Raw genomic sequence first — 72,089 nt, 5'->3', positions numbered from 1 at the left:
CTTTGTCACTAACTGCTCTCATATGGCGCCTTGCCTCTTATTCATTGTAGCTTAGTTGTTTGTTTTTTAAAACAAAAACTCCCCTTTATTAATACATGTCACCTATTTCTCATTACTTATGGATTCCCTTTCAACGCTGGTCTTTATACTGGCATGTTCTACTTTTTTATTTTCCCTGTCAAATTCAATCCACTACCTCCTAAATCATACATGGCTTACTTTTATGTGCTACCTCTGCTAGGCTGCATGGGTGTGGTCTTATTTCAAATTTAATGGTGCCTTCCACTTAAAACTATGCTTCCTCATTTATTATCATGGCTTCAAAACATGGAGATCCTCCCCCTTTTTGTTCAATGTGGAGTCTTCCTTTTACTACCTTTTGCATCGACCTCCACATGATTGTGAGCTCCCCCTTCACCATATACAATTCTTTAAATGACCAATTTCAAGGAGGGCCCATTGTCATCTCAGCCATCATCATAAATCCTAAAAGATGTTGATGCTACATCGACATTAAAATTCAATGTGAAATATATGTACTAGCTACATTAAAACTAAATTTTAATGATGAGATGCTTTCCAAAAACCCCAAACATTTCCTTTTCTAATGGTAGAATAGGAAACCAATGGTAGTTGTAACATCAAACAATTTTATTGCTAGATTACAAACCCAACAATCCCAAAAATTCTCACTCACTTTCCTTCTCTGCAAGACCCACCTTTTAGATTTGTAAAATGAGAATTATTTTAGATTCAATCTACTCTTGATGTCATTAATCTAGTCTTGAGATGTGGTGGGAAAATTCTAAAGGAATGCACCCCCTAGAGTAAGAAAGGTTGCTAGTGACAACACAACTACACTCCATGCCATGACACATTCAACCTTCAAAATTAGTCAGCAACTCATCTTTTGTAGTCTTCTGTCAAGATTGGAGTTGAACATATTTGGGCAACATGCTATATTATTTTTTTAATTTGCATCGATCTTTAAAAAACAACAATCTCCTCTCCTTGAAAAATGTGATTTTGTTCTTGTTAGCTGATCTTTTATTCTCTGATGAATTTAGCCAGGCTCCAAAGTGGGTTTGGCTAATTTTTTTGTTTTGTTTTCGAACAACTGAATTCTTAGATTGATCCACTGATCATCTCAAATTTATTAGAATCAAGTTTGATCACTAAATCATCAGTTAAAGCTCATCACTTAACTACAAACTATCAATTTTGAGCCAGAGGGTCCTTTGACTGGCCTTAAAAATTGAAACCTCTGACCAGGCTTTGAAATTTGACCCACTGATTCTCTATACCACACACTTGCACCCTATCGAATCTCATCTCATGATGAATTCAGGCTCAAAAGATATTCATTGTCAAAGGTGACCCTTTTGAACCACTTGCAGGAGAACATGTCTGAAAATAATAAATTGGGTTCAGATTTGGCTTTGAAAATTGGGCAAATGGACACTTAGGAAGACAAAAATTGGGGTGTTGGTTCACTATCATGAGATGAATGTGGATTTTAATTTTGGACTTATGATGAATAATTGGGCACAAACGACAATCAGTCAAAGTGGGCTACTCAGTATTGCAGACTGGAAGCACTGACAGAAAACATTTTTTGCAAATGGAATATAACTAGAAAAGTGTGCAGATGGATTCATCAAGACTTGAAACTTGGCACACTTAAAGTATTTTTAGATGAAAATGTAGTGGTATAATCCATTCAATCTCACCAATCATGGATTAGGATATATGACATCACAAATAGGGGTACTGATCAATCTGCATTTGCTGACACCAGTGAAAAGTTAGAAATTGTGTTTGGAATTGCATTTGAAAACTGATCAAACAGATTCATCATAAGCTAAAAATTGAAACATAACAATTATCTAACCTCTAAAATGCAATTCAAAAGGAATTTAACATTTTGGGCAATTGGGTCAAAATTATAACACATCAAACAGGGCTTTCCAAAATTGTGTAATGTGCAAATGCATGAAAATAGTAAACTACCAACTTTGAGGGATTCAAAACCTAGCCAAATAGACTCAAAATGACTCAAAATTTGAAACATAGGTTCTCTAGTATGGAAACTAAACACTCTCAAAGTGGAAAGTTATGAAACATTTCTAGGCACAAGATATTCAAATGCAAACACAGCCTCTTGTCATTGTTTGACAATTAAGTGAAAATACATATTTGGAATTTTCTCAAAGTGGGACTCCATGAAATGGATCGAAATCTCAATTTAGCTTTATGAAACACATGGATGCATTAAATGGAAGGTGTTAGAAACATTAAACACCTCTTATGCTTCAAATGGGCGGTCGGGTACACTTGCATGAAAAAGTATTTATAGGGCTTGAAGTGATTTAAAATTTGAAAAAGATGCTCAAAATGGGAATGCAATTTTGAGTGCCAACATAGGGGAAAATATGACCCACCAAATTTAGCCTCAAAAAGGTATGCCCTCTTGTTGGTGTAAATAAGTATTTACTATTTACACTTTACTTAAGTTTACTTAGGTTAATGCATTACTTTATTATTATGCATTATTTTATTATTTCTTAGGTGAGATACTTATGAGTTTGTGTACTCTTATGAGTTGTCATGTTGACAATACTAGAGCAAGCAACTCTAATTCAACACATGGGGTCTACAACATTGGAATTTTTATAATTAATTGAGTTGTCATGTAGACAACATAGCTATTCACACTCCTAATTTAGCACATGGTATCTACAACATAATAGACTTGTCCATGTAGATGGTTGACTTGTCCACCCACGTCAAAAAACTAATCATCCAATCCATATGCTAAATCATCTAGACACATCATTCTTGTCCATATAGTACCATAGATGCTAACATGATCATCTGTATAGGACATGACATTCCTAATGTCATCTAGGGGGCTAACTTTTACTAATGTCCACATTTTTCTGGTTTAGTATTGACAGCTGTATGACCGTCATTCCCAAGAAATTTTGCACTATTGTGATGACCATTTGATCGTCAAATTTAATTTCATGTTTGGCTGATTAGACCCCTCTCCAAATTGATTTTTGATTTGATCATTCGACTTTGGGAGGCCATATCTTAGTCATCTAGACTCCAAATTAGGTTCAATTTTTTTGATTTTGACTAGAATTTCCTAGACTTTTTAGTGGTGCAATCAATTTTTTTCTAGTTTTGGTGCCAAGAGTTGTCAGAAATTGCATCTTTTGGTGACTATACCTATCCAATCCTACATTTTGAAACTTTAGTTGCTCCATACGAGCTCATCTGGACCTGAAAATATGTTCCATTTTTTTTTGAAAATTCATTATTTTTTTTCTAGTTTCTAGATCTACAACCAGATTATAGGGTTGTGTGGATAAAAGTCTCACTTTCAGAATTAGGTCCTTTTCTGCATTGTAATGCTTTGATATAACTTCAAAAAGGTTGTATATTTGAGATACATTTTAATGTTCTAGTTTTGAACTCCTTAAAAAGGTTGTAAAAGGAAAAATCAAAAGTCCACTAAGGCCAATTTAACAAGTGGCCATTGTAAACACACTACATATAAAGTGCCAAAAGCATCTTTTTTGGGAAGGTTTCCTGATTAAGTGAAAGGGGGGGTGTTATTGGTGTTGTGTTCCTCTTTTCCTATTGTTTTCTTTCATTTCTTGCATCATGGGAAATTTCATGTTTCCAAAATTAACACCACATAACTATGCTACATTGTCCATTACAATGTGGTGTCATTTAATGCATAATGGAGTTTCTCAATATGTAGATGGTACCCTTCCTAAACCAACAAGTGATAAAGTATCTACAAGTGAAATTTTCTTGGGAAATAGTAGATAGGAAAGCCCTAGGTGATATTTGTTTGGGGTTGAAGACAAGATCATCTATTAGATCTAGAAGTCTCATACATCCAAGGAAGCTTGGGATACCCTCAAAAACCTATATGGTAAAGTGTCTAAGGAAGATGTTTACAAAATTGAAGGTGAGCTTGTCTCCATAGATCCAAAGACATTTGATTCTATATAGGACTTTATCATAAAGGTGAATGAATTAATAATGAAACTTGATTATTGTGGGAGTCCTATTAAAGATGACAAGTTAATCTATCTTATTCGTAATAAGCTACCATCTAAGTACTCCACATTTTCTTCTTCTTATAACACCATAAATACTACATAAGGGGCTATCTATTAGAAACTTTTGATCATTATGCTCAACTGTTGGATGAAGAAGAATATAAGTTTAAATCGATGGGAATTCTCAATTCGTCTAAGTCAAAGGCATTGGTGGCAAATAATGAGGGTTCTCAAAATTTAGTTGGTCAATCTTCAAATAAAGGAAAGGGAAAGAATAAGAAGTGGAAGAATAAAAAACAAGAGGGTGCATAAAAGATAACACCATCATCAAATCAACAAGGCAAGTCTTCCCCGAATTCAAACAAGAAGGGGGACAATAATAAGGAGAAGAAAAAGTGTGCCTATTGCAAGAAGTTGGGTCATGATGAACATGAGTGTTATCATAAGATGATTGATGAGTTAACAAAAATTATAAAGAAACACAATGTTCCACTACCTAATGCTTATAAGAAGAAAGGATCCTCATCTTCAAATTCAAAGGGAAAAGGGTAAGCACTCATGGAAAACTCAAGTTTTTGATTAGAATGGATTCTTGATTTAGATGCCTCATATCATATGGGTTCTTAAAAAGGAGACTTTTCTTCATTGAAGTAGTCCAAGGTACCACACATGATGGAGAAGATAGATAGATGGCTTTGAAAACACAATAAGAGTTTCTAATTTTTGAGGTTCTAGACACTTGTGTCTAACAACTTTCAAATCCTTCAAGGCTATTGATTGTTTAGGTCTATCACAATATCCCTAGATACTGATTAGTTCCATAGAAACCTAACTAACTTGGACACAGAGACCTTTAAGACAATACCATACTCCTATAAATTGAACTCAAGTACATAGTATTCTACCTTATTAATCATGTTACACACTTGATAACTTTAGCTCTTCTTAGGCTCCAAACTCTTATTCCTTAGGACCTTCTCAAAACCTAGATCTCTACACCACACTACACTCAAATGATGATTGAGCCACACTCCATTCAATATATTAATATGTTTTCAAACATACAAATCTACTCCAAACTCAGGCAGATCATTCCCTGTTGTATACAACTTTCAATTTCATTATATCTTCAAAGTACACCTTTCCTATGATCACTCCTATTCCCATAAGTTTTCATATGCACGGTTAGTCAATTAATAATACATATTAGAAGTTGTCATTCCATGAATACAAGGCCTTTACATTATTCATGGAATGACTCCCATTCCTAAAACTCTACTACAGTCGCAAGTATAAATAGAGAACATTGGGTCAATCAACAACTGGCCCAACCAATGATTTTTAACACAATCTAAATTGCATCGGGTAACAACTCAAATAAGTGAAGAACTCTAACAACCTGCATTGACCTCTAATTCAGTCAATACAAACTTCCAAAACAAGGGAATGTAGAATTAAGAGTATTTCTTATTGCTCAATGTTTGCAAATCTGTACACACCAATTTTTACACACCTCTTCCCTGTAACAAAGATCCTTTAAAAAGACTCCACTATAACTAATTACAACCATCATTTTTGAGTTGGATATTTAAGTTTAAAATCATTACAAACTAAACTTTTCGCTAAACTAGCTATTACCTTTTTATTAAAATGTTTGAACTTGAAAAGTCATACAATGGTTTTATTAAACATTAAACTCTTTTCTATACCTAGACCTATCTTGAAGACCTAATAGAACCTTAGACAACATTAGTCCATAAAAATCTAATTGTTATTGTTTTAGACAATTAAAAACTCACTTTTAATGCTTTGAGAACATTAGGAATTGCATCATTTTAGCATCATTATAGGTTCCAAGACTGTCCAATTGATTTGATGACCTTGTTTATACATTCTTTCCTTCTTATTTGTTTTGAGGGTTTTTGCAATCCTCATAATCTTCAACTTTGGCTTGAATATTTGGGGTGCTCCTGCACTATACTCCCCACCATAAAAGGAAATCTTGCTCCAAGTGTTGACCTATAATCCATTGTTCCTTGCTCCCATCTATTGCTGCTGAGGGGTGAAATTGTTCCCCAAAGTGATCTGCTCATTCATCTAGGTTCTTGCAGTCACACACCAAGGTTTAGATACAAAAATATTTGGGTTAGACTATCCTCTTGCTTGATAGTACTATTGCTACACATTAGACTACTAGAAAGTCTTCATTTGTCTCTGCTATGTCATCATATCACCTTCATATGCCTACCCTCTTAGAGGACACTATAGTGCTCCAACCAAAATAAAAGGTTGTTCAACCAGCCCTGCCACCCTTGGACTGTCCTACCTCTTAACCTAGCATTTCTTCCAACCAGTATCATAATGTGGAGTACTTTGATCTTGCACTAGAACATCTCTACCAAAACACATTAGTATAGATTCCTTATGACTCCTCACCAATGAATGCAACTTATACTTCACCTTTTCTTGTTGACTACATATGTATTTTCATATCCATTATGCATGACTGTCCTTGAACATTGCCAAGATCTTCCCAAAATGAGATGCCCACAAGTCATGTGCATGACATCACATAGTACCTTGTCCCTATAACTCCCAACTGAAAACTCAACCATCACTTGATCCTTAACCAACAAATTATGATTCGCATTGACCGAAGTAGCATAATAATGAGCAGTGTGTGCAAAAGTTTTCAAATTCAATTTCTTAACAACCTCATAAGATAACACATTATTACTTGCCCCTGAATCAATTATAAACTTGCATGCCTTGCCTTGAATGAGAAAATTTGATCTGAATATGCCTAGATCTTTTGGTATTTGATTGCTTCTTCCCATCAATAAGCACTCTCCTTCTTTTGGAAGAAGTTTAATGGGTTATTTTTGCCCATCCTCTCTTGGCTCTTCATCAACCAAGTTCACTCTTCTATCTCTTCCTTTGTCTTCCTACCATTTAGGACACCAAAAGGATTGATGACCTACTTCATTGCAAGTGAAGCATCTTCCTGTGAATACTCCATTTCCTCTTCCTTTACTTCCTCCACCTCTATAACCCACTCTTGATTCTAAATTTTTTTTGTCCTTATCCTTATCATTGCTGCTCTAAAAATTAGTTGTACCTCTATTGATACTTTTCTTCTCTTTCCTTCTCTTTATCTTCTCTTTAGCCTTCAAGGCTAACTAATAACATTCATCAATTGACCTTGAGGTAGCTAGACTAAGTTCATTTTGGATATTGAACCTCAGTCCCTACATATATCTTGCAATCTTTTCTTCTATCTCTTCCTCATAATTCACTCTAATGTTAATCTTGTGGAATTCCTTAGTGTACTTTTGTACATCCATCTCCTTTTGCCTAAAATTCCTCATCTTCTTGTACAATTGTACTCTATAATCTTTTGGCAAAAATTTTACCTTCATCTTGTCCACCATAGTATACCAATATGTGATTTTGGGTCTACCATTCTTCCATCGGTCTGCTTGGATAAAATCCCACCACAACAAAGCATGTCTCTTCAACCTAGACTTTTCTATCTTTATTTTGTCCTTCTCTTCTATCACTTCACACTCAAAACAATTTTCAATTTCTTTGAACCAATCTATCAGTTCTTCGTCATCCATCTTCCCTCCATATGTAGGTAAGTCTATCATTACCCTTCTATCTCCACTCCTTATGGCTTTTTCCAACTTCACCATCCTTACTTCCTTAGGTTGTTTTTCTTCTTCTACTTCAAAGTTCTCCTTCCTCTTCTTCATCTATGATTTCTTCATCCAATTTGATTCTCTTATCCTTCTTCTCTAGTGCTGACAACCTCTACATCATAGATTTTATTAATCTATCCTTTTCAACATTCTATTTGTCCCTTTGGTCAAATGATGCCCTTAACTTTTTGTTATCTGCCACTTGTTCTTTCACTATCTTTTCCAACTCCATATTTTTCAACCTTGTAGGAATCTCTTCTTCTCCCTCAGACATGGCTACTTGATCAACTTGGTACAAGAATCTACTATAGGGCCACTCCTCCCAAGATAGTTCAACTACAAGGGCTCACTAAGGGACTCAAGAACCAACTTCACAATACCAATTACATTTCCATAAGACCTTTCCCTCACTCTAATACCATTTCATGTAGAGAATAGATATATGGCTTTCAAAACACAATAAAGTTTCTAATTTCAATGTTTCTAGATGCTTGTGTCTAACAACTTTAAAATCCTTCAAGGCTATTTCTTGTTTAGGTCTATCACAATATCCCTAGATACTGACTGGTTTCATAGACACCTAACTAACTTGGACATAGAGACCTTTAAGACAATACCATACTCCTATAAATTGAACTCAAGTACACAATACTCTACCTTATTAATCATGTTGCATACTTGATAACTTTAGCTCTTCTCAGGCTCCAAACCCTTATTCCTTATGGCCTTCTCAAAATTTAGATCTCTACACCACCCTGCACTCAAATGATGATTGAGCCATGCTCTATTCAATATATTAATATGTTTTCAAATGTAAAAATCTACTCCAAACTTGGGCATATCATTCCCTGTTGTATATAGCTTTCAATTTCATTATATCTTCAAATTGCACCTTTCATGTGATCACTCCTATTCCCATTAGTTTTCATATGCACGGTTAGTCAATTAATAATACAAATTAGAAGTTTTCATTCAATGAATACAAGGCCTTTAAATTATTCATGGAATGACTCCCATTCCTAAAAATTCTACTATAGTCGAAAGTATAAATAGAGAACACTGGGTCAATCAACAACTGGCCCAACCAATGATCTCTAACACAATCTAAATTGCATTAGGTAAAAAATTAAATAAGTGAAGAACTCTAACAACCTGTATTGACCTCCAATTCAGCCAATACAAACTTCCAAAACAAGGGAATGCAGAATTAAGAGTTTTTCTTATTGCCCACTGTTTGTAGATCTATACACACCAGTTTTTACACACCTCTGCCCCGTAACAGAGATCCTTTAAAAAGACTCCCCTATAACTAATTCCAACCAACTATCATCGTTGAGTTGGATATTTAAGTTTAAAATCATTACAAACTAATCTTCCCTCTAAACTAGCCATTACCTTTTTATTCAAATGTTTGAACTTGAAAAGCCATACAATGGTTTTATTAAACATTAAACTCTTTTCTATACCTAGATCTATCTTGAATACCTAATAGAACCTTGGACAACATTAGTCCATCACAATCTAATTGTTATTATTTTGGACAATTACAAACTCACTTTTAATGCTTTGAGAACATTAGGAATTGCATTATTTTAGCATCATTATAGCTTCCAAGACCATCTAATTGATTTGATGACCTTGTTTATACATTCCTTCTAATTTGTTTTGAAGGTCTTTGCGGTCTTCATAATCTTCAAATTTGGCTTGAATATTTGAGGTGCTCCTGCACTAGCACATCTTTGTAGGAGATAATACAAAAATGGAAGTTGAAGGGAAATGACAAGTGGAGATGGAAAATGTGGAATTCAAAGACATTCTCTATGTTCCTAACCTAAGCTTTTATCTCCTCTCAATTTACCAAATCACCCACCTTGGAGATGGAAATAAAGTTGAGTTTATTCCAGATTCAGTAATGGTATGCACTCTCAAAGATGATTCATTGGTTGCAGTAGGGAAAGTTAATCATGACACAAAGTTGTATTCTTTCTCCCACTTTGTGCCTAAGTCTCCTTTACATGCCTTGTTGACTCAATCTCATCTAAAAATCAAATTATGGCATGAGTGGTATGGTCATCTTGCTTTCTGCTATCTTCATCAACTTTTCTCACAAAATATGGTCAAAGGTCTACCTACAATCAACTTTTCTAAGGGTGAATGTTCAACATGTTCAGTGGATATGCATCTATAGGAGAAGTCAACTAAAGGGAAGTCATCAAGAGCACTAGTTGTTCTTTAATTGGTTCACATGGTACTAGTAGGTCCTTTTGCTATGACATCAGTTAGCTAGGGTTGCTACATACTCACTTTCATTGATAACTTTTCATGCTACACATGGGTCTACTTTCTTCATCACAAGAATGAAGTGTTGGACAATTTTCTAGCCTTCAAGAGTCATGTTGAACAACAATCAAGGAAAGCCATCAAAGTTCTAAGGATGGAAAATGAAAGTAGAAATGTGAACAAAAGACTTAAAGACTTTTGCAAAGTTGAGGGTATTGATCTTTAGAGTCCACCAACATTCAGTCCGCACAAGACAAATGTTGCAGCACTGAGATTACAAACTCTTAAGTCTATGGCAAGTTGCATGATACAAGCCAAGTCTCTTGATCCATCACTTGAAGTTGAAGCTATTAGTAGTGTCAATCACATACTTAATAGGTCTCCTCATAGTGCCTTATATGGCAAGACTCCTTTTGAGGCATAGTGTAATAGAAAACTAGTTGTGAAACACTTCATAGTCTTTGGTTGTCCAATATGGGAAAACATATCTTCCAAGGGATACAAGGAATCCCCACCTAGGCCTTTTACTTTCATCAAATATGAATATGGTGTTAAGGCATATAGACTTATGGATCCTAAGACACATGATATTTTTATAGAGAGGAATGTTCACTTTGAGGAAAGTTCACCTAGCTTATCCTCTAATCCTCTTCACAGTTCATACATTGTGGAAACTCATAGTGACACCAAAAATAGTGGTTCAATAGACTTAGATATGTGGGATCCTATTGATAGATACAGGGAGAGGTCACATCATTAGCATAGTCCACATGCATATATTTCCATAATGATAGGTCCAACATAGCAGGATACAACTAGTCTTCTAGTTCTAGCATTAGAGGATGACTACATAGTATATATTTCAAGTTTTTTTGTGGAGTAATACATAGAATATTTGGGAGACATAATTAATGATATACATCTTCTCTTTTATGAAGAAGATCCTTCTTTAGTTGTTGCAAGGGCTCACTCTGACCCTCATGTCCATTCTCTACATGATTGATCTTCACAGATTCATATGATTGTGGATCATTATGTATAGTAGTTGCAAGAGGTCCCTTTATTTTTTGAGGAGATAGTATATTCTTTGGGATAGGATCTACATCCATCCTTTCTAGATTTGACATTGTTCTTTTCAGCAACATGTGAAGGGATGACAATCAGTATCGACATAGGGATAGTTAAGTAGGTGCCTTTAGGATTCTTTCTACACACAAAAAAAGAATCCCTTATGTACCTATGATATTATTTCTTCCAAAGGGGAGGAACATTATTTAGTAGTCCTAGATCAACTTCTACATCATAGCAGCTATCATTGATCGACACTCTACATTTTGAGGGGGGGGACTACCTTGTCTCCCTTCTTCTTCTCTCTTCTAGGGGGGACCTTTTCCTCTTTTGGGATTATATTATTCTAATTTTTCTCTATTGTCTACACTTGATGTATGTCATAATGGGGGGGTCTTGATTACTCCATCCGTCCATGCATCTAGTTTTTTCATCTCTCTTTTTGTGGGAGGGTTTTTTTGATGAGATTTTCCCTCTTTCTCTGCTTTATGAGAGATTGCATTTCATTGTGTACATGGGTACCTAACATGGCCCAGTAGTCAGGACCCATCTTGCATTTCATCCTAGCTTTCGTAAGCTTAAGTGCATTCCCCTAAGTTTCACTTAAGGGGGGGTATTGGTGTAGGTAAGTATTTACTATTTACACTTTACTTAAGTTTACTTAGGTTAATGCATTATTTTATTATTATGCATTATTTTATTATTTCTTAGGTGAGACACTTAGGAATTTATGCACTCTTATGAGTTGTCATGTTGATAACACTAGAGTAAGAAACTCTAATTCAGTACATGGTGTCTACAACATTGGAATTTGCATAATTAGCTGAGTTTTCATGTAGACAACATAGTTATTTGCACTCCCAATTTAGCACATGGTGTCTACAACATAATTTTTTGTGCTACATCTTTGTAGGCTTATCCTCTCATCATCACCCTTACTCTTGTGCTTAATGGAGGATAACCCACACCTGGTGGACATGTGCCTGGTTGTATGACTTATCATGATGTTGACTTCTAGGAATTCTAGAAGCATTCTAGAGGCCTTTATATACAAGTACTCCTAGTGTACTTACACATTGAATGAATATCATATCATCATTATGATCATACTCTTTTGGTCTACTATTGTGCTTCTATTTGAGTTCCTTGGTCTTGGGTGAATTTTTTCGTAATGCATATTCTTACACCTCTTCCATTTGATAAAAGTATTACCTTCACACATTTCCCTCAAAATGTGTAGATACAAAAATATGATAAATATTTTGGTACATTAGATCTATAAGATCACCTTAGACAATTCTATACCCTAAGCATGGAGTTTTTCCATGATAGGATTTACCTAATGCATCTATTTCCCAAAAGCCTTGGGGGGCAAGCCATGGTGTGGTTATAAAAGCTACCCTCCAACATTAAAACCTTTGACCAATTGGCTTCCATTTGTATTTCCCAATATTCCTATAACATTGAAAGCGAAGTTACCATGATCAATTTATGTAACACAAAATAACTTCCTAGTAAACCATTCAAGGTCTTCCTACAACAGTGGAGACACACATTTTCCAAGTATCATAAAGACATACTGGACAAAGAGAAGATAGACATCTTCATCAATAATCTCTCAAAATCCATGAATTACTAGCTACAACTCCTATGACCTAAACATTTTAATATTACCTTAAAAAATGCCACTAAGGTAGAAGAAACCTTGATAAAAAATGATATTATTAAATTATCTAAAGATGATAAGGGTTTTTCCAATAGTTCCATACAGAATCACAATTCCTTTTACTAGTCCACTGACAAACAAAAATTGTGGTGGAGAAGCAACAAAAAAAACACCACCAATGATGGGGTGGTTGAAGCCAACCATGTCAAACCTCAAACCCAACCCCCTCTAAATCAACCATATCCTATCATCAACAACACCAATCCAAAAACACCTTGACAAGATAATGCACATCTATTTTACTGACATAATATGATAACTCCCTCTACATCTAATCAAAAAGTTACTTATAACCAATCTCCTCCCCCATGAAGATATCAGTCTTTTGATATACCCAAGGAGTATACACCTATTGGGGTGTCTTATGAGAGTGCTTTACAAACCCTCTTGGCCGATGAACTCATTGTGCTACCCGAGGCCAAACCCTATGAACCCCAAGTCAAACCAAAGTGGTGGAATGAAAAGAACATGTGTGCCTATCACCAAAATAGGGGGCACTTAACAAACAATTATTTCGCCCTTAAGGGGGCCATACAAAAATTAATCAATGATAGAACTATCAAATTGAATAACCTTAGCAATAATGAAGACCATATGACCTTCAAGAACCCTTTTATGAGTCATGAAAAGGGTGAATCCTCTAGAGCTAATTAGAGGGCACCTCCTCATGATAAGGTTAATTATGCACATCACTATGATAACACCATCGACATGATCTTCAAATTTGATGACACCATAAATATCATCATAATTAAGGATAAAAACAAGAAACAATCTTCAAATGTTGTTACCCAAGGCTAGGCCTCTAAATTCATTTTACTAGGACCTATGGAAAATTTTGATAATGCAACTATGAGTTCCTCCTTGTCTAAATACAATCTAGTCAACTAGTTACTTAAGACTCCCACTCATATCTCCATTTTTGAGTTGTTGCAAATCTCATCAGAGCATAAAGAAATCCTCACCAAAGCCTTAGTGCCAAATGACCTGGATGTGAGTAGGTTCCAAAACATGGTCAATAATCTAGTGGCTCCTCATTGCATCTCCTTTTTAGCCCAAGATGATATGTTTGTCATCCAACCATAAAATTCCCATCTGCATATTGAAGTCTTTATCCACAAAAACAAAGTTAAGAGAGCATTTGTTGATGGTGGGATAGGTCTCAACATTTGTATACTAAATTTAGTGAAAGCCCTAGGATATATGGAGGATGTTGTTGATCCAAGGAAGAAAATAACCATCAAAGCTTATGATGATGAGGAGTGATCCTCTAAGAGCATGGTTATTCTATCGATCAAGGTAGGACTAGTTATGAAAGAAACTATTTGTCAAGTCCTAGACTTGCAATTGACTTATAACATCATGTTAGGAAGATCGTTGATTCACGACATGCAACCTATTCCCTATACTTACCATTAATTTCTTAAATTTCCACACATGGGTCAACAAGCAACCATACCTAGGGACCAAAACTTTGCACAATATTGTAACTCCCTCGTTCCTCATAATAGGAAAGAAATTAGCACCCCAATAGATGACATCAACTAGTCCATGTCAATAGACACTTCATGTTCTACCAACCAAAATAATGACAACTCATCTACATTGACTAAGGGTAAAGGGAAAGTTGGTTGTTCAAGTTTTTCCCTTCCTTCACCATCATCATCAAAGGACCCTAAACATACACATTATGAAGAAATGGATAGGTTGATGAAGGAGCTTGATAGGAAGTGTAAACTACAATGCAAAGGGGTAGGTGAGTATTCAATCTCCTTATTTGATCCCCCACTTTCTCCAAGATCTCATGGAAAACCATCACCCACCACTAGACTGTATCATACACATTTTGTTAAGACAAGTAGAGTAACTACTAAGCATAGTAGAAGAAATCAGTAAACAAAATATTGACATCTTGATCTAATGAAAAAGATGGGATATATGGTTAGGGAAAGGGAAAGGAATTTTTGAACCTCTTGTAGCATAGTTCTACTCCAAAGTCCAAAATAGGGGTAGGGTATAGTGAACAAGGAAAGACACATAGCACCCCTGAGTCTCTTCTCAAGAACAATGATTCCACCTCTTCCACTCTAGCATGGGTACTGAAGGAAAGAGGTGGTAATAGCAAGAAGGTAACCGATATAATAAATGTAAATCTATCTCTCCCTGGTCCACACCACACAAGAGAACCACTCATGGATGCTTCCAATAATGAAGATGATGAGAATTCTACTAAGTGGGAGTTTGAATCATTATTTGAAGAGTCCATCCATGATAAAGAATGTGATTTTGTTCACATCCTTGTATCCAATGATTTCATTGCATAAGGATTAGTCCCTCATCTGGTTCTTACTTCACCAAGAGTCAGAGTACAAAAAAACAACTTAGGGGCTCCTACAGAATAGACATGTCACATCACATCATATGAGGATGATGAACATATTGAATGGTTTCAGTTTCAAACCCTCTTTCTTGAGTTCTTTATAGAAGTCAAAGATGACTACTACAAGTCGCTTGAGAGCTCTACTTTTGCTAACACCTTAGAGGAAGCACATGTCATAGACCTAACCAATATAGTATATGAGCCATCTAATGAGATCAATTTTTAAAACCCTATATAACCCTTTTCATATTATGAATAACTCTCTCTAGTCCATCCTGGACTTATTAGCTAGGATACAACTGAGCCTCACCATATTCCCCATTTTGACATTGATGATGATGTCTTCACATAGCTTAATGTGGTTAAACCATCTTATCTATGAAGAACCAAAGAAATGCACATAGTCGGGTCTAATATCAATCATACTAGAATAGGCCAAGCAATTTATAGCCTTGAAGATCACTACCAAGTTATGGTTGATCTTGAGAAAAAAATGGAAATAAATAGAAGTGACGCATCTAATGGTGAAAACCCAACTATGACACACATGGATGAGATGATTGATACCTTACCTATGCACTCTAAAGAAAGATCATCCATCTTAATCAAGCCAACTAAAAAAGTCAACATTGTACAGAGTAGGAACCAAGGATCATCTATTTGGCACAATCTTTAAGTACAGAGGAAAGAACCCCATTCATTCACTTCTTTGAAGAGAGGAAAATAAAATTTGCATGGTCTTACATAGACATGCCAAGACTAGATCCAACTTTAATCCTCTATCACCTCAACATTTCTCTAGAGGTCAAGCCTGCCAAATAAAAACTTAGGAAAATGCATCTTGACATAGCTCTACTAGTCAAAGAAAAATTACAAAAATTGATTAGTACCACCTTCATTTGGCCCCTAGCATATGTGTCATGGATATAAAACATTGTGCCTATATCAAAGAAGGATGGTAGCATATGCATCTGCATTGATTTTTGGGATGTAAACATAGCCTGTCCTAAAGATGATTTCCCTCCTCCCAAAATTGACACCATTGTAGATTTGATAGCAGGCCATTGCATATTTTCACATATGGATGGATTTTTAAGGTATAATTAGATTAGGATAGCTCCAAAGGACTAAAGAAAAAATAACGTTTACTTGTGCATGGGTCACATTTTTTTGGAATGTGATGCCCTTTGGGCTGAAGAACACAGAGGCCACCTATAAGCAAGCCATGACCACTATCTTTCATGACATGATGTAAATCTTTATGGAAGACTATGTAGATGACATCCTTGCAAAATACCATGCTTGAGAAGAACATCTCTTCATCTTGGACAAGATATTTTCCCACCTAGAGGCATTCAAAGTTAGGCTAAATCCAAAGAAATGTACTTTTGGCATCAAATCTGGCAAGCTCATAGGATACATTGTCTCGGCCAAAGGGATAGAAGTTGATCCTGAAAAGGTACAAGAAATAGTTACCACACAACTACTAAAGAACTTGAGTCAGCTACATTCTCTCCAAGGAAGGCTTTAATTAGTCTATCATTTCATTTCCTAGTTAGCAGAGAAGTGTGTGCCTTTCACCCACTTATTACACAAAGACATAATTTTCAAATGGGATGATCAGTGTCAAAAAGCTTTTGATTTACTCAAGACCTACTTGATGAATCTGCTAGTGTTGGTGCCTCCAGTGTCACACAAACCATTATTTTTGTATATTTCCCTAACTAAAAAATCAATTGGAGCCCTCTTAGCACAAGAAAATGATGAGGGAAAGGAAAGGGCCATTTATTGCATCAGTCATACCCTAGTCAACTATGAGCTAAATTACTCCTTTATTGAAAAGGCATGTTTACCTGTAGTTTTTTCTTCCCAAAAGCTATGCCATTATCTTTTGACTCATAAGGTCAAGCTCATTTCCAAGATTGATCCCCTCAAATATCTTCTTATCAAAATAGTATTAACACATAGATTGGCCAAGTGGATGATGATCCTAAGAAAATTTGATATTAAGTATGTTGATAGGAAAACCATAAAGGGATAGGCCATCACTGACTAATTGGAAAATGTGCCTATAGAGAGCTCAAATCCTATCTTAGCTAATTTTCTAGATATGCACATTCTTCAAATAGAGCCAGTAACTTGGAAGTTCTATTTTGATGGTTCTTACACACACCATGGTTCAGGCACTGGTATTTGGTTCATCATGCCATTGGGTTTTACCATCCCCAAATCCTAAAAACATATGGTTGATACTTTTAAGGCATATTTTGTTCGTATTACTTTTGAAAAAATTCCCAGAGATAAGAATAGAGCAGCAGACACCATGGCCACCTTGGCCTCCTTGCTTTAGTTACTAGAGCAGCACGAGTAGTATGAGTTCTTAGTAGAAGAGGTGGTTCAACCTATGTTTTCTCAACTTGATTCCCTTATTTGTCATTTAGACACTCCCAATTCCCTCTAGTGTAACCCCATCATCACTTATCTCCATAATAACACCATCCCCTTTGACCTTTCACACAACCAAAGATGTAATTTCATTCGAAAGACCTTACAAGCTATACTTTGGTGGCTAATATGTTGTATAGGAAGGGTCTTGACACTAATTTGTTTAGATGTCTTGAGAAGGATGACTTGAGAGTTTCTCTACAAGAAGTCCATGCAGGGATTTATGAGTCGCACTCTAGTGGGTTTACATTAGCAAAGAAGATTCTTAGGATGGGTTATTTTTGGCAAACCATGGAAAAGGATTTTGTCAACTATGCTAAGACTTGCAAAAAATGTCAAATCCATGGTAACCTTGTTCATGCACCAGCCCAAGAGCTCAACCCTTTGGCCACACCATGGCCTTTTTATTAGTGGGGTTTTGATTTAATTGGACCTATTCACCCACCTTATTCTAGTGGACATAAATGGATTATCCCCACCATAAAATACTTCACCAAGTGGGTTGAATCAGCACCACTTGCAGACTCTATGAGAAAACAAATCTCTTCCCTCATCCTAAACCATATTATATGTTAGTTTGGAATACCTCATGCCATTCTCATTGACAATACTTTGTACTTTAAGAATTAAATTATTGATGAATTATGTGAGAAATTTCACATTATACACCACTCATCAATTTAATACCCCTAAGGCAATGGCCAAGCAGAAGCCACCAACAAGACCATTATCAACATTCTCAAGGGAATCATCAATGATATTGGTAGAGATTGACATTTATAGTTGAATCTTGCCCTTTGGGCCTACAGGACGAGTGTTTAGACACCCACAAGTGCAACACCCTTCTCTTTGATTTATAGTTGTGAAGCCATTCTTCCCTTAGAGGCTGAGATTCCATCCTTGAGAGTTACTCTTCATGATATCCTATTAGATGAGGACTACAAAATGGCCCATCTAGAGCAGCTAGAGTTATTAGGAGAACATTAGCATACAACTCATGAAGACCTCAAAGTGTATCATAATAGATTATCAACACATTACAACAAAAAGGTCAAACCCCATGTCTTTTAGGTTAGTGGCCTAGTGTTATGAGAAAACCCTACAAACCAAGCTGCTAGGGAAAAGAAAGGAAAATAGAAGGCCAATTAGATTGGTCCTTACATTATCGTAGAGTCTTTTGGACTAGTACTTATAGACTTGTGGATTGTGATGGTGCAGACCTAGCAGAACCCATCAACAACATCCATCTCAAATGGTTCTATATCTAAGACTTTGAGGAAACATATCATCACCCAAAAAAACCAAAAAAAAAAAAAACACTAAAAGAAAAAAAAATTAGTTAGAAATACCAACTTTGGTTTCAAAAGGAGTGAGAGATAGCACCTTTGGACTTCCCTAAACAACACAAGTCCTTCAATTCAAAAAGACACTAGAGACAAGACTTGAGCAACTTCCTTAGAGACAAATTTTGCTTGTTTGTGGCTTACCTAGCACAATTAAGTTAATTTCACACATACCCAATTGAGAAATACTTGTGGGTTCTAGTTTAGTGGTTTCTTGGCATTAGACATAGTTCAAAGTAGCAAAGATAATCAGTATAACAACACCAAAGAGAAGCACAATAGATCAAGAGAAACATGGAGTCAGATTATGTATTGAGATACCATAGATATGAATTGCAGGAAATTCAGTGCAACTCTTAGTTATCTGCCATGGCCAGTAATTCCCAATATCCATTTTATCTTTTTATTCCATCCTTTTGTAGCTTTGAAGATCCTTTTTACCTTTATCATCTCTAATATAGCTCCCTGAGCCCACTCTTAGCCCCTTTTGGCCCAGTTTGGTCTCCTTGACTCTTTAGGTGCATCCACACAGTCCTGGCTATCTCCATAGTCCAACAGATCACCCCCACTAGTTGTAAAATTGTCAGAAATTATTAAAAAAATCTAAAAATTGTCAAGAATTATAAAAAAAACTCAAAAATTGTCAAAAATAATGAAAAATCCAAAAATTATAAAAATTTTTTATAAAAATCCAAAAAATTGTCAAAAACTATGAAAAAAATAAAAAAATGTCAAAATTTTTTTTAAAAATAAAAAATAAAAAATAATCCAAAAAATTCAAAAAATTGTCAAAAATTATCAAAAACTTTCAAAAATTGTCAAAGATAGCCAAGCTGCTAGGGAAAAGAAAGGAAAATAGGAGGCCAATTAGATTGGTCCTTACATTATCGTAGAGTCTTTTGGACTAGTACTTATAGACTTGTGGATTGTGATGGTGCAGACCTAGCAGAACCCATCAACAACATCCATCTCAAATGGTTCTATATCTAAGACTTTGAGGAAACATATCATCACCCAAAAAAACCAAAAAAAAAAAAAACACTAAAAGAAAAAAAAATTGGTTAGAAATACCAACTTTGGTTTCAAAAGGAGTGAGAGATAGCACCTTTGGACTTCCCTAAACAACACAAGTCCTTCAATTCAAAAAGACACTAGAGACAAGACTTGAGCAACTTCCTTAGAGACAAATTTTGCTTGTTTGTGGCTTACCTAGCACAATTAAGTTAATTTCACACATACCCAATTGAGAAATACTTGTGGGTTCTAGTTTAGTGGTTTCTTGGCATTAGACATAGTTCAAAGTAGCAAAGACAATCAGTATAACAACACCAAAGAGAAGCACAATAGATCAAGAGAAACATGGAGTCAGATTATGTATTGAGATACCATAGATATGAATTGCAGGAAATTTAGTGCAACTCTTAGTTATCTGCCATGGCCAGTAATTCCCAATATCCATTTTATCTTTTTATTCCATCCTTTTGTAGCTTTGAAGATCCTTTTTACCTTTATCGTCTCTAATATAGCTCCCTGAGCCCACTCTTAGCCCCTTTTGGCCCACTTTGGTCTCCTTGACTCTTTAGGTGCATCCACACAGTCCTAGCTATCTCCATAGTCCAACAAATCACCCCCACTAGTTGTAAAATTGTCAGAAATTATTAAAAAAATCTAAAAATTGTCAAGAATTATAAAAAAAACTCAAAAATTGTCAAAAATAATGAAAAATCCAAAAATTATAAAAAAAAATCAAAAAAATCCAAAAATTGTCAAAAACTATGAAAAAAATAAAAAAATGTCAAAAATTTTTAAAAAAATATATATAAAAAATTATCCAAAAAATTCAAAAAATTGTCAAAAATTATCAAAAACATTCAAAAATTGTCAAAGATAGCCAAAAACATTCCAAAGGGGGTAATAATTGCCAAAAATAGCTAAAAAATCCAAAAAATTAACAACACCCCAAAATTCCAGTTAGACATGGCTCATTTGAACTCAAATAAGCTATTCAACTATACATAAATTATTGATGTATTTTTCTAACCAATGATCCATTGATTTTATGTCGAACTGGTGTCTGTCTATAATTGTTGCTCCTTTAGGACAAGTTTGCATACCTCAACCGGTTTTATATGAAATCAATGGTGAGGCCCACTATATTGAAAATTATTTAAATATTTTATTTCTCCATTATCTCTAGCAAAACCAAATAAAATAAAATAAATAAATAAAGTGCCTCAATGCCATTAAAAAGAAGTGTAGTTATGTCCTAAACCATCTTGCTGGGCTTTGGAAAATCTAGCACAACACGAATAGGAAAGAGGATCTAGTAGAGTCCCTTATCTTTCCTCTAGCCAAGAAAAATAATTCCTAATGGATTATTAGTATTATTTATGTTGTAGTGGCCATGATTAATCTAGACCCCTCCAGCAATATATCAATGATATCTTGAAAGGCCTAGATATTTGTCGGATTCTTTCATCATCCTCTAACAAGGGGCATAGAAAAAGTAAGTGTAAGTTTGAAAGATCACCATGCTTTCCTCTCCTTTAGGCCCTTGAAGTGCCTTTTTCAAGGCCCTCAAATGCTTTTTTGAGCCAAAGTGCCTTTTTAGGCCCCTCATAGTGCCTTTTTAGGCCAAAATGCCTTTTTCAAGGCCCTATTTAGCCTTTTTCAAAGCCCTCAAACATCTTTTTAGGCCAAAGCACCTTTTTAGGCCCCTCATAATGCCTTTTAGGCCAAAACACCTTTTTCAAGGCCCTATTTAGCCTTTTTTAGGTCTGAAATGCCTTTTTAGGACCCTCAAACAACTTTTTTTGGGCCACTCAAGCATCTTTTCTGGCTCCCAAAGTGTTTCTTTGCGCCCAAACACCTTTCTCTGGCCTTCAAAATGCTTTTTAGGCCCAAACACCTTTTTCAAGGCCATATTCTGGCCTTTTCAAGTCCCCACAGTGACTTTTTAGGCCCTCAAGTGCCTTTTTCAGTCCCCAAGTGCCTTTTTGAGGGCCCAAACATCCTTTGCAAACACCCAAGTACCTTTTTCAAAAGTCTTTCTTGGCCACTTTTGGCCATCAAAGCCTAACTTTGGCCTTATGCTTGGCTATCGATATATACAGACTTGTGCCTCACAATTTGTGGTTTAGCACTTCCTGCTTTTTCCACCTTAAATGCCACAACTCTCTGAACATTACACATATTTGTACTCATCTTTCATTTGAAGCCCACATAGAGATTTAATTACCCACATACAAGTGAAGGTTTGCCTTCCTCTATAGATCATATTACAAAGATTGACACTTTTCCAAATCTTTTCCAAAACACACAAAAACATTTGAATTTTCCCAAAAATTTCCAAAAACATCCACAAACTCCTCAAAATGCTAAAAATATCCACATGCATTCCAAAAATATCAGAAACAAACACAACAATGTTCATCTGACACATTAACATTATCACTAGTTCTCCTTTTGCTTTCCACAAAAACAAGCACAAATTTTATTCTACTATGACAATAATGAAAACATTAATTTCAAATTTTCTCTAAAGGATCATTTATTATGGCCTCCTTGGGGGAGGTGGCAAGAAACGGTATCCAATCAATGGTATTTCTTTAGCCCCGACTCCTAAAGAAGAAGCCCCTGACATCAATCCTCTATATGCCCACACAACATCCATGGGAATAAGAAACCTACCACCGCATAACTACACATTTAATAGTTGTACAAATTTCCTATCCACAAATTATGTCTCTTACTAGTTCTCATTCAGGAACACCTGATGATAAAGTCCCATATAATAGGTAGCTTCCTAGTGTACCTTCGCCATTCATTGCATATCCACAAACACATTCTCCAATAGCTTATTTATTCCTAGTCTAGTGATTATTCATTGGGCCACATCCCACTCTTGCTACATTTGATTAGTCATCATTCACTAGTGCTCCACATATGCTTTTGTCTCATCCAACCACTGATGCAACTGTCTCACCTTCAAATCACTTAATGCTAACCACTACTACAATTATAATGATAGGGAGTTTGATTTTGCAATTGCCTCCTTGAATGACTCAAACTGTGACTGCAACAACATTAGCTCATTTTGTTTGCTCTCCAACCCCACTTGCACCATCTTTAGGGATTCTTGCAATCTCTAAGCTCATGATGGTTTGCTCACATCCCTTTGTCATTCCCTTTTTAATGAAATTTCTCCACATGCAATTCCACTTCTAGTGATTTCACTTATGCCCACTCTGTATTTACCACTACTTGGAGCTGTCTTGCCTCCATTTGTGCTCCATCTTCCCATGCCTTCTCCATCAATCCTAGCAAAAAATCAAATTCCTATTCAACATTTTCTACTTAGACTCTCTCTATAGCCAACATTCTCCATAATTCTTCCACATTGCTTGATGATTGAGCTCGCCCCCCACCTCTAGTCGCGACTCCTCCAAATTTACACCACTCACTTCCCCTTCCATTGATCCTTGTCCACTCATCCCCTCACCCACACTAATGTCTCCCACATCCATTAGAGCTTGTCTCATGGACTTTTCCAGAGATTTTATCTCCCTTGCCTCCTCATCTACTCTAGACATACTCTTCATCATCTTAGGCAAGCTACTGTCTGCCTACATCATCAACTCATCATCATCCAATATCACCTGCAATGTCTATTGCACTGTAGTCCCTAACAACATCATTAACACTGATAAGGGTGTTTCTTCTACCCTAATCCCCATATCTTCAAGTTGTGCCAACCTCTGTCCCACCTGACTAATCCCCACATCTTCAGGTTGTGCCAACCCCCATCCCACCTGAATTGATTCACCTTGTAGTTTAGGTCAATACACCAGCTCCTCAAAGGTTCATCGAATGCGCTTTTCTCTTCTCCCTTTCCTAATCCACCTTCCCTAGCTAGCATCACCATCCTACTATGACTGATCTAATGACCCTGACATGCTTTCACTTACACACTACCTTAGACTTCTTAGTCAATACAATGACCATGTTTTACTCTTCACCTTGCTTTGTTCCATTCCCATGCTATCCACCTATTTATGACCATCACTTACCTAGACTCATTCTTTACCAACCTTATGACATGTCTACTTCCTTCCACACTTGTATCAGGTACACTTCCACCATTCCCATGCCATAATTATTATCAAAAAAATTCTGCAAACCTTCTCTAGCAACACACACTCCATGCATTCTGCTACCAATTTCCACTGACACATCTCATGATTTTTTTCCCAACCATTACAACCACTTTATCCATGGATTGAACAACTTTTACACTACTACACACAATTGTTGGTACTGTTGGTCTATAATTACTAGTTTTTCTATTGTTATGCACTTCTAGTACCTTGATGATGTACTTGACTAGAGGTACTAGGATGAAGTCATGATACTTTATTTGCCTTTGATTTTTTACTATTCAATGATCCTTTGATTTCTTGGATTATTGGTGTCCACTTGTAAGTGCCTCCTCTCATTTGGAAAGCCATGTATACCTTGACCAATTTTGTACAATATCTTAGGTGAGGACTTTATCTGACATTTGATTATTTTCATGCCTATTTTTGTTTACTATGGCTATAACATTTGTTATTTAGTAAATTGTCATACTTTTCATGTACATTGTCCATGATAGGTGGTGCTTCTTAGCATGACACAATATTCATATCATCATAGCTGAGCTAGTGGTGGTTGTACTTGGTCACTTTTTTATTAAATGCTCTATAATGATAGTTATTTTGCATCTCTTTCCAATAAATGTGATAGTTAGTTGCATTCATTTAGTTTGCATTTCCATCTTGGGTCTCTTGTGAGGACACAGTTGGCACATAAATTAGGATATAACACACACAAGTCTCATCACCAGTGATCAACAAAAAGGCTAAATAATTTGAGTAAGACTATCAAACAACTGAACACATGACAACATAATTGGGCACACTTCAACACTCAACTATTGTGGATTTTTTTTCATCACAAAACTACCACCTTGAATCACACTTTATTCTCACATATCATCTTTTCCACCTATTGCATTATGTGGCTTTTGAATCTCAAACAGTTATGGTCACTAATTTCTCCTATTTTCACCCCATATTACATTGTGTGACTTTTGAATCTCAAACAATTTTGGGTCACTATCCATAACACCATTAATCATATTTCATGCATTCATTATTTCACCCATTCTTACTTGGATCTCAAGTTTCATTTGTGAGATTCTAATCTCAAATGTTTAGCCCTATCCCTTCACGTCTTTTCATCTCCAACATAATCATTTACTTCCATATGTTTCTTTCCATCTATCATCTCATTTACCATTTCATTTCATTGTATTTCAGCTTTCATTCACTTCATTTATCATTTTCTTTCCATTTATCACTATCCTCTCATCTCATCATATTTCATTTATTGCATTTTATTTCATTCTATCATTTTCATTAACCTTAAACATATTTCGCTTCTCACATTAGATATATAAAGTCCATGATATAACAAGTGCACAAGTTCAAATGTCAAAAAGCTCAAATATCTCATACATCAAAAGGATTGCATCATCAACATCAAATGGTCATCAACATCAACATGGAAGGGTCCTCATCATAAATGACATACATGATAAGCCAATTAAATGAACACAAAAGCTCCACAAATCAACCCTATGGCACACCACTTACATTATTTGTTTGTGTTTGATTCGAAGGTTCCTTCTCACTGGTGGCACTCATCCCATCTCAAACAATTGAACACTAAACAATGACTTCAATTTTTAATCACAAGTGATCATCCTACATCAATCAAATCTCAACATCTAGCTATTTAGCTAATGGTTATATCTTGAACCTATTATTTTTCCTACTCTATATCCTAAGATGGACATGTTAGTTTTCCCTACTCTATATCCTAAGGGGGGCACTATTTCTATCCAACATCACTAGATTAATTTTACACATCACTTTGTTGAAACACATTGTTGAACCTATTATTTGTCCTCCTTTGTATCCTAAGATAGACATGTTTGTTTTCTCGTACTCTACATCCTGAGTGGGACACTTTTTCTATCTACCTAATATCATTTGATTTATTCTACACATCATGTTGTGACTACACATTCCCTATCAACTATTCTCATCAACATTTTTAGAAATAAAATTGGAATATTCCTATTCTGCACATTCATTTTTCCAAGTTCATTTATGAGGGCGTAGTATATTGGGGCATCAACAATTTTCAAATATAAAAAAAAATTCTACCTTGGGGCATCAAATTTTCAAATATCAACCCCAGCCAAAATTTTAAACATTGAATCAAACAAAACAACTACATCTAAGCAAAACATCACTAAATAAAAACATTGAATTAGCAAAATCAATGACACTTAGACATCAAGTTATTGACAATCATACATCATATCAACTTCCAAACATCAAAATATCATAGATCAAACATTCAATCATCAGAATTTGACCTAAAATCAAAGAATCAAGAAAATTTTTGAACTATTATGCTTTGCATATTAGCTCAAAGAGGGTCATTTGTAGACACCCAAAAATTGGCAAAGATTTAAAACACTACAAATCTCGATCTAACAATGCAAATTGAGGGGGAGATAGCAGACTTTCAAATTAAGAATTACATTAGGTCATTAATCAATTAAATCACCTATCAAATTAATAAGACCTAAACCAATTTCGAAAAGAGGAGAAAAACAATTCAAAATCATAAAATGAAATTCAAAAAGGGGAAGGAAAATACAAACTTTTAAAAATTAATGGAACCTTTATTAAATCAATAAATTCATTTATCCTCATAAAAATGAAAATCCTCCTCTTAGATTTAAAAGAATTGAAAAAATCCTCATTTATCCTCAAAATCAATACTTTTGGGCTCTTCCTCTTGACTCTTATGAGATATTTTCAATTTCACATTCATTCACCAGTCAAAAGTAAAAACCCAAATTCTTACCCCAACCCCTTCTAAATTCCAATAAATAGAAGGAGAATTTAAGAGCAAAAGGACACAAGTCTTAGGTATCTGCATTATAGGCATATTGAGAGTTGTCATATTGAGCATATTAGCATTGTTATTCTAGCAAGTTTATGTCATTTTGATAGCATTTTTTCTTTGTTCTCATGTTATTTAGTATCATATTAACACATGTTTAGCTCATTGCATGTCCATTTTGATAGTATTATAAGAGTTTTTACTCACATATAATCTATATTTTCATCTTAGATATTGGATACATACTGGTAGATCTATATTTTTAGCCTACTCTCATTCTAGAACTGTCACTGAGATGCTGGTCTGAGAGAATTCTTATCAATTGTAGCTAGAGAAACATGGGACATTCGTAGAGTTTACATTTTGATAATGATATCTTGGGTTTAGTCTAGTTCGTTTCCATTTTATTTGCACTCTGCATTAAAGTCTCGTGAATACACAAATTTACTATGTACAATGGTTTCCAAGGGAAAATCCATGTCATACCCTATCAAGTGCCACTAAAATTTGGGATTGTAGAATTCCTATGGCATGTGAGAGGACTAGAAGAGTAGGAGCTCCTTAGAAAATCTAGAGGTAATATTTTTCCCCTTTTCACCATTGTTTACAATTTTTTTATTACAAAGGGGGGAGGGAAGCATTTGGGAATTTTTTTGGATTGGTATTAGATGGCTCAATCCCATGCTTGTTTTAGTGACCCTAAGGGAAATTATGACATGTTTAAGGAAAGGAAAAATGCTAGATGCTATGAATATTTTGTTTGCTTTCTATTGGTTTGAATTTTTGCATGATAAAATTCCTTTGTCCAGGAATAGAAAATTCAGATTATATCCATTAATGGTGAGTAGGGTTTCTAGTTAAGTCATCCTTTTGTTAGCCTTTGAATTTTTTTGCAAAAACCCTACATTTTATTCCATTCATAATTTTTTAGGCGGGAAATATTTGAAAAATCAATTTGAGAGAATATTTTGTTTCCTTTTTATTTTCTGTGCCCTCAAGTTACCTTTTCTCTTAGGCTCCTCACCATCTGATCTGAATAAATCTACCATTGTTGTTCCCTCGCTATAAGAACTTGAGCACTCTTTATGTATAGCGAGGTAGCGAGTGCCAAAATTTTTATAAAATGGGATTGAAAAATGATTTTACGATAGTCAGAGATTTGTTTTCTAGCTGATTTTTTAGTCACGTACACCTTGCAAGTACATTCAAAATAGGAAAAGGGACCTAGTAGAAGTAGTCAGAAGTTGCCACTGGAATGAAGGTCTTTTTGATGCCTCACTACCTCGCTATTAGAAAAAAAAAACATCTTGCTATTAGTGAAGTAGCAAGGTGCCATAAAATCAAAGACACGGTGGCCTCAAAAATTCTCGGTAACCATGGTTTGTCCAAGTGGCATGACAAGAAATAACTACTATTGTTAGAAGTAATTAGTAAGAGCGATGGTGATGTTATGGGTCATTATATTTCATAGTGTCAAGTTTTATTAAAATTTTTGGAGCTCTCCACCTCGCTATCAAAAAAATTTAACATCTCACCATTAGCGAGATAGCAAGGCACCACAAAATCAATAGCTGGTGGGACCTCAAGTAATGTGGATGGTGACTAGGACTAAAGTAAGGTCTTGTTGGGTGCCAGCAGTGCATAATTTTCTACATCATCAATACCTCAAACCCATGCCCCATTCATAAATTGTATAAGAGATTTTGATCATCAGATCAAAGTGAAATCAATAGTTCTCACTACCTCGCTATGGAAAGTTGCAAGTTCTTTAATCCATGCAACATAGCATGTATGGGATCTACCACTCTTCAAGGTATTTCGTGCAGTTTCTCCACCTTTCATTTAAACTCAGATCAATGATCATCACTGTCTCGCAATGAAAAGTTTCTCAGATGATACATATAGTGAGTTAGTGAGGCATTGGGCCCACCATTGTTTGTCTAAGTAGTACAGTAATATATCATCCACAAGATCAAGATTGAATCGATGGCTATTGCTGCTTTGCTATGGCAAGGTGCTCATTCTTTATGTATAGCAAAGTAGTGAGCTATTGACATGTGTCTTCAATCACTAGTGGGTCCAAAAAAAAGTGCCATCAAGGAAGGAGCTGTATATGTGGGCAATTTTCATTGGATCAACTGGCAACCTTGTCAAGTGTGACACCAAGTTTTTTTTCTCCATATCCCATGATCATAGGATTTTTAAAGATTGATAGCATAGATTTAAACGTAGAAGGTGTTGCCACTCTGTGTATTAATTAGACATGAAATCTTTGCATGTGAGAAAAAATAGAGTATAATACAGAAGATTTTATCAGTTTCACCTTATGCGAACAAAGATTTTGAGCTATTCTTGAGCAGAAGCAATTACTAAAGAAGATCCTGCTGGAATTTGGCAAGTTTGTGAAGCAGTTTGTTAACAAAAAAATTGCAAGAATACAGAGGAAAACAAGGATAGAATTCAAGAAAGTAATCCTACTGTAATCTTTGTAGGTGTTTCAGTTCTTTAAAGAAATAATCAAAAATGCCTCCGAAGAAGGGATTTTCAGGTCAAGTAAATTACTTGGCTAGAAATGTACATGACGACTTGCTTGAGTTGCTGCCTAAGTCTACTATAGAGACATAGCAAGTTAAAAAGTTGACCACATTAAACCCTACGTTGAGGATAGCTGATGGATTATATGATAAGGGTAATTGGGTCCAGGATGCTCAAACTTCACAAATCGGTTTAAATTTGTTCAAGAAATGGTTTGTAGAAAGGAAATTGTATGCCCCACATGCCAATATATGGAATTTTGACTTGGGAAAGCTAGTGGTTCCTAGTGTGTTTATGGATTATGACCTCCTTGAGGTCATGGAAAAAAGTTATGATCAAGCCACTAGGGTAGTGAGAAGAGTAGATGGTGAAATTCTAATCACCATAAGTCTGGAAGAGATTAGGGAAGTTTTTCGTTTGGGACCTCTCGCTAGGTATTATGTGCCCACTGATTTGATAGATTTAGAAAAAGAATATATGTCAAAGAAGGATGTAGTTAGACAAGGTGCACTAAAGGCCCACATTGGCAGAATTGGAAACCTACCAACGATAACATCATCCTCTAAAGAACCTTTCAAGAAAGCATGCTTCAAAGCTAGGGCAGTAGAGATATACAGGACCCTGTATAGAGTTTTTGGAGAGGGTGAAGAAGAATTTATCCCTAAGATTTTCATGTATATGATCAGTCAAATATCCTCCCTCGGTGTGGAAATAATTTTTGATTTTGCTTCTTACTTGGCTGATGAGATTCACAGTGGATTGGTGGGGATTGCTAAGGGCAAGGTGGAGAAGGTTTGGGTCCAATACTCCCTATTGATGCACATGTTTCTATTTAAGGGGGCTACATACTTTGGTAAAGAAATGGTTCTTAACAATGAACAAGAGGGGGAAGCACTGCCAATTCAACTATGGAGTGTAGATATGACTGGGGAAGTAGAAAATGCTAGTTTCATTAGATTTGACATGCACTTTGCCTCCAAACTGAGATGCCTCATATTAAATGACAATCCTAGAATTCCTAAGGCACTAATGCACCTCATTAGGCCTATGGAAAAACCCCATAACTTTAAAGTTTCATATAATTGGGGATATATTAACCCATATTCAGTTTCAATTGTTATCAGAATTTATGGATTCAAGGGAACGCCCCATGTATTACCTTACCAAGTACCCTTAAAGGTAGGAGTAGCTAAATTCTTGTGGTAGTTGGGAGGAGTAGAAGAAGCTTTTTTGCACAAAAGAGGAATAGGATCAATTTTTCCCACTTGCACAGTAGCCCACCAGTTTGTAATAACCAAGGAAGGGTGGGTCTTCCTCTACATATTTTTGGAGCAGTATAAAATGGAAGTATCTCACTCTCATTTTTGTGATGCAGAAGGTTTCTTTAATTCAACCCTTAGGAATAGGATCAAGCTTCATCCAGTTGAGCATAAATTCTATTTCCTTGAAGATGTAATAAGGAATGAGTACTCTCTTTAGGAGCAAGAAAAAAAGAAAGAAAAATGGAGAGTTTATTCAAAAGTTTTGGATTTTATTAATTGTTTTAAAAAAGATTACAACCCTCTTAGTAATGCTGTAACTATTGCAGATAGAATAAATAAGCTTATGAGTACATTCCCTAAAATAATGGAGGTAATGAATGAGAAGAAGCAACATTTTATTGATTCTTTTCCAGATAAAGCCAAGGAAATAATGAGGAGATTGGGTTTCACTCCCAATATAGGGGTAGGCCCACTAGTTGTGCAAAGGAGGTCAGGATATACTTTCATTCAGGATCAAAGGCCCATTGTGAATAAAGGAAACCAAATAGTTGAATCTACTAGTGTTTCTTTTGAAGAAACGCCACCTTAACCTTCTCCTAAGAGAAGAAAGATAATAAGGGAAGAGGAATCACATGATGAAAGTTACTCACCTTGCCAAACCCCTATGAGAATTTTGGAGGAGTAGCTCACTGATGAGAAAATTGAACAAATTGGATCACAAGGGGGAGTTTTTGTTACCCACACTGAGATAGATGAAGGGAACCCCCAGGAGCCTCCTATGCCAACTTTTGAGTTAACTATACTAGATTTCAGGGGAAGGGAATTAGACCCTATTTTGGAACAAGCCACTTAGCAATTTTTGTGTGATGATAATTTTCTAAAATCTAGGGCTTTCCATCAATTTTCTTGGAGGGAAAACATGCACATTTTTGATGAAAAATGCAAAAATATGAAAGTGAAGCATCCAGAAGTGGATAAAGCCTCCATTCAGAATCAAATAAAGGAACAAATGATACAAGAGTTCTAGAATATAACCCCTAAAGAGGGGAGACAGATGGTAAAGGCTGCAAACATTTTATTATTGCTCAATTGGGACATTGCTGATGCCTTAATTTTTAATTCTGTGTCAAATAATTTGGGATTGCAAGATCTAGATAAAAATGAGTTCTTGGGAACTACATTCAATAATGACCAAGTTGCTCTTGTTATGTGATCATTAAGAAGAGGATCTAGGGCTACTCCATCACAACCTAATGATTCAGGACTAATAGGGAGTATCATTGTGAGGAGAGTTGTCGATACCTCAAATGTACAGGTAGCCCACATGAATGTGGATTATTCTCAATTTGCCTTGGCTACTGTAGAGAGGGAAGAAAAGGAGATTACTGAGTTGCAGAGCAAGTATAAAATAGTGGTGGATGCCTACAATAAAGAGGTAAAAAAGAGAATTGAGCTTGAGAACAAGCTTTTGGGAAAATCCACTAGGCCAAGAGTAACATACCCTCACCCCCGAGTTGAACCCTTCAAATCCAACTCCCTCATAGAAATACTAGATACACCCCAAAGGCCACAATACTACACTACTAAGGATTTTGAAGAAGAAAAAGGTAAACTATGTGCCTTACATGTAGAATTGGAGTGCAAATATGAAGATAAAATAAGAAAAGCTCTCACATATTTGGGGGAAAAAGTTGAATGGCCACTAATTCATGATCAGTTGGCCAAGGTGATCAGTATCTGGGAGGATTTGAAAGCCATTGATGAGGCTGTAAAGCCTATTGTGAATAAATGGGTAAGGAGGGAGAAAGCAATGACATTTTTGTGTTTCTCTATCATAAATAATTCTTGTGATCAAATTAAGAAAACCTTTGATATTATTTCTGATCTTGCTAATTTTGACAACAAAAGGATGCATTTATAGAGAATAATAGTAGGCCACTTAAACAAATACAAGAGCAAAAAATTTAGTTTGTTTCCTCGTGCCCTAGACAAGAAAAACAATTTAAAAAACAAAGATGAATGGGCAAAGGAACTTGATGATTTATTGTGTTTAAGAATGAATCAAGTCATAAATGAAACAAGGGATAGATGGTGGGCTACTACCACAAAAGAAATGGTGAAGGCCCAAATATTCTTTGATTCTTTAAAACAAAAATTTTTTGCTATTAATATTGAAGTTGAGTATGTGCTAAAAAGGTAGAGGGATATTATGCTATTCAACTAGCCAAATGACACACTTTTTGACAAGTGGATGGCAAAAATAGCCCCTAGTGAACAGTTTGATGAAGATGAAACTGACAGTGATGAGGTGCAAGATGAAGACCATCACTACACAAGCCCAACTAGAAGAAGAAGACAAGAATAATCAGTCACCTTCAGTTGTAGGCCCGGGCCCACAGGAAGTTGATACAACCAAAGAAAAGACAAAGCTAGAAGTTACTCCTACTATACAGGGTAAAAATGGTGAAAGCCCACAAGTGGAGACTAGTGTGCCATCATCAAAACAAGCTTCATAGTTTACTAGTTTGGTTGTTGCCTACAAAGAAGGATCAGAATAGCAGCCAACTCAGCAGTGTTAAACACCAAAAGGAATGTTTTGATTTGGACATCTTCTATTACCCACATTTTTCTCTTGTGTTGATAGGTGTATGTAAATATTTCTTGTGAAAGAAACCCATCATTTTCTCTTAGCTTGAAGCTTGTTGCATCTCACACTATATAGGTGAGATTCTAGGGCTAGAGAAAGGGTTTGAATTCTGTTGTTTCTAAGTGTTTATACTTAGTCTATTTTTGGTCCATTGTTTGGAGCAAGTTTGTGATGTATTTTCTCTGTTAGTTCCTAAGAATACATGAATAATAGAATGATTTCTATGTTTCTTCCTAAGGTCATTCTGAGTTTACTCTAAATATATACAATTTTCAAGGAAAATGAATACAAATTATGAGTTGTCCCAATATCAGTTATTTTTGAACTTTGTCTCCTTTTGATTATTTGGTTATCTTGATATTGTATGAGTAAAATGCTTGTGCAATTAAATGCAATCTAGTTAGGTTGTATATATGTTTATCACTGCTATTAGTTCAATGGATTAAGTAAAAGCTTTGATGAATTTGATAAGGTTGCTATAGTAGTAGAAAGGATTTTTGAAAGATAAATTCTGATAAGAATTGCTAATAACATTTGTTGTAAGGCAACAAATTAGATCTAAAAATTTGTAGTAGACTCTGAACCCCAATGCATTAGGCACTGGTCAAATTGATTTAGCTGGAAGAGAAATGTGTCATAAATGGTTTTCAAACATAGAATTATAATCAACTTTACTTTTATCTCCTGAAGATTTTCAAAGTTGGCCTATACTTATTTGCATGGAATGTTCTAGCTTCAATTAGCCACTATTGCTTAGAACACCTACAGACCTATAGAAGAATTTTGCCCAGATCTGTTATATGGGATGTGTTTAGCAAATTGTCATGAATTATGCATGTATTTGAGGATTTGAGATGAAAATCCGAATGAAACTAAAATAATTCTCATACAAGTGTTTCCCAGTCTTGAATCATCCCTAGGTATACCCACCCTAGTTTTGTAGAGCCTAAAGAGTAGAAAACCACCCTTGGTTTTGTTGAAGTTGGGCTCAAACAATTTACACATATAATTGTTAATGAGAATTGGCTAGTCTTTAGATTGTATGAGTGATATCATTTTGGTATTGAGCATTTTTTTGCTTAGTAGTTTTAAAACACAAACAAAATAGCGACTGTACTAGGGAGTTGTCCAACGCATTTGTGAAAAGTACTGCAGTTTCTTTGGTCCTATTGTGTACATGTGTGTTAGGTTATCTAAGTTTTTCCTGTGGTTATAAGGGAATATTTTAGTGACAAACCTTGAGAATTTAAAGAGAGAATAGCCCAAGTACCATAGTGACACACTAACATATCCAGCCTATCTGAGTGTCTTATCTAGCAAGCAAGAGTTTTAGTCTTATGATCTCAGTGATTGGTCTATCTGTGTTAGATATTTCTATTTGTGTGTTGTTTCCTTCAAGTCAGGAATAATTATCATTGTGTATTTTACCAAGAATTGGGTGGTGAATCAGTCAAGGTTTTGAAGCTAGTGCTTATTTTAACAAAAGGTGAATATGGCTGATAAGAGAAAGAACACAAGAGCTTACATGAGATCCAATCTTGATATACCAACATACACTAATTTACCCCAAGGTGGTAGGAAGAACCAAAATAAGAAAAAGACAGACCCAAATCCCACCTAGAAGCCCAAAGGTAGTGTATCTGTCAATTCCCACTATCAACCAGTGTTAGGGAGAGAGTCTTCTTCACTTAGTTTTGAATCCAAAATCACAAGACTCTTAGGCGGCATTTTTAGTACCCCAGTGCCAGATGAGAGAACATATCAAGATAAAGATATGGCTCATGTTAGAAATGCTTCACCAAGGCCAGATCTTATAGCAGATATGAACCATAGGCTAGGATTTAGGAGTTCATTTGATGATCCTTTTAATCCCAGAGAAGCCCCATACGTGGAACACAATCTTATAGATCTAGATGATCCTACTAATTTAGAGGCTACTTCCATATATCCTAAAGAAGTGCACTCTGAGATAGGAGTTCTGAAGAAATGGATTGCTAAGGAAGAAGCTAAATGCATTCATCTTGAAAAGGAGAAGGAGCAAGCCACCTTGGATGCCATAATAGAAAGGGATGTTTTGCTAAGAAGGATGGCTACCTTGAAGGAGCCAAATAAAAAGTTAGAAGAAAATACCACAACTCTCCATACTAATATATTTGGAGATGTAGACAATTTGAGAGCTAAAGTTCAAGAACAAGAAAAATGCCTGAATCAAAGGCAAGAACCAGTTATTGCTCAAGTCCAAGCTTATAAACCTATTCAAGTAGACCCTGTAGAACCCACTGCAAAAGCTATGGATAAAGGGAAAGGCAAAGTTATAGGAATCCAAATAAATGAACCTCAAGCTCTACCAAGAAAACTCATACAACCCTCCATGTCAAAATTAGATCTAGATTTGGAGAAGGCTAGAAAGGAGAAGGAAGATCTTGCAAAAGAACTTTAGAAGGTGGAAAATGAAGCTCAAGCTGCAAAAACCAAAAGAAAAATCTAGTTCCTTAAGACTAATTCTACCTTACCCTCATGGCCAAATTTATCCATTCCAGCTCTAGCTTCTATAACTCCTACGCTAGCTAGTGGTCCAATAATCTCAACATAGGGAATATCCCAATCTGCCCTTGCTTTATCATCCACCATTAGCACCCAAGTCCCCTTTGTCCAACATCAACAAAATCAAAATGTAGTTCCTCTAAATCAAGCTAGTATAGCGAGTACCTCAAATGTTCCTGGTTTCTAGAAGAAACTTGTATACTTGGAAAAGTATAGAAAAATATCATTTGCTAATATCCTTGGTGCTCCACATCCCATATCATTTGATTTAAGAGACAGAGTGGTTAAGTTTTTTGGGAATAATGCTTTTACTGGTGAAGAACATTTGAGAATTTTTATTGATATGCTAAATGATTATGAAGTTGAACATGAAGATATGGTAATGAAATTGTTTGTGCATTCATTAACTGAGGATGTAAGGGATGGGTTCAGGAGGCTACTTGATGACAGTATCACCTCATGGAGTGACTTTGAGAAATTATTTAAGGAACAATATGGAGACAACACTAATGCAAGATTCATGTTGAATGAATTCAATAACATCAAGAAAAACCCAAATGAGTCCACATTTGACTTCAATGTAAGATTCTAGAAAGGTATGTACATACTATTTCAAGTTATGAGGTTGAATGAGGATGTCTATCTCACAACATATTTCAATGTTTTTGATAGAAAAATGGCTTATCAATTGAGGGATAAGGATCCAAAAACTTTAAGGGATGCTTATAAAGTTGCAGTAAATATAGAGAATAATAGGAAGGCATCTGACAAATTGGGTAGGAGGGATGATCCAAAGCTTTTTAATCCCAAGAACAATAAAAAAAGGGAGGGTGATAAAAATCCTATAGGAAAAAAGCCAAAAGAACCCACAATAGGCCATGTGTTGGAATTGCTGAAGAAGATGAATCCCACCAACTTCAATAAGCCAAATGTTGCTGAGAAAACCCTTGTGAATAACAACAATTTAAATAGGTAACCTAGAGTGAAAAATTACCCTTACACTTGTAATGTCCCTTTACTGATTTTTTATGATATTTTCAGCCTCAAATCAGAACTTTAAAATCAAACAACCAATATTACAAAGATCTGCCAATTTCCCAATAAAACCCAAATCGGGTATGTCCAAATTAGTGCCAAAAACTTCACAACTTCACAAATTATTAATAAATCTGAAAATGGAAATTTTTAAGGAAATTTCAGCATCATAAAAGCCTAGAAAATGACATTTCCAAATTTTTATAGCCTTTACACAACAGCTCACAAATGTAGGGCAAAACTATGCTCAATCGGGCTCCCGAAATTAACACAAAAAATGTCCGAAAACACCACAAAACACTCATAAACTATCTCATAAGTTTAATAATGACCCAATACATATATTCATCCCTATTTTAACATCATAAAGTATGAAATACAGCAGCAAACCAAACTGATATGAAACACTCAACTGAAAACCCAAACTCAAACCAAAAATAACCTCGAAAACACCCAAATCGGCACTATTCAGCACAAAGGCAAACTCTGTATGAGCATGCACATGGAATGGCTTAAAACTCCCATCCTTAGCCTTCCTAGAAACCTACAAAATCCTGTTCTTAGGTCTCCTTCTCCACAGGTTTGGCAGCCTCTGAAGAACAACAAGAAAATTAGCAAGAATCAAGATGTAGAATGAGCCCAAAATGCCTCCAAACCCCTTTTAAAGAGGGCATAACCCTAACTCACGTCCAAGAGGGGTTAATAAAATATAATTTAATAATAATTTTTATTTATTAGTCCATTGGTTTCCAAAGATTAGCCCCTTTTTCTAAAATTTCACCTTTTTGGAGCCTGCCTGCCTTAACAAAGTTTATTTTTTTTTAATTATTTGAATAGGGGACATGACAAGTCCTCCCCTCCCAAATATTACTTGTCCTCAAGAAATGAAGGTTGGAATTCTCAAGAATATGTGCTCCTTCCCAAGTTGCATCCTCTAGTGGTAATCCTTTCCATTTGACCAAATGCTCTATGATGCTCCTATTTCTCAACCTTTTCTCTCTTGTATCCAAAATCTCTTCTGGTATCAAAACTAATTTCCCTTCATCATCAAGAGTCGGTAATTCTGTAGATACTATGGTTTGCTGGCCTAGAACCTTCTTTAAGAAAGATACATGAAAAATATTATGTATTTTGCTGTTTGGTGGGAGCTCCAATTCATAAGCTACCTCTCCTACCTTCTTGATGATTTTATAAGGCCCATAGAACCTTGGCTTGAGTTTCTCTGCCCCACTTCTCTTCAAGGTGCTTTGCTTATATGGCTGCAACCTAAAAAATACCAAATCTCCCACCTCAAAAGATCTTTCAATCCTTTTCCTGTCAGCATATATCTTTTGTTGGTTTTGTGCATGTTGTAGATTATCCTTGAGGGACCTTATTATGTCTTGGCTTTGCTTGATGAAATCACTTGCTGCGGGTACTCTGCTATTGGAAAGTATTAGATCAACAAAAGAAAGGGCATCATAACCATAAAGAGCATGAAAAGGAGGCATACCAATAGACATGTGATGAGATGTATTGTAACAATACTCCCCTAGGTGTAACCATTTCACCCAAGCATGTTGTTGATTTGAAACATAGTTCCTCAAATATCCTTCTATCCATTTATTAACTATCTCTATTTGTCCATCTGTTTGAGGGTGATAGCTAGTACTGGGAGTGAGTTCAGTTCCTGCCAAATGAAAGAGCTCCTTCCAAAAAGAGCTGAGGAATCTACTGTCTCGGTCACTGACAATGTTTCTAGGCAAACCATGTAATCTAAAAATTTCCTTGAAGAACAATTCGGCCACTTGTGATGCCTTGAAATCAGATGTGATAGGAAAGAAATGTGCATACTTAGTTAGTCTATCTACCACCACATATATGCAATCCTTACCTTGAACCTTGGGCAACCCAGTGATGAAATCCATGGAAATACTTTCCCATTTTTGTTCGGGAATAGGAAGTGGCTGCAACAACCCTGCAGGAAAATTTTGCTCACTCTTGCTTTGTTGGCATACCATACATTCCTTAATGTGTTTAAGGACATCCTCCTTCATACCCTTCCATGAAAACCACTCTCGAATTTGCCTGTATGTCTTGAAGTATCCCTGGTGATCAGCCAAAGGTGTGTCATGAAAGGCCCTCAATATCCTCTCCTTAGTTTTTGACCCTAGCACTAAGAAGATTCTGTTCTTGTAATAAATCAATTCATCAACAAACTTGTACCTATTATCATCCACTAACTTATCCAAAATCTTGGTGGCAAATGAATCTTTAGCATACTCTAAAATTATGGAGACTTTCCAATCAACAGAGATAGATGATAAGGAACACAAAGTGGGCTTTCTTGAGAGAGCATCATCAACCACATTATTCTTTCCTTTCATGTATTCAATATCAAAATCATAAGCTTGCAATTTGCTTACCCATTTTTGTTGACAATCATTCAAATCCCTTTGGTTCAAGAAGAACCTGAGGCTATTATGGTCTGTCTTTACAATGAATCTCCCACATACCAAATATTGTCTAAACTTATGAAGTGCATGCATGATTGCCAACATTTCCTTATCATAGATGGAGTACCCTTTCTCTGATTGATTTAATTTTTGACTCTCAAATTCTATTGGATGTCCCCTTTGAGTTAGGAAAGCCCCCTATACCTTCTCCCGAAGCATCACATTCAACAACAAAAGGTAAAGAGAAATCTAGAATTGCAAGCACAGGGCATGAACTCATTACCTCCTTAAGCTTATCAAATGTTTTTTGTGCCTCTTCTGTCCAAACAAAAGCTCCTTTCTTTTTCAAATCAGTCAAGGGGGTAGCAAGATGAGAAAATCCCTTGGCAAATCTCCTATAGTAGCTACACAACCCGAAGAAACCTCTCAACTGTGTAAGATTAGTGGGTGGAGGCCAATCCAAAATTGCCTGGATTTTTTGTTGATCAACCTATACTCCTTTAGAGATTATAATATGTCCCAAATATAGGATCTCTATCAAACCAAACTCACATTTAGATAGCTTAGCATAGAAGGATTGCTGCTCCAAGATTCCCAAAACAGTGTCTATGTGCTTTAGATGTTCTTCCCATGTTTTACTGTATATCAAGATATCATCAAAAAATACCAAAACAAATTTTCGAAGATGCTGACTGAATACCTTATTCATACAAGATTGGAATGTTGCAGGTGCATTAGTGAGTCCAAATGGCATAACAAGAAACTCAAAGTGCCCATAGTGACATCTGAAAGCAGTCTTTTCCACATCTTCACTCCTCATTCGGATTTGATGGTAGCCTGATCTTAAGTCAATTTTTGAGAAGTATATAGCACCATGTAACTCATCAATGAGTTCATCTATGTGTGGTATGGGATACCTATTTTTTATGGTCTTCTTGTTTAGAGCCCTATAGTCTATACACATTCTCATTGTACCATCCTTTTTCTTGACAAGTACCACAGATGATGCAAATGGACTAGAGCTAGGCCTTATGAATCCCATGTTCAGGAGTTCTTTAATAGTTTTTTCAATTTCTTCCTTATAACCTCTTGGATGGTGGTATGGGGTTGTTATAACTGGTTTGGCACCCTGTTCTAACTCTATAACATGCTCAAAACCTCTATCTGGTGGTAATCATGGAGGCAAATCATTGAAAACTATACTATGCTTATCAAGAATATTTTAAATTTCAAAATGGAAATTACCTTGATTCTTTGGAGAGCTTGTTGGTTGGATTATGACTCTTGCTGCCCATGTTACTTGTCCTCTTCGAAAAGTCCTCTCCATCCTCTTTGCAGAGACCGCCTTAGGTGCTCCATTCGATAACCCTCTCAATATGACTTCTTTCCCATTGGAATGAAATTTAAACTCCATAGTTTGATGGTTCATCTAATAGCCTCCGATAGAGTGCAACCATTGAACACCCAATATAAGATCTGTCTCCCCAATACCAACCACATAGAAGTCATCACATAACTCATAATCTCCTAAGGTCATCTTGAGTTGTTTCACCACCCGTGTGCAAGGCATAGTGAATCCATCAGCTACAGTAACATTGAATCCCTCAAAATCTTCTGCTTTAAGCCCTCTTTTCATGACAAATCCCTCATCAATAAAATTGTGAGTTGCCCCACTATCAAGAAGAACAGTCAACCTTTGCCCTGCTAGTACCCCTCAAATTCGGAAGGGATGGTATCTTGGGACTCCTGATAATGCTGCTAAAGTGCCATCCTTGCTGATTTCTTTTACTTTCTCTTCTTCTACCTCCTCCTTAGTATCATGAAATTCCTCATGCTCATCTGAATCAGATTCTGAAGCAACTTCAATATAGTGCACTTGACCTTTCCCCAAACATCTGTGTCTTGGAACCCATGGTTCTTTACAAGTAAAACAAAGCTTTTTCCTCGTAATTCACTCCTAGTCTCTTCATCTACCTTCTTTTTTGCCACATTTGTCACATCTTTTGGTGGTAGTGTTGGGAAAGTCTTTTTCTAAAAATTTCCCTTATGTTGCCAAAGATTTGGGGGTTTTTGATTAGTGATTGATTTCATAGGCACGCAAGTTTCAAGTTGCAAGCTTCTTTTGATAGCTTCCTGTAAGGTTGAGGGTGAGAAAGCCTTAACCAAACCCTTAACAGAATCTTCTAAACCATCAAGAAAAAGATAAACGATCCTCTTTTCACTCATATCAGGTACCATAACAGCCACTTTTTGAAATTCTTCTCTATAATCATTAACTAATTTGGTTTGCTTCAACTTTGACAATTCTTTAAAGTACTCTTCATCATCCTTGAGGTCAAATCTATCTATCACCCTTTGACTGAAATCTTCAAATGTAGTTACCTGATCGTGACCTTGAGTAGTCATTCCATGATACCACCAATCATAGGCTGCATCTTCCAAGTGTAGACTTGCAAATTGAATAGCATCACTCTCTTTCATGGGGTTAAGTGTGAAGAAAGTTTGTAATTTTTGTAGCCATGCTCTAGCTGAAATTTTATTTGTTCCATCAAAAGTAGGTGTTGTAAACTTGCTTATTTTATTTTTGAGCTCTCTTCCACTTGTGTCATGCTCCCTCCTGTTCTCTTTCTTGGGCATCAAAGTGTTCATCATATCCACATATTCTCTAAAAGGAACTTGAACTACGAAAGTCATCATCTAAGCCATTTTAAGTAGCTCTTAATTTAATCAAATTACCTGTAACCTCTTCCACTGGATTAATGGCTGGATTTGGAACTGGTGGCTCATCTGCAGGCAAGAAAATAGATTTGGTTGATTTAGATGGTGTGGATCTCCCATTTCTTGGCTCCTCTGAAGTGCTCCCTTTCTCATTAATAGATGCAATTCCTTGTAATTTTTCTGTCAATATTCGCAAAGCCTCTCTAGTTTCCGCCAAACCATCCACTATTTTCTTCTGAGTATTTTGGATGTCTTGGAAGAATTTCTTTGCCATCTCATCTGGATCAGGCATACTTTTTTCTTCCTTGGATTTTGTACTTTTGCTTTCAACTGGGGGTTTGATCAAAATTTCTTTATTCTTTTCTCGCTGCAAATATCTTTTTTCTCTTTCACTTAGTTGCATACAATCAGAAAATATGACATGCAAGATCTGGGTAGCTATCAAAACTTGACATGCAAGATCTGGGTAGTTGTTAAAACTGACATGCAACTTCTACAAACCCTCAGGCTGGCAAGATCACGGCTCTGATACCACTATATTGTCCCTTTATTGATTTTTTATGATATTTCCAGCCTCAAATCAGAACTTTAAAATCAAACAACCAATATTACAAAGATCTGCCAATTTCCCAATAAAACCCAAATCGGGTATGTCCAAATTAGTGCCAAAAACTTCACAACTTCACAAATTATTAATAAATCTGAAAATGGAAATTTTTACAGAAATTTCAGCAGCATAATAGCCTAGAAAATGACATTTCTAGATATTTATAGCCTTTACACAACAGCTCACAAATGTAGGGCAAAACTATGCTCAATCAGGCTCTCGAAATTAACACAAAAAATGTTCGGAAACACCACAAAACACTCATAAACTATCTCAGAAGTTTAATCATGACCCAATACATATATTCAGCCCTATTTTAACATCATAAAGTCTGAAATACAGTAGCAAACCAAACTGATATGAAATACTCAACTGAAAACCCAAACTCAAACCAAAAACAACCCCGAAAACACCCAAATCGGCACTATTCAGCACAAAGGCAAACTCTGTATGAGAATGCACATGGAATGGCTTCAAAATCCCATCCTTAGCCTTCCTAGAAACCTGCAAACTCCTATTCTTGGGTCTCCTTCTCCACAGGTTTGGCAGCCTCTGAAGAACAAGAAGAAAATTATCAAGAATCAAGATGTAGAATGAGCCCAAAATGCCTCCAAACCCCTTTTAAAGAGGGCATAACCCTAACTCACATCCAAGAGGGGTTAATAAAATATAATTTAATAATAATTTTTATTTATTAGTCCATTGGTTTCCAAAGATTAGCCCCTTTTTTCGAAATTTCACCTTTTTGGAGCCTGCCTGCCTTAACAAAGTTTATTTTTTTTTAATTATTTGAATAGGGGACATGAAAACACCACTCAATGGAAAGATGGTAAGCCAATTTCAAACTAGACACAAAATATGAAAGGTAAGGGTACCCTAGATCCCTTGCAAAGGAACACTGTAAATATGAATGATGATGTACCATGGTGCATTGTATTTCAATCACCTCATTCCACTGATTATTGTGTTGTTGCTTAGTCATTTTCCCAAGATTAGGGCATGCAACTTGAAGAAGAAAGTGAAGAGAAAAGCCATGATGATATAAGTTGCAATATGGAAAGTGTAATCACCTAAAAATGGTCATCTAGACTATTAGCCCCCTTCTCAGCGTTTTGGCTAAATTAATTTAATCATTTACCTAAGCCAAATTGCTAATAATCAATTTATTTAATTATAACCTATAGTTTGACTATGCTATCCTAAGTTCATTATTTGATTAAAAGAACATGTCCCTTTTTAATTAAATAAAAGACCCCATTCTTCTAACCCACTTAAAGTGCACACATAAAATCCTTTTTCTATTTTGCAATTAAAATAAAAGGCTTTGTGACTTTTGTCTTATATGACAAGTCAACTTATATTCTATTGGTTGACTTGTGTGTGCACATGGATCACTCCTATTTTCGAATTCAACCATTGATCATCCACCATCTTCATCTTGATCTCCACCGTCCATACATCTTTAAAAGGGAGAGAGTTTTCCCCCTCAAAGGATCCATCTTCATTTGAATATTGTTATGTTGTAGGTTTTCTAACAGGTTTCTTTGGAGCTTTGTGGAGAACTTCTCATTTCTTGTCTTATTCTCTCATTTCCATCACATTAGCATAAGATCATATGGCATTCTTAGCATAGTTGCATTTTAGTTTAACTTTGATTCCTTTGCAAATAATTAGATCACATAGATTAATAGTTGGATTTGTAACATTCCCATCTCATTATTAGCATAGCTTGCATTGTGCATCTCATCCTAATTTCGTTTCATTTTTGCATTGCATGATCTAAAGAGTTCTTTGACACTTGCACTCTTGCTCTTGTCTAAAGAATCTCCCATTTTGTGGTTTACTAGCAAGAGCTGTATTTCTAAGGCTCAGCTGAGAGCTCCTATATACTCATTTGTATGCCCCTTGTACTCCATGACTAGGGAGCTCTAAGTCGGCATTCAAGCTTTCCAATCTATGGAGAATTTCAGATAGAATGATTTAGAGAAGTGCACCTTTTCTAGTGTACATTTTTGGCGCCCACCATGGGTTCTGAAAAAATTCAAAAAAAAAGAAAAAAAAAAAGAAAAAAAAAATAAAAATGAAAAAATGAAAAAAAATGAAAAATGTGCCTTGGTGAAAACCACTTCTTGTGGCACCTTGGTAGCAAAAGTAAAGAGAAATAAATTTATCCTATGGTGAAAACTACTTCTTGTGGCACCTTAGATAAGTACCATGATGAAAACCTGGCAAACAGGCATCATGCGTAATTCTTCCATCATCCATCTATCCCTTCTTCTCTCTTTGATCTTGACAATGTTGAGCTATCTTTGCATATTGGCTATCTTATCCATGAGATTCTCTATTTGTGCTTTCTCATTCCCTCATAGCCTCCATCTTGAGCTTTATTTTTATTTCTTTATCCCATCGCTATCCTATCTAGTTGACCCCTTGGTCTTGATCATAATAAATGAAACATGGTTCTCATAGGTGTCTTGACATGGCTGCTCTCTTGGATTGCACACTTTCATGCTATCTCTCTCATTGGCTTCCATTTCTTATCCTACATGCTATCTTACTCATTAGCTTCCGTTGCTTATCTTATATGTTATCGCACTTGTTGGTTTCATTGCTTATCCTACATGCTATCTTTCTCATTACTTCCATTGCTTATCCAAAACATGTTTCATATGACTATTTCACCTCTTTCCCTAGCTTGGGTACTCTTGAGGAGTCAGTCCTTAAGGATCACTTTCACTTGCTTCACATTCCTTTCTTATGCATTATTGCTTATCCACTAGCTTGTTTCTCCATCATGTCCTATACCTTGCTAGACATTAGGAGAAAATGATGTGATCTTGCTCGAGAACTAATAATCTCTAAAACCTTCTAAAAAATCCAAAAAATCATATATGATGCTAAAGAAATCCTAAAAATCAGAAAATGTCCTGAAAAAATGATCATCATAATGAAAACCTAGCAATAGGCACTTTGATGTATCACCAAAGAAATTCAAAATTCAAAAATACAAAAAAATTGAAAAAAGTCCTAACAAAAAATCTATCAAGTGGTGAAAACCTGGAAACAGGTGCTACTTGAAACCCTTGCACCTATGTCTATCAGCCTTAATCACTCACTTCTCTACACATTTCCTAGCTTGGAATTGTTTCTTGTCCTCATCTTGGGGGCATAGCTACTTAGCCTATTGAGGTATTCTTGTGCATTAGGGTTTTTTTGACAACTCACAAAATAGTGTTTCTCAACACTTCCCCCACTTTGACATCAAGTGTTTTTCAACACTTTACAGATAGTTTACCTATGGTCTTCGATGTTGCGATATTTCTCACTATCAGAAACAAGTCTTGAAGAAATGGCCAAGTGACTTGCACACACACACTTTAACACTTAAACGACTGAGCTATGTTGATCTTTATCTACTTTGTTTGTTGTCTATGATGATTTATTTGCCATGTGTTCCCTCCCTAATAGTCTTTCAAGGATGTCATTGACTAGAAGACTGGGGGCATGGGACATATTTTCTTGATTTCTGCTTGTGGGTATACTTTGTTTGTCTATTGTGTTGTAAGCATTTGTGCTTGTCCTATTCAACACTTTGACTTATAAATGTATCATCCTTGACTATTTCGCAAGACCGCACTCAGGGTTTATCCTGGCACTTATGCCTTGATACAGGTGTAATCTTGCTAAATTAAACTTAGGGAATCTAATCGTGTAGTTATCTTGACTTACATGTCTCTGATGCTTAGATTGGATTTTCACATACCTATCTAATATTGATCATATTCATATCCTCATAGTTATATTAGTGATGGTTGTATGATCTCATGATGTCCCTAATAAATGCTCAATGATGAAATTAAGAGTCTAAATGTTATGTGCTTCTTGCTGGTAAACCACTTTGCATATTAGCTTGCATTTTAGGTTCATTTTCTAGCTTAGTATTGCATTCTTTCATATGGGGAGAGCTCTCTCTTCATCTTTTTGTGGACATATCAGCTAACTCCTTTCATATATTTCTTTATTTTCTTCTTGTTCATGTCTTCTCACCTTCTTAATCTTTCACTTCATCTCTTTTCTATCTTATCATCACATTATATAAAGTTTTGACCTCTTAAATAATTTCAATGTCCTAGATTCATTTTCGGGATCGAAATGCAAATTCGAGTTCATCTTGATGGTCAAAATTGTCTTTGGAAATTCTACTTTCTTCTAAGTAGCTAGCTGACCTTTTGAGGTCTAATCTTTGAATCATCACTGGGCCATCTTCATTTCTTCATGTCTTCATCGTTTCAATACTTCATATCTACTTCAATTCACTGTTTCATGTCTAAAATCACCTTTCTACTCATTTCGACCTAATTTTTATGCTATATCCTTCAAGGTCAACTCTAGTCAAACTGGGGCATTTTATCAATTTCTTATAGTCATTCTTGGGTTCTAATTATCTATCTGTCATCTTGGACATTGCTTTATTCTAATTTTCTCATGTCTAGCCAGTTTCTGCATCCCCTTACCTCATTTCAATTTCGATCCGGAGGGGGCAGAAATACTCTATTGCTGATTGTTATACCTATCTATTTCTTAGGAGCATTTGTTTGACCTTATCACTTGCTCTCGATCTATTCTCTTTGCTAGGTGTTAGAATTATTTTTGGATCCTAACATCATCTTCCTAATGTTCAGTACCACCGCTATCAGGCTGTGCATTCAGGACTTGCTATCTATTTCTGCATTTCATTCTTTGGAATCAAATATCTATATCTATTATCACCTACTTGGCTTTCTATTTTCTTTGACATAATGTGTTCCCAGATCGATCACGCATTAGTCAAAGAGGGGCAAATGTAATCACCTAAAAATGGTCATCTAGACTATTAGCCCCCTTCTCAACATTTTGGCTAAATTAATTTAATCATTTATCTAGACCAAATTGCTAATAATCAATTTATTTGATTATAACCTATAGTTTGACTATGCTATCCTAAGTTCATTATTTGATTAAAAGAACATGTCCCCTTTTAATTAAATAAAAGACCCCATTCTTCTAACCCACTTAAAGTGCACACATAAAGTCCTTTTTCTATTTTGCAATTAAAAGAAAAGGCTTTGTGACTTTTGTCTTATATGACAAGTCAACTTATATTCTATTGGTTGACTTGTGTGTGCACATGGATCACTCCTCTTTTTGAATTCCACCGTTGATCATCCACCATCTTCATCTTGATCTCTACCATCCATACATCTTTAAAAGGGAGAGAGCTTTCCCCCTCAATCAATCTTCATTTTGAATATTGTTATGCTGCAGGTTTTCTAACAAGTTTCTTTGGAGCTTTGTGAAAAATTTCTATTTCTTGTCTACATTCTCTCATCCATGGCATCATGGCATTCTAGCTTAGCTTAGCTTTCATTTCTACATGTAGCTTAATCTCACATAGCTTAATAATGGTATTGTAACACTCTCATACATGTTTTAGCATAGCTCCACTTTGCATCTCATTCTAGCTTAATTTTCATTTGCATTGCATTCTTGAGGAACTCCTTGGGACATTTGCATTCTTGCATCTTGTCTTTGGAACTTCCCATTGCATGGTTTACTAGAAAGAAGTACATTTCTAAGGCTTGGCTGAGAGCTTTCATGCTTGAATACTAACTTCTTGCACTTCATAGATAGGGAGCTCTAAGCTAGCATCCAAACATTCTGAACTCATGGAATCGTTTGGATAGAAGGGTTTAGAGTGGAACACTTTCGAGTGTACATTTTTGGCGCCCACCGTGGGGCTTGAATCAAGTTTCTAGATCCATTTGTTTTTATTTTTCATCTCTGGTTTTTAACAACAGCATATTGGATCTAATCAAATGCTTTTGTAGAATTATCACTTTGGTTTTAAGGCCAACCCATAAGTAAATTGGTTTGAAGACCAAAAACTTAGTTGGTTTAAAGATTTGATCATATCTTTTAAACCGCTTAGAATTTGGTTCTGAATTTGTTTTTACAAGTTGGGTATATGCTCAAAATGTCTCAGTCCGATTTGCAGAGCATTTTGACGTGAAATTCGGGAGTTATGAGTTTTTCTTTTTTTTTCATAAAAAATCATTTCTGATTGAAAATCAACAATTTTTTTTTAAAAACTTACATTTTCAAAAAGATTTTTCAATTATAATGGGGGTTCTTTCTTTGTGTTTTGAATTTTGAGGTCGTATTAAAGATCAAAAACTCGATTTGATAAATTTGGCCTATTTTGACAAAATTGATCTCTAGAGTGCAAATGAAGAGATTTTTTAAAATTTCTTCCATTTTTGAAAATATCTCTGATTTTTAATAGGGCTCTCTTCTTTTCATTTTCATTTTTGGATAAAAAATCATAGTAAACAAGTCCAGTCTTGTTGACTAGGTCAAAATCAAAGAGTAAAAATGAGAGCATTTGTGATTAACTTGCACTTTCTTTGCATGCACTTGGTTGGAAGATAAATTGAATTTTTGAGGCAAATAAAAACTTTTTATTGCATATTTTTATGTTATTTCACACTAACTTGTGGTGCTAACAAGTTGTGATTACAGGTTGCCATCCTTATGAAAAAAATTAAAACATTGCTTAAAAAGAACGCATGTCAAAGCTTCAAATGCACAAGGGCTACTAACGATTGTTTGCAGGGCTGCCCAATGCATAAAAACCCAATTTTGCTTGTTCTTTACTTTTACATGTATGACACATACTATTTATTTATTTTTAGGCACATTAAAACTTAGAATTAGAGTCTTTTAGTAATAGGAGAGTATGCTCTTCACTCTTGTGGTGAATCAGAAATCTTGACTTGCCATTTGGTTTCAAAAGCAAAGGGTAACTGAATCTTTTTGGTGTGTTTGGGAGAAAATTATTGGAATAGGAGAGTATGCTCTTCACCCTTGTGGTGAACTAGAAATCTTGACTTCCAAAATTTGATCCACTTTGTGTAGTTAGAATCCTTTAGAGGGCCTGCTCTCGAACAACCTGAGAGGAACGACCCAAGTGGGGACAAGCTGATTACCTGGCTCTTCCAACCCACTATAAACTCAAGGCTACCAAGGACACAAAACTTTGGTAGACGTAGTGTTTGTCTTTGCCTAGTGTGATTGCTTATGGGATTTCGACCATAGGGAGATCACTAGGCAAGAATGCTTAAGGTACTCTTGTGATTGTGAGATTGGTTACTCATCGCAAGGTGAGGTGTCCCATAATTGGGAGCAAGAGGAACACTATGAACGGAAGCCCTATCTAAATACCCTAAGTTAGTAACTACCCTTTTTAGCTGCTCAACTTCTTGGTGCAAGGATCGATCCTAGTGGACTACCCGGATCACTCCAAGATTTTACACTCACCATATGTGTTCCCTTGGTTGTGCTTATGGCACTTCCATGACAAAGCCAATATCTCTTTTGGGCAACCACTTGGTGTGAGGTGAAGGAGCATCAAGCGTGGGCCAAGTTGTTGAGTTATGAACCATGTTCTTTAGGTAGATATTGCTTGATGTGTTCTCGAATGTGGTATACCTATGAAAATCTTTTGAACATACACATGACGATAATTATAGGGAATTCTTTTGAGACCTCATATATGCTTGTATCATGCAAGGTTGCTTTGTCCCTTACTTGATTGTTTGAAGAATACTCCATGTGTCACTATCTTGCTTGGAAAGAAATTGCTTTTGAACATCAAACTTGCTATGCTATCAACTATTGTCAAACTTTTTCAACCAAGTCAAAACATCAAATGCAAACATTTTCTTGTGTTTCTTGCTAAGGGGAGTCTCATCATTTGATTTTTATTTTTTATGTCTCTAGTTCTTGAACATGCTTAAAGTGGCTCTTTGGTCTTGGTGCTCTTGGTCTTTCTATCTTAATGGTCTATGTCCACTTGCTAGTTATCTTTTTGCTGAAATGGTTGCCTTGATTTCTTGACTACACTCTTGGGTTGGAGAGTTGTTCACTTGTCACCCTGCTTGCTCTATCTATTTGGCTATTTGGGCATATTTCCTAGCTATTGACTTGATTCATTCATGTCGTAAGTTTCTTGGACATATTGTTTGACAAGTCACTTTAATCTCTCTCTACTATCTTGGCAAGTGAACACTCTACCTCCTATAGTTTCAAAATCAAGTTATCTTCTAGGCTCTTTTATGTTTGGCTTTGCATCTAAAACTATGGGATCTAAACCTTGTGCTACCAAACTTTAACAAAATCTAGATGATCATGATATCCTCCATGTCACTAAAGAGTTTCAAGATCTATATGCACAATTCAAAGAACTAGAAGAGACAAATGATCTTTCTTACCTTCATCTCTCTAAGCACATGACAGAAATGAAGTCTAAATTTGAGAAAAGTTTAGAGGAGAAGATTGCATCATTACATGAATCTTCCTTAAGGTCTTTACATGCATGTGAGTCACCTTCTTTGAGGTCATCCTCTTCTTCTAGGTCTACATGCTCTACTTCAAGACATCAAATGTCTTCATCTTCTAGATCTAAAGACCTTTTTAGAGAACAAGCAAGTGATACCTACTTTGAGCCTATGCTAAATTTCATGATGGACCTATCTTTGACCAAGATAATGATGAAGACATTAATGCATTCTATTCACTTGAGAAACAACAAGAAGATCCTAGACATACTTCTAATAGAACTTTTTCTCCCTTGGAAGATTCTTATGATGACACTTTGCAAAAACTTCTTAGCAATAAGATCATCATGTTACCAAAGTCTAGCTCATATGGAAACCCGTTCTTGGATACCTATTGTGCCTATCATCGATCTAATGACCATGCTACTTCTTATTGAATTAGGCTAAAACATAAAATCCAAGATCTTATTGATAATGGAATTATTGATACCTCTAATGACTCATGTGATGAGGATACTTCTCTTGAGAAAGATTACATTAATGAACCTATGTCTAGTAGCAGCTCTATTACATCTTCCACTTCTTCCAACACTCATGCATCTCCCAAAACTTCAAAGCTTTCCAATATGCCTCCATCAAATAAAGAACCTAATGCTTTACACATTGACTAAGTGTATCCTCAAGGGCTACCTCTAAAAGAAACTCAAGCTAACCTTCACTTGGCTACAAACCTTTTCCATGCTACTAATCCTAAACATCCTCAACCTTTATGCACTATTATGCCTAATCCAAGCACTACTCCATTCACTCTTAATTCTCACTTGTCCTTAGAAGTGGCTCCATGTCAAGAGGACTCTCAAAAAGAAAAATCTATAAATGTCAAGAAAGATCAAGATCAAGCACCCTTTCATCTCTTTCAAGATTTTTCCCCTCCATATCCTATATCTTCTTGACCTCCTAAGTTTGATGAAGATACCACTTCCATTATCTCCCTTGAGCTTACTGAAAATTATGAGAAAAGTTCTCTTCCTATGATATACAAGGCTACTTGCCAAGATCAAAGTATCCCCTCGTGTTCTACTTCTCCATATCCACTTCAAAATTTTACTCAAGCTTCAAGTGCTTCTATTAAAAATGTTGTTCCTATCAAAGGTACTCATGAGCCTATTGATGGCTTTGACCATGTTGCTCACTCTAAAGATGTTGATATCCCTTCCCACTATCCCTTTGCATCTTCTAAATCTATCATTGGTCCTTATCCATCTAAGCTAAAGCATTCAAACCTTCCATCCATATTGGGGTCTTATGTTCCTCCATCTCCTACATTCACTCCTAGCTCATTCCCTAGCTCTCCCATCATACCTCAAGATCAACAAAGACACTCATCCTTGATGACTTTTTACCCATCTATACATCTAAACCAGTCATATCAGCCTTATTCATCCACAAATCCCAAGTCCTTTGGAAGTGAGAATAAACATAAGAATCCATCAAAAAATGAAGATCACTATGTCCCATTTAATCGACATGTGAATTCTAAGAAGGAGAATGCACAAAAGAGACCGCAAAGGTCCACTATTAAAAAAGCTAAATCAAAGAAAATATGGGTTCCTAAACCCATTATTGAAGAAATGTGTTTTGAAGTATCCAAAGGAAAATCTAAAGCTATATGGATTCCCAAGTCTCTTTTAAAAGACTTGAATATTGAAAATACTTCAAAGTTGACATTCAAGCTTCCAAAGGCTTCTATTCCATCTTCTTCCAAAAATCTTCCTAAAAATATTCCAAAGCCTTCCACTCCACTTTTTTCCAAATCTTTTTTACCACCTCATACATCTAAATCTCAAGCTATTTCATCCATAATTCCTCCATTGTTCGAATACCCTTCAAGGTGTGTGTCAATGTTGATCTTGTCCAATATTTTAGCTACCCACATGAAATCCTCTAAAGCTTACACCTCCTTTCTATACATGAACTCTTATCCTCCATATATTCTTCCTACTACCATTTCCCTTTCATCACCCTATCAACATCTTTGAGCATACCTTTCTATGGTTTTGGCTTATCATGGCTTATCTTTCCTATAAGAGCACTATCTAAATTCAAAAAGCTTGAGCTCTTTCTAAAAATTCAAAAAATAAATACACATAAGCATATATACATGCATGAGCTGGAAACAAAAAAAATTGAAACATCACATGAAAGCTGAAAACATACATTTTTGAGACAAGTACACAAGAATATCAATAAACCCAGTATCTCATATATATATCAAATGTGTCATGGTACATATACAAATGTGAGATCCCAAATCTGGATATATGTCTCAAAAATACATAAGGTACAAATCAAAACATAATGTCATGTCTGACTGCCACCCTCCGCGGCTGGTGCTGGCCCTAGTGGAGGAGCCTGTCCCCTATCTGGTGCCTGCACTGCACCCTCTGATCTGCCTGCTCGCTCTGAATAATCAGGAAGACCCTATCCTGGTGCACCACACTCCTATAGGCAGCATAATAGTAGGTAGCTCGGGCACCATGATGCGTTGCCTCTCATCTCGCAGCATCCCGCTCTCGGTTCAACTCATCTGCTCATGCTTGCTCATCCATCAGCTGCTGATCCCGTACTACGATAGTCACCCGAAGTGCCTGCATCTTTGCCTCCAAGGCACGGATCCTCACACACTGCTCATCTCCTCCTGCTGGCTACTCTGCAGGTGCCTCCACCCCCACCGCTCATCACCGCCTCAAGGGCACCTCCTCCTCTCCTCCTGTCAGCTGCTCTGTAGGTGCCTCCACCCCCACCGCTTGCCACCTCCTCAAGGGCACCTCCTCCTCCTCCGACTCCAAGGACCTCTCTGCTGCATGCCTCGCCTGCACTCGCATCCTCCTCCACCCTGCTCGAGAACTCTCCCCCTCCATCTGCCTCCCCCTTCTCCCTCCTCCTTTGCCTCCTCCTCCTCATTCGCCACCTCCACCTCCCACTCATGCAGGTGCTGCATCTGGATGTGTGAATCGGGGGAACGGGTGCCTCTGCATCTCATAAAGATACCCCGGATCAGCCCCTGCATTTGCCACATCTGGGCAATAATCCCAAGGAGTCGCCACTAGTGCTGTGGTATCCTGAACTGTTGTATGATAGTCCAACATCGGCAACCATCCCAATCCCTCATCTATGCGCATCCGGGCATAGGTAGTAGTCTCCATTGATACCACCTGTCACTCTGCAAACTGTCGCCATACGCAACTAATCACAAACTGCTCCAAATTGTCTGTGCTCCGACCCACCAGCGGTCTGCTATACCGCATGTAATCTAACTCCCATGATTCTGACCATTGCTGACACTCCCGGTATGGTCGCCATGTGAATGTTGTCAGCTCATCAAACACACGTCAATAATAGGTCACATCTCCACTATGCCTCTGTGGGATGAAATCACTATAACAAAAAATGTATGGCTGGTTGCGCTCTCATGGCTGCACCCGTGGTCGGATCACAACAATGTGCTCCCAAGCCCAGATCTGCGCTAACACTGCTCCGCATGCCCATGATCCACCCTCATGATACACTATCTCATGAAGCTCATGGTACATCTCTGCCAATATCGCAGGCCCCCATGCCATCCTACATGGTCGGGAGATCAGATCATATACCAGCCGACCCCATCCTAGTGGAAAGCCCTTCTGTCCTCGGTCTGTCACCAGGGCCTGGGCTACCAAAGAACATAATAAGCTGGGCAAAGGATAATCATATCCATACTCAGTCATCAATCTCTCCCAACTCAGGTGACGATCCAAAATGGTCACATCCTGGAAAAGCTCCTGCACTCGTGCTTGCCCCTCTGTTGGGGTCGTATCATAGTACACCTATACCATCATGAAAAATTAACATCAGTACACCTGGCATCCAACATTGAAATGGCTAAATCAACAAACTACTAACCAAGTAACTTATCGGCTCGCCATGGCATGGCACTCACAGAATGCGATATACATCCTCCAAAGTAATCGACGCCTCGCTGGTCGGTAAGTGAAAGGTGTTGTGCTCACTATGCCACCTCTCTGCCAGCGCAGACAGCAAACCATGGTTTGCCCAAATATGGGGCATCCATATAACCCAGCACAAGCCCATAGCCACTACCGCAGTCTACTCCTCATCGCTCAAATGCTGCACAACGCGTAAACCAACCACCCTAGGAGCTCTAATCTATAATGTCGGGAATACCTCTTGTCAAAGTAAAACAAGCAATCATCAGTAATAGTCACATGACAAAGAAAAAAGCATTAAAAAAAACAACAAAACTATCTATACGACATTTTTTTCAAAAAAAGTACGACACTTTTTTTTTGAAACAGTGTCGCGCGACACTCTTTTACATAAGAGTGCGACACTTTTTCTGAAACAGTGTCGCACGACACTTTTTTCAATAGTAGTGTGACATTTTTACATGGTGCGACACTTCGCACCATGTCGTGCGACATTTGGGTGTCCTTCGGGCGACACATTTTTCTAAGCAATGCGACATTTTTTTTTGAAAAATGTATCGCGCGATAATACTTCTAAAGCCGTGTGATACTTTAAAAAGTATTGCGCGACTTTTTTTCAAAAAAGCTTGAAAATGTGTGAAAAACTCACAAAAAGCTCGAAAAAGAAACAAAAAGATAGTCACTTACCGGTGCCCCATATCGCTCTGGCCGGTTGTGCAACCGGCTGTACTCAAAATGGTGTCGATGAAGAGGAATGTTCGCCTGAGCCATGATGCTATGTGGACCACACAAAATCTCTCAAATCACAAAAATACAAATGAATAGTGAAAATGGCACTTGGACCCCTTTTATAGCCTCCAACCTCATGTTGACCTATTTTTTTTACTCCTTGAAATTGCGCAAAAATTTCACCCCTAGCTAATTTTGACATCCTGGATCCATTTTCAGGATCGAAATCAAAATCTGAGTTCATCTCGATGGTCAAAATTGTCTTTTAAAATTCTACCTTCTTCTGAGCAGTTAGCTGACCATTTGAGGTCTAAATCTTTAAATCATCACTGGGGCATCTTCATTCCTTCATGTCTTCATCATTTCCATACTTCATATCTACTTCTATTCACCTTTTCACATCTAAATCCTCTTTCCACTCGATTTGACCTAATTTTTATGCTATATCCTTCAAGGTCAACTCTAGTCAAACTGGGGCATTTTATCAATTTCTTATAGTCATTCTTGGGTTCTAATCATTTATCTATCATCTTGGACATTGCTTTATTCTATTTTTCTCATGTCTAGCAAGTTTTTGCATCCCCTTACCTCATTTCAATTTCGATCCCGAGGGGGCAGAAATACTCTATTGCTGATTGTTACAGCTATCTATTTCTTAGGATCATTTGTTTGACCTTATCACTTGCTCTCAACCTATTCGCTTTGCTAGGTGTTAAAATTATTTTTGGATCTTAACATCATCTTCCTAATGTTCGCTATCAGGCTGTGCATTTAGGACTTGCTATCTATTTATGCATTTCATTTTTTGGAATCAGATATCTATATCTATCATTGCCTACTTGGCTTCAATTTTCTTTGACATAATGTGTTCCCAGATCGATCACGCATTAGTCAAAGAGGGGAAAATGTAATCACCTAAAAATGGTCATCTAAACTATTAGCCCCCTTCTTAGCATTTTGGCTAAATTAATTTAATCATTTACCTAAGCCAAATTGCTAATAATCAATTTATTTGATTATAACCTATAGTTTGACTATGCTATCCTAAGTTCATTATTTGATTAAAAGAACATGTCCCTTTTTAATTAAATAAAAGACCCCATTCTTCTAACCCACTTAAAGTGCACACATAAAATCCTTTTTCTATTTTGCAATTAAAAGAAAAGGCTTTGTGACTTTTGTCTTATATGACAAGTCAACTTATATTCTATTGGTTGACTTGTGTGTGCACATGGATCACTCCTATTTTTGAATTCAACCGTTGATCATCCACCATCTTCATCTTGATCTCCACCGTCCATACATCTTTAAAAGGGAGAGAGCTTTCCCCCTCAAAGGATCCATCTTCATTTGAATATTGTTATGCTGCAGGTTTTCTAACATGTTTCTTTGGAGCTTTATGGAGAACTTCTCATTTCTTGTCTCATTCTCTCATTTCCATCACATTAGCATAAGATCATATGGCATTCTTAGCATAGTTGCATTTTAGTTTAACTTTGATTCCTTTGAAAATAATTAGATCACATAGATTAATAGTTGGATTTGTAACATTCCCATCTCATTATTAGCATAGCTTGCATTATGCATCTCATCCTAATTTAGTTTCATTTTTGCATTGCATGATCTAAAGAGTTCTTCGACACTAGCACTCTTGCTCTTGTCTAAAGAATCTCCCATTTTGTGGTTTACTAGCAAGGGCTGTATTTCTAAAGCTCAGCTGAGAGCTCCTATAGACTCATTTGTATGCCCCTTGCACTCCATGACTAGGGAGCTCTAAGTTGGCATTCGAGCTTTCCAATCTATGGAGAATTTCGGATAGAATAATTTAGAGAAGTGCACCTTTTCTAGTGTACAGAAAGCATGTGTGATGATTTTATAGATTTTGATTTTGATGAACCTAAAAGTGATATTACCAGTTAGAGAATTGCTTATCATTTACATCATCAGCAAGTGCTTTCAGATGATGAAGGTTATGATGCAGATAAGATATATGTTACATATTTTGATGTAGGTCACACTAGCTTAAGAATGGCCTCTAAAGAGGAAATTGATAGAATCAAAACAAAAATGAATTCCCAAGTCCATAGTAACTACAATTTGAGAAATAGAATAGTAAATAATGATGTAGGAAAACCATCCAGTGTATTCATCAAAGATATCACCCATAAGATGAATGATGAAAGTAAAAGGATCAATACAGATGTGCCTAAGATCAAAGACAACAAGGTTAAGAAGTGGGAACCAAAAAAGAAAGTTCAATTTCAAATGAATGAAACAACAAAACTAGTTGTGCAAGGAAAAAAGTCAGGATCTGATACTATCAAGAAAATAGTGGTGCATGTTGTTCAAAAGACTTCAACTCCAGGTATTCTTGTAAAATTCACTATTGTTGAACCTATTGATATGATATCCATGTTGTCCCAAATAAATGTAAAAGTACCTTTATCTGAACTTCTTAGAATTGAAGAACATAAAAGTAAGGCTTTATCATAGTTGGGAGGGATAGGAAACAATACTACTATTGTAGAAAAAATTATCCCACAAACTCCATTAGTAGTAGAGGATAGTGGTATCATATACCATATTCCCCAAATGTTTTTAGATGATTCCTCAGTGGCCTTTATAGAAGATATTGATCCATTTTTCCTCAATCTGATCATAAAAGGGAAGATGCTAAAAAATTACATGATAGACTCAAGGGCTTCTAACACCATAATGCCTTTCAAAGTAATGGAAGCCTTAGGGTTGAAAGTGGACACCAAGCAAGGCAGATGCAGAGGAATGGATGCTAGGGAATTCCTAGTCATAGGCACCATAAATGCTTTACCATTCAAATTAGCTACATATCTTGAAGTAGAATTAACCATGTCTATCCTTGTAGTGGATATACCCCCACACTATGGAATGTTGCTCTCTAAAAAATGGAGTTCCACTATGGAGGGAAGCCTGCAATGTGATTTGACTTATGCAACTTTTCATATTGGAGATAAAGTTGTCAAGGTAAATAAAGAGCCTAGGGTCAATGGCATTTTAGGGGAAGAAATTGACAAAGACTCCACTTGTTTCTTGGACACTGGTGTCAATGCTTTCAGAGCTAAATTGATTATTTAAGAAGTTGAGAATCTACCTATTATAATTGAACATGAAGTTGAATGTTGTATGAACTCACAAATATTATGGACAATATTTTTTGATGGGGCAAGTTCTAAAGAAGGTGCAGGGGCAAGGGTAGTTTTTGTTTCTCCTGAGAAAAATACTTTTAGATACTCATTCACCTTGAAGTTTTCTTGCACAAATAATATAGCAGAGTATGAAGCCTTGTTTCTAGGATTGAAAATTGCTACACATCATGGAATCAAGAAATTGCATGTCATAGGTGATTCTGAACTAGTTATCTCCCAGATAAAATAGACCTATTCATCCAAGAACAAGAGATTAAAACAATATAAAAATACAGTTTGGGATTAGATAGAATCTTTTGATGCATTTGGAATCTCATGGAGAGATAGGACCCATAATAAGATGGCTGATTTATTAGAAAATGTAGCAATCAAGCCTAAGGAGATATCATTTGCATGAATCTCTCAAATTGAGTTACAAAATAGACCTTCCATACCTGATAACATTGAAAATTGTCAAGTCTTTGAAGATGGAAAAGACATTATAAATTTTTTGTTAAATGAAGATAGATACCAGGGTCAAGAAATGGATTGCAGTGATTTAATTGAAACCATAGATGGTAAGGAAACCATTTTTGGCCAGGAGATTATGCAATTGAAAACCAACAAGATGCCTAAGGGGTTAGTGGTTTTGGAAAGTATTTTTGATAATTAGGATAGAGTCAAACCAGGAGTTAAGGACTCCAAGCCTCAAGAATTAGAAGAGATAAACCTGGGTACTGATGAGGCTCCGAAAAAGGCTTATATTGGCCAAAATTTGACTGCTGAAATTAGAAAACCATTAATTGACTTGCTTAGGAAGTATAGACATGTTTTTGCATGGTCATATGATGACCTTAAGGCTTATAGGGAAGATTTGTTCCAACATGTCATACCACTAAAAGATAATGTAAAACCGTTCAGACAAAAACAAAGACCAGTAAACCCTACCCTAACTCCCAAAATGTAGGAAGAACTAATGAAATTAAGGGATGGGGGAATACTCAAATCGATTAAACATTCCACCTAGGTTTGAAATTTGGTACCTGTTAGAAAGGAGAATGGAGATATAAGATTATGCGTGGATTTTAGGAATTTGAACATTACATCCTTGAAGGACAATTATGGATTACCAAATATGGAAGCCATGTTGCAGCAAGTGACTGGTTCTAAGCTAATGTCAATGATGTATGGTTTCTCTAGATACAATCAAGTTATGGTAAAGGAAAGTGAACAATTCAAGATAGCCTTCACAACCCCATGGGGAACATATGTATATGTAAGGATGCCATTTGTCTTGATTAACATAGGAGCTACTTTCCAAAGAGCTATGGATGTGGCATTTCATGATTATATTGACAAATTTATGGTTGTATACAAGGATGATCTTACAACATATTCTAAGAAGGCCTAGGATCACTACAGGCATTTGGAGAAAATCTTTATCAAAGCTTTGGAATATGGAGTATCCTTGAACCCAAAGAAATGCACATTTGAAGTGATAGAAGGAAAATTACTAGGACATATAGTGTCTAAAGATGGGATGAAAATAGACCTTGAAAGAGTAGTAGTTATTGATAAAGTCCCCAAGCCAAAGAATGTAAAAGGAATCCAACCCTTCTTTGGCCAAGTTAATTTTCTTAGAAGGTTTGTTACCAATTTTGCTGAAATTAGTAGACCTATCTCAAAGATGCTCAAGAAGGGAGCTACTATAACTTGGAATGGTGAGCCTTCACAAGCATTCCAGGATATTAAAACTACAATAAAAAATACTCTAGTCCTTATAACCCCAATTTATTCAAAGCCTATGCATATTTTTTCTTTTGAATCCTTTCACACTATAGCCACAGTCTTGTTGTAGAAAAATGAAGAAGGATATGAACAACCCATTGCCTTTTTCAGTAAGTCACTGCAGCCTACTGCATTGAAATATGAGATAAATGAAAAATAGGCATATGCTTTAGTGAAGGCTGTAAAGGCTTTTAGATGCTAACTAGTAGGTGCTATTTTCATTTCCTTTATACCCAGTGCAACTGTGGAGGACATATTCTCTCAACAGGAAGTATCAAGCAGAAGGTGTAGATGGATCAATAGGATCCAAGAATTCAATATTGAAATATAGATAACTAAGTTGGTAATAGGGCAAGGTTTGGCTAGAATCATGGCTAAATCTAATTTGGATGCCAATTAGATAAATGTGGTAGTTTATGACCTCATATCTGACTTATGTGACATGGATCATTGTGATTGGTACACTAATGTCATATATTACCTGCAACACATGGAAGCTCCTTCCCATTTTCCTAAAAATGAAAAGAGTACTAAATTACAAGCCATCAAATACATAATTGTCCAAGGCAGTTTGTGGTGGAGAAATTTTGATGGAGTTTTGTTGAAGTGTATTGATCAAGAGAAGGAAAAAGAAGTCTTAAATGAAATGCATGCTAGAGTGTGTGGAGGACACTATATGGTCAAGACCACTACACATAAAGTTATGAGGGCTGGATTTTGGTGGCCCTCTTTTTTCAAGGATGCTCAACTTATGATCAGGAAATGTGACCCTTGTTAGATATTTTTTGGAAAACTAAAATTCTCAGGTAATACGCCATTGAGGTCCAAGCACCCTTTCAACAATGGGTATGGATTTCATAGGAGAGGTTCCCCCCAAGCCTAACACTAGCTATTCTTGGATTCTAGTGGCTACTGACTACTTTACAAAGTGGGTAGAGGCTATCCCCACAAGAAATGCAACAAGTAAAGTTGTCAATAATTTCCTACTAAATAATATTATCTCCATATTTGGTTGTCCTCAAAAAATTGTAATAGACAACGTAATGTGCTTCAGGTCTGAAGAATTCATCAAATTTTGTGATAAATATGGAATAACAAGATCATCATATTCTCCTTATCATCCATAAGGAAATGGACAAGTTGAATCCACAAATAAGAGCTTGTTAAAAGTTATTAAACAAACCTTGGATGATAACAAGAAAGCATGGGATTCCAAGTTATAGTTAGCAATATGGGTTGACAAGGTAACTATAAAGAAAGCCACCGGTGTAGCTCCATTTGATATGGTATATGGAATTCAAGCAAGAATGACTCAGAACAACTTTGTAGGTTTGTATAACTATATTCAAATGTATGATGAAGACATCATTGATGATATCCAAGAAAGATTGGATGAATTATTTGGGCTAATTAAGACCAGGAAAGAAGCATCAATCAGAAACCAAAAGTTGCAAATATAGGTTAAAGCACTCTATGATAAGAGGACAGTAAGCAGGAAATTTGAAAGTGGAGATTTGGTCCTTATGCAGAATGCTAGGATAGAAGATAAAAAAAACATGGTAAATTTGATCCTATTTGGTTAGGCCCTTGTTTGATTTAAAATACTTGGGGTGAGGATTCTTATGTACTCAAAGATCTATCAGACAATATTCTTGAACTACCAGTTCATGGATATTTTTTGAAGAGGTATTTTTCTTGAAAAATACTTATTTTATCCATGAACAGTAGTCTAGGTTTCCTTGTACATTTTGTGTAATCTTTGTCTCTTTTGTATAGTCCTTGTATATTTCTTTTGTTCTGTGTTGTCACTCTCTCTAAGTTGTCATTTTAAAAGCTCAGGTGTGTATTCTGCTTCTCCTAGAAATTATAAATCCTCATTTGAATCCATAGGATTCAATGTCCCTAGATAGAGCCACTATTGGTCTGAATTTTTGCATGATAAAATTCCTTTGTCCAGGAATAGAAAATTCAGATTGTATCCATTAATGGTGAGTAGGGTTTCTAGTTAAGTCATCCTTTTGTTACCCTTTGAATTTTTTTGTGAAAACCCTACATTTCATTCCATTCATAATTTTTCATGTGAGAAATATTTGAAAAATCAAATTGAGAGAATATTTTGTTTCCTTTTTATTTTCCGCGCCCGCGAGTTACCTTTTCTCTCAAGCTCCTCACCGTCCAATTTGAATAAATCTACCATTGTTGTTTACTTGCTATAAGAACTTGAGCCCTCTTTATCTATAGCGAGGTAGCAAGTGCTAGAAAGTTTATAAAATGGGACTGAAAAATGATTTTACGACAGTCAAAGATTTGTTTTCTAGATAACTTTTTAGTCAAGTACACCTTGCAAGTACTGTCAAAATAGGAAAAGGGACCCAATAGAAGTAGTTAGAAGTCAGCACAAGAATGAAGGTCTTTTCGATGCCTCGCTACCTCACTATTGGAAAAACAAAACATCTTGCTATTAGTAAAGTAGTGAGGTGCCATAAAATCAAAGACACAGTGGCCTTGAAAATTCTCGGTAACCATGGTTTGTCCAGGTGGCATGACAAGAAATAACTACTAATGTTAGAAGTAGTTAGTAAGAGCGATGGTGATGATATGGGTTATTATATTTCATGGAGCTGAGTTTTATTAAAATTGCCAGAGCTTGCCACCTCGCTATCAGAAAAATTTGACATCTCACCATTAGTGAGATAGTGAGGTGTCATGAAATCAATAGCTAGTGGGATCTCAAGTAACATGGATGATGATTAGGACTAAAGTAAGGTCTTGTTGGGTGCCAGTAGTGCAAAATTTCCTACGTCATCAATACCCTAGACCCACGCCCCATTCATAAAGTGTACAAGTGATCCTAATTATCAGATCAAAGTGAAATCAATAGTTCTCACTACCTCACTATGGAAAGTTGCAAGTTGTTTAATCCATGCGACATAGCGAGTATGGGATCCACCACTCTTCAAGGTATTTGGTATAGTTTCTCCACCTTTTATTTAATCTTAGATCAATGGTTGTTGCTGTCTTTCTATGAAAATTTTCTCAGATGATACGTATAGTGAGGTAGTGAGGCATTGGGCCCACCACTATCTGTCTAAGTAGTATAGTAATATATCATCCACAAGATCAGGATTGAATCGATGGTTGTCATTGCTTCATTATGGAAAGGTGCTCATTCTTTATGTATAGCAAAGTAGCGAGCTATTGACATGTGTCTTCAGTCATCACTGGGTCCAGATAGAAGTGCCATCAAGGAAGGAGCTGTATACATGGGTAGTTTTCATTGGATCAATTGGCCAACTTGTCAAGTGCGATGCCAAGTTGTTTTTCTCCATATCCCATGATCATAGGATTTTTAAAGATTGATGGTATAGATTTAAATGTAGAAGGTGGTGCCACTTTGTGTATTAATTAGACATGAAAGCTTCACATGTGAGGAAAAATAGAGTATAATACAGAAGATTTTATTAGTTTCACCTTATGCGAACAAAGATTTGAGCTATTGTTGAGCAGAAGCAATTACTGAAGAAGATCGTGCTAGAATTTGGCAAGTTTGTGAAGTAGTTTGTTCGTAGAAAAATTGTAGGAATACAAAGAAAAATGAGGACAAAATTCAAGTAATTAATCCTACTATAATCTCTGTAGATATTTTAGTTCTTTAAAGAAATAATTAAAAATGCCTCCGAAGATGGGATTTTCAGGTCAAGTAAATTACTTGGATAGAAATGTACATGATGAATTGCTTGAGTTGCTGCTTGACTCTACTGTAGAGATAATGCAAGTTAAAAAGTTGACCTCATTAAACCCTAGGTTGAGGATAGCTAATGGATTATATGATAAGGGTAATTGGGTCCAGGATGCTCAGACTTCGCAAACCAATTTAAATTTGTTCAAGAAATGGTTTGTAGAAAGGAAATTGTATGACCCACATGCCAATATATGGAATTCTGACCTAAGAAAGCTAGTGGTTCCCAATGTGTTTATGGATTATGACCTCCTTGAGGCCATGGTGAAAAGTTATGATCAAGCCACTAGAGTAGTGAGAAGAGTAGATGGTGAAATTCTAATCACTATCAGTCCAGAAGAGATTAGGGAAGTCTTCTATTTGGGACCTCTCACTAGGTATCATCTACCCATTGATTTGATAGATTTAGAAAAAGAATATATGTCAAAGAAGGATTTAGTTAGACCAAGTGCACTGAAGGCCCACATTGGCAGAATTGGAAACCTACCAACAATAACATCATCCTCTAAAGAATCTTTCAAGAAAGCATGCTTCAATGCCAAGGTAGTAGCGATATACAAGACCCTGTGCAGAGTTTTTGGAGAGGGTGAAGAGGACTTTATCCCTATGAGTTTCATGTATATGATCACTCAAATATCCTCATTCAATGTGGAAATAATTTTTGATTTTGCTTCTTACCTGGTTGATGAGATTCACAGTGGATTTGTGGCGATTGCTAAGGACAAGGTGGAGAAGTTTTTGGGCTAATACTCTGTGTTGATGCACATGTTTCTCTTTAAGGGAGCTAGATACTTTGTTAAAGAAATGGTTTTGAATAAAGAACAAGAGGGGGAAGCACTAGCAGTTCAACTATGGAGTGCAGATATGACTGGGGAAGTAGAAAATGCTAGTTTCGTTAGATTTGACAGGCACTTTGCCTCCAAACTGAGATGCCTCATATTAAGTGATAATCCCAAAATTCCTAAGGCTCTAATGCACCTCATTAGGCCTATGGAAAAACCCCATAACCTGAAAGTTTCACATAATTGGGGAGATATTATCCCATATTCAGTTTCAACTATTATCAAAATTTATGGATTCAAGGGAATGCCCCATGTATTACCTTACAAAGTACCCTTAAAGGTAGGAGTAGCTGAATTCTTATGGTAGTTGGGAGGAGTAGAAGAAGCTTTTTTGCACAAAAGGGGAACAGGATCAATTTTTCACACTTGCACAGTTACCCACCAGTTTCAATAACCAAGGAAGGGTGGGTCTTCCTCTAAATTTTTTTGGATCAGTATAAAATGGAAGTATCTCAGTCTCATTTTTGTGATGCAGAAGATTTCTTTAATTCAGCCCTTAGGCATAGGATCATGCTTTGTCTAGTTGAGAATGAATTCTATTTCCCTGAAGATGTAATAAGGAATGAGTACTCTCTTCAGGAGCAAAAAACAAAGAAATAAAAATGGAGAGTTTATTCAAAAGTTTTGGATTTTATTAATTGTTTTAACAAAGATTGCATCCCTCTTAGTAATTATGCAAGTATTGTAGATAGAAAAAATAAGCTTATTAGTACATTCTCCAAAATAATGGAGGTAATGAATGAGAAGAAGCAACATTTTATTGATCCTTTTCCAAATAAAGCTAGGAAAATAATGAGGAGATTGGGTTTCACTCCCAATATAGGGTAGGCCCACTAGTTGTGTAAAGGAGGTCAGGATATACTATCATTTAGGATCAAAGGCCCATTGTGAATAAAGGAAACTAGATAGTTGAATCTACTAGTGTTTCTTTTGAAGAAAGGCCACCTGAACCTTTTCCTAAGAGAAGAAAGATAATAAGGGAAGAGGAATCACATGATGAAAGTTACTCACCTTCCTAAACCCCTATGAGAATTGAGGAGGAGCAGCTCACTGATGAGCAAATTGAACAAATTGTATCACAAGGGGGAGTTTTTGTTACCCACACTGAGATTGATGAGGGGAACCCCTAGGAGCCTCCTGTGCCAAGTTTTGAGTTAACTATAGTAGATTTTAGGGGAAGGGAATTAGACCCTATTTTGGAACAAGCCAGTCAACAATTTTTGTCAGATGACAATTTTTTAAAATCTAGGGCTTTCCATCAGTTTGCTTGGAGGGAAAACATGCACATTTTTGAGCAAAAATGTAAAAATATGAAAGCAGAACATCCAAAAGTGGATGAAGCCTCCATTTAGAATCAAATAAAGGAAGAAATGATACAAGAGTTCCAGAATATAACCCCTAAAGAGGGGAGATAGTTGGTAAAGGCTGCAAACATTTTATTATTGCCCAATTGGGACATTGCTGATGCCTTAATTTTTATTTATGTGTCAAATAATTTTTGATTGCAAGATCCAGATAAAAAAGATTTCTTGGAAACTACATTTAGTAATGACCAAGTTGCTCTTGTTATGTGGTCATTAAGAAGAGGATCTAGGGCTGCTCCATCACAGCCTCATTATTCAAGACTAACAGGGAGTATCATTGTGAGGAGACTTGCTGATACCTCACATGTACAGTCAACCCACATGAATGTGGATTATTCTCAATTTTCCTTGGCTACTACAAAAAGGGAAGAAAAGCATATGACTGAGTTGCAGAGCAAGTATGAAACAGTGATGGATGCCTATAATAAAGAGGTAAAAAAGAGAATTGAGCTTAAGAACAAGCTATTGGGAAAATCCACTAGGCCAAGAATAACATACCCTCGCACCCCAGTTGAACCTTTCAAATCCAACTCCCTCATAGAAATACCAGATACACCACAAAGGCCACAGTACTACATTGCTGAGGATTTTGAAGAAGAAAAAGGTAAACTGTGGGCCTTACATGTAGAATTGGAGTCCAAATATGAAGATAAACTAAGAAAATCTCTCACATATTTGGGGGACAAAGTTGAATGGCCACTAATTCATGATCAGTTGGCTAGGATGATCAGTATCTAGGAGGATTTGAAAGCCAATGATGAGGCTATAAAGCCTATTGTGAATAAATGGGTAAGGAGGGAGAAAGCAATGACATTTTTGTGTTTCTTTGTCATAAATAATTCTTGTGATCAATTTGAGAAAATGTTTGATATTATTTCTGATCTTGCTAATTTTGACAACTAAAGGATTCATTTACAAAGAATAATAGTAAGCTACTTGAACAAATACAAGAGCCAAAAATTTAGTTTGTTTCCTCGTGCCCTAGACAAGAAAAATAATTTGAAAAACAAAGATGAATGGGCAAAGGAACTTGATGATTTATTCTATTTAAGAATGAATCAAGTCATAAATGAAACATGGCATGCATGGTGGGCTACCACCACAGAAGAAATGGCGAAGGCCCAAATATTCTTTGATTCTTTAAAATGGGAATTTGTTGCGATTAATAATGAAGTTGAGTATGTGCTAAAAAGGAAGAGGGATATTCTGCTATTCAACTGGCTAGATGACACACTTTTTGACAAGTGGATTGTAGAAATAGCCCCTGGTGAACAATTTGATGGAGATGAAACTGATAGTGATGAGGTGCAAGATGAAGAGATCCAAATCATTGACACTATCACTACACAAGCCCAACTAGAAGAAGAATATGAGAATAATCAGTCACCTTCAGTTGCAGGCCCAAGCCCACATAATGTTGATACAACCAAAGAAAAGACAAAGGTAGAAGTTACTCCTACTATATAGGTTTAAAATGGTGAGAGCCCACAAGTGGAGACTAGTGTGCCATCATCAAAAGAAGCTTCATCGTTGGCTTGTTTGGTTGTTGCCTATAAAGAAGGATCAGAATAGAAGCCAACTTAGCAGTGTTAAAAGATGTGATAAAAACTGACCCACCAAAAGGAATGTTTTGATTTGGACATCTTTTGTTACCCACAATTTTGTCCTTTTATGATAGGTGTATGTAAATATTTCTTGTGAAGGACACCTGTCATTTTCTCTTAGCCTGAAGCTTGTTGCATCTCACACTATATAAGTGAGATTCCAGGGCTAGAGAAAGGGTCTGGATTCTATTGTTTATAAGTGTTTATACTTAGTTTTTTTTTGGTCCATTGTTTGGAGCAAGTTTGTGATGTATTTTCTCTGTTAGTTCCTGAGAATACATGAATAATATAATGATTTCTATGTTTCTTCCTAAGGTCATTCTGAGTTTATTATAAATGTATACAATTTTCAAGGAAAATGAATAAAAATTATGAGTTGGCCCCATACCAGTTCTTTCTGAACTTTGTCTCCTTTTGATTATTTGGTTATCTTGATATTCTATGAGTAAAAGGATTGTGCAATTGAATGCAATCCAGTTAGGTTGTATATATATTTATCACTGTTATTAGTTCAATGGATTAAGTAAAAGCTTTGATGAATTTGATAAGGTTGCTATAGTAGTGGAAAGGATTTTTAAAAGATGAATTCTGATAAGAATTACTAATAACATTTGTTGTAAGGTAACAAATTAGATCTAAAAGTTTGTAGTAGACTTTGAACCCCAATGGATTAGGCAATAGTCAAACTGATTTAGTTGGAAGAGAAATGTGTCATAAATGGTTTTCAAACATAGAATTATAATCAACTTTACTTTTATCTCCTAAATATTTTCAAAGTTGGCCTATACTTGTTTGCATGGAATGTTCTAGTTTCAATTAGCCACTATTGCTCATAACACCTACAAACCTATAGAAGAATTTTGGATAGATCTGTTATATGGGATGTGTTCAGCAAATTGTCAAGAATTATGCATGTATTTCAGGATTTGAGATGAGAATTAGAATGAAACTGAAATAGTTCTCATACAAGTGTTTCCTAGTCTTGAATCACCCCTGGGCATACCCACCCTCATTTTGCAGAGCTTGAAGAGTAGAAAACCACCCTTGGTTTTGTTGAAGTTGGGCCCAAATGGTTTGGACATACAATTGTTAATGAGAATGGGCTAGTCTTTTGATTGTATGAGTGATATCATTTTGGTATTGAGCATTTTGTTGCTTAGTAGTTTTAAAACACCAACACTTTCCTAAAGATATAATTAGGAATGATTTTTCACTACAAGAGCGGGAGATTAGGAAAGAAAAATGGAAAATATATAGTAGAATCCTTGGGTTTATTAATGCTTTAGAGCCTAATTATAATCTCCTAGCTAATTTAAAATATTTGGGAAATAAGATTAATATGCTTATGAGTAATTTTTTTGGGTTCATGCAAATCCTAAATGAGAAAAAAACAATTTTTGCTCAAGCCTATCTAGACTAGGCTATTGAGATAGAGAGGAGACTAACTGACGGAGCCATCATAAGCCTGGGGAAGTATACTCTATAGAGAAGGCATGGATATGTGGTAGTGAAGATTGTACAACTTGTACCTCTCTATAAGAGATAATTGTCATACAATCTAGCTATTGCACATATTGCAAAGAAACAAAAATTTGAACAGGGTTCCTCATCTAAGGTTGAAGAATATTCCCCTTCACAAACTCCTATCCACATAGACGATGAAGACTCCTTGATGGATAAATTGAGACATATAGGAAGTGAAAAGGATATTGTTATAACTACAACATAGGTAGAAGAAGGAGCACCTGTAGAGCCTCCTATGCCATCTTTTTCTCTCACTATAGAGGATTTTAGAGGAAGAGAAATTGATCCTATGGTAGATAAGGCATCAAATAAATTTTTGGATGGTGAAATTTTTGTTAAGTCAAGAGCATTCATTCAATTTTGTGGAGGAGAAATATAGACAATTTTGAGGCAAGGTGTAAGAAGATCAAGATAGAGAAACCTGATAGGAAGGACTCTAATATTGAAGAGGAGGTCCAAGCCAACCTTATGGAAGAGATTGGATAGATAGCCCCTGAGGCAGGAAGGTATTTGTTAAAAGATTCAGGAATCATGATATTACCTGAATGGGACATTGCTAATGCAATGGGTTTTGATGCAGACAGAAAGGAAAAGGAGACCCAGTTTAAAACTAAAGATGAGGTTTTGAAATCCCACAAAGGGGTCAAATACAATAATGAAAAGGCCAAAATTTAGGAACTCTCAAATTTTGAGCATATAGGTAGTCTCATGGTCTACAGAGTTGAATAAATAGATAGTGAAAATGTGGCCTTAATTAACAAGGAAATGGTTGACTTTGGTGTGGCTTTAGAAACCAAAGATAAAAATAAATTCTTGGAACTAAACAAGAAATTTGAAAAGGTTTTGGAAGCCTATGATGAAAGAGGGAGGAAAATCAACCAATTGGAAAGCAAGATTACACAATTGGAGAAATTATTTGGGAAAAGAAAGGTAGGCAGACAATTTGGCCACTCAAAATTGATCCCCTCCCCTAGTACCACCTTTTAACACCATTCCAATTTTAGAAATCCCAAGTACTCCTAAAGAACCATAACTTTATTTAGTTGAGGAGCTTGAGGAAGAAAAAGAAAAAATATGGTCACTACAAGTGGAATTATGTACCAAACATGAAGACAAAATCAAGCATATAGTTTTTTATCTAGTGGACATGGTAGGTTGGCCCTCATTTTATTTGGAATTATCAAATTTAATAGAGATATGGAATGAATTGATAAATAATGAGACAACCTTAAGGCCAATTTTGAACAAATGGATCAACACGGATGGCATCGTCACAACCCTTTGTTGTCATGTCATTGACTTTTATAATGAATAGGTTGAAAGAAATTTTAATCAAGCTAATGATCTCTTAGATTTTGATCATAAGAGAAATTTATTGCAAAGAAGGATAAATAATTTCTTATTGAAGTATCTTGGAAAAAGTTTTGATCTCTTCCCACATGTACTCAAAGGTATGGGTCAAATAAAAGAAAGGGAGGAATGGGCCAGGGAATTGAATGGATTAATGAGCATCAGGCTTAATAAGGTGGTAAATAATGAAAAATACATTTGGTTTCCTAGAACTATTGAGGAATTTGTATAGGTACAATTATTTTTTGATTCTTTCAAACAATATTTTTTTGATATAAGGAGAATGGGAAGAGATGTCCTAAAGAAAGAGCAAGAAATATTAAGCTTCAATTGACCTGATGATGCACTTTTTGAGAAGTGGATAGCTGATTACTCCCTAGCAACATAGTTGTTACAAATGGCAGTTGAAGGAGAAAATGTGGACAAATCAATTGCCACATAAAAGGAGCAATTAGTCGATGCATCAGTTTAGATTGAAGAAATAGAAGAAAATAAACAAACTACAATAGTGGACGTGACCATTCAAAATAATAAACTAGCATATGAGAAACCAATTATCACAAATATCTAGATTGTTGAACCTAACATAACACATGCAAGCCAATTGGTCCAACAACATAGAGAGAAATAGACAGAGAAGAACCAATCATCAAATGCAATAGATTAACAAGAAGTTGCTACAATAGAACTAACCCCACCACAAGAAAACCAATAAGAAATCCATTCTGTTGCAAAAGGAAAATGAGCACCAAGTTTTGTCTTTTTTGTAATAGTGAAATTTTTTGTCCTATTTGTAA

The sequence above is a fragment of the Cupressus sempervirens genome, chromosome 3 (genome assembly GCF_028749045.1).
Source record: "Cupressus sempervirens isolate cs-2001-9-10 chromosome 3, ASM2874904v1, whole genome shotgun sequence".
Taxonomy (NCBI): domain Eukaryota; kingdom Viridiplantae; phylum Streptophyta; class Pinopsida; order Cupressales; family Cupressaceae; genus Cupressus; species Cupressus sempervirens.
Note: the sequence above shows the minus strand (reverse complement) of the source record.